Source organism: Diplotaxodon limnothrissa, linkage group LG15, assembly GCF_057381915.1.
Source record: "Diplotaxodon limnothrissa isolate DT_005_m linkage group LG15, D_limnothrissa_male_GT1.1, whole genome shotgun sequence".
Taxonomy (NCBI): Eukaryota; Metazoa; Chordata; class Actinopteri; order Cichliformes; family Cichlidae; genus Diplotaxodon; species Diplotaxodon limnothrissa.
Genome location: NC_140610.1, coordinates 14,268,177 through 14,330,757, shown reverse-complemented (window position 1 = coordinate 14,330,757; position 62,581 = coordinate 14,268,177). Strand labels below are relative to the sequence as shown.

General features: G+C 41.2%; 2 protein-coding genes across 7 annotated transcripts; both read right to left on the bottom strand.

Moving 5' to 3' along the window:
• Positions 1–10,121: 10,121 nt before the first annotated feature.
• LOC146617245 (rho-associated protein kinase 2-like) lies at positions 10,122–45,237 on the bottom strand. Of its 5 annotated transcripts, none has more exons than XR_014906891.1 (34): positions 44,784–45,237; positions 39,603–39,684; positions 38,997–39,097; positions 38,209–38,346; positions 36,291–36,551; positions 35,519–35,663; positions 35,123–35,261; positions 33,117–33,208; positions 30,944–31,103; positions 27,965–28,061; positions 27,792–27,871; positions 27,283–27,331; positions 27,052–27,187; positions 26,031–26,122; positions 25,567–25,813; positions 24,567–24,673; positions 24,298–24,457; positions 23,712–23,872; positions 22,038–22,222; positions 21,509–21,578; positions 21,234–21,337; positions 20,527–20,713; positions 20,013–20,106; positions 19,679–19,764; positions 19,279–19,467; positions 18,007–18,172; positions 17,606–17,833; positions 16,951–17,018; positions 16,765–16,853; positions 14,180–14,258; positions 13,793–14,057; positions 12,966–13,236; positions 12,085–12,176; positions 10,122–10,609 (listed from the first exon to the last, which is right to left on the bottom strand). XR_014906891.1 is itself a non-coding variant. In XM_085373402.1 (34 exons), exons 1-33 carry the CDS (start codon positions 44,877–44,879, stop codon positions 11,479–11,481), a joined length of 4,515 nt encoding a protein of 1,504 aa, XP_085229528.1. In that variant the 5' UTR covers positions 44,880–45,237; the 3' UTR covers positions 10,122–10,609; positions 11,453–11,478. The 5 variants fall into 5 exon arrangements, 3 of the variants coding, with proteins under 3 accessions (XP_085229528.1, XP_085229529.1, XP_085229530.1); XM_085373402.1 differs by lacking the exon at positions 12,085–12,176 and adding an exon at positions 11,453–11,569; XR_014906892.1 differs by lacking the exon at positions 10,122–10,609 and adding an exon at positions 11,524–11,569.
• Positions 45,238–46,199: 962 nt separating this feature from the next.
• LOC146617244 (sine oculis-binding protein homolog) lies at positions 46,200–59,019 on the bottom strand. 2 transcript variants are annotated; one of them, XM_085373086.1, is made up of 7 exons: positions 58,715–59,019; positions 55,908–56,037; positions 55,437–55,631; positions 54,270–54,421; positions 52,922–53,017; positions 50,808–52,754; positions 46,200–48,597 (listed from the first exon to the last, which is right to left on the bottom strand). In XM_085373086.1, exons 1-6 carry the CDS (start codon positions 58,805–58,807, stop codon positions 50,817–50,819), a joined length of 2,604 nt encoding a protein of 867 aa, XP_085229212.1. In that variant the 5' UTR covers positions 58,808–59,019; the 3' UTR covers positions 46,200–48,597; positions 50,808–50,816. The 2 variants fall into 2 exon arrangements, with proteins under 2 accessions (XP_085229212.1, XP_085229213.1); XM_085373087.1 differs by having other exon boundaries at positions 50,808–52,733.
• Between the last annotated feature and the right edge of the window lie 3,562 nt (positions 59,020–62,581).

The window sequence follows — 62,581 nt, the reverse complement described above, 5'->3', positions numbered from 1 at the left end:
TGGTGTCAGTGACGTCCTGGCTTTTGCCGGCTATGAAATAGAAGTTGATTTAAGGAAAAGCAGATGCTGGCTTCACGGTGCAGTTGAACGCTGGCAACGCGAGAGCGAAACACGTCCGTAGGTTTGGTTTATGATACGGCGTGTTCCGGTGGTGCGGCCGTGAAGTGCAGTAGTGGTTGGTGCTAGTTTTAGTACATTGGATAGAGGTTTTGACGGTGGTTTGTGGCGTCAGTCGAGTTTTAAGGGCTGCGGTCATAATACAAAGTAAAATTTTAAGTACATAGAGCAAAACCTGGTTTATGATGTCAGGTATAACTTCGGGGATGCAAGCATCACTTTTATGATGCGACTTTGCCCCGTTGTGGCGGTCATAAGCGCAGAGAAAGGGGTATTTTGGTCTATGGTGCAGTGTGCTTTAAGAAGATCTAACAGTTGAGCTCAGAAGTTTCTGTGTAATCTTCCACTGATGAGGAACGCTCTCTGTGTGTCTCACTGATGGTGTAACGCGCTGTGTGTAAGGCGCGCTCTGGCTATGTGTGAGGCGCGCGCTGAGTGTGTTTCTGTGTGTGAAGTCTGAACACAGTGACAGTGACGGTTGATGTGTTTGATTAGGAGGACATTAGAGCAAATACACATTTTAGGATCAAAGGTTGATGCCTAGTGTACCTGTGGAACATTTTGCCCTAGGAGTGGCGACCCTCCTGTCCGTGGACGCGTGGCCAGGACCGGCGTCGTCCGGGTGCCGAGGTGGTGACTTGGGGAGGTGAGGGCCCCCGCATAGCTACGGAAATAACACTGGAACGGCCGTGTAATCACGGGTTCACATTTATTCCGGACTAGAACAAGACACATTTTGCGAACAAAGGTTGAGTCTAGATTAGTAAAGAAATATAAAAAGGTTGAATTCCTCGTTTCAGTGGTTGAAATTGTTGTGTGCCTGTCCCCTGACGAGTGTGAAATTAAAATAAAGAGGGAATTTGGAGCCACATAGAGATAGACGGGCATAATTGGGTGTATTACTCTGTGGTGTAATAAAAATAAAAAGGAGAGATAGTAAGAGGTGTGCAGTGGAGAATTATGGAGGAGTACAGAGAGGAATGTGTTGGGAGACTGGCGTACAGTTTACGCTGTCAAGGTAGGCGGGTTGCCTGCTTATCTGTTTAACAGTGATGAAAATGAAATTAAATAAATCTCTTAGTGTGTTAATACAGGAAGCTGCGGACCTGGACCAACTGCCCCCACAAGCACAGCGGTCGAAGCAAAATTATAGGTAATGGGAACCACACCCAGCACGAATCAGCAGCTGTGAAAAAGACAGCAGCGAGGAGAGAATTAGAGGAGAAATTAAGAGAAGTTTTAACACATAAAATTGGGGCCAACGGACTTGTGGAGGTTGGGAAGGCGTCCGGAGCATCACAACAAAAAGGTGAAACAAAAACACACAAGCAGAGAAATCTGAGAGAAAGGCTCCTTTTAAGGTAACGCCTAGTTTGAGAAAAGATAAAATTAACCTGCTTTTATACAAATGCACATACACGCAATGAAGAAACAGCTTACACTCATGAACACGTGAAGATTTTCCAGCAAGGTTAAAGAAAAATTAACATACTTAAATGATGAAGTCTATACATTACTGACAAAGAAACCCTCTGGGTTGCAGGACAACAATTTAACTAAAAAAAAAAAAAAAGGAACACTGGTCTAACCAACCAGGCAAGACACAACAAATTTAGTGGTTAAAAGATTCAAATTGTGACATGTTTTCTGTTGATTGATTAATAAAAGTGATTACTGAATGAAAGAAAGTTCCTTTTTTGGGCTTTTAAACATGATCTTAAGAATTTTAACATGTACCTGTGTTGTCCTGTCAACTTGGTGGGTTAGGAGTTGATTATATCGGGAGAGAAAAAACAAAAAAAGGGGGAGAGAAGGCTGACACAGGGCCTGGCCCCGTTGTCTCCCCTCTGAATAACACAGCCAACACAACATCATTTTCCTGTTCGTTTGTTTTTGTTTTTCGTTTGTTTTTGTTTTGTTTTGTTTTTGTTTTTTCTATACATATTTAATTACAGGCTGCTTTGCCGGCCCTGAAAGCCGAGGCTGACTGGACTCCTGCTCTCCCCCATACGTGACACTGACCAAATGCTGCAACAGCTGGACCCACAACAACGACCTGAGAATGTCAACAGACCTGCAGGAATGTGATCTCATGCAGCCGAGACGGAGAGCACTAAACCTAAGGCCCGTTTCACTACACGGGGGAAAATTCCCAGACTGCGTCAGCTGACAGAGCTGTGACGAGACGCCCGCCAAGCCCGAATGAAAAGTAAGGCCGAGCGAAAGAATGCTGACCTTGATAACTTTGCATTCACACTGTGCAGGACAGTGATGGACCAACACGGATGATCGGGTGGCGAAAAAGGGCGTGACCGAGACAGGAGGAGTAACTGAGGTCAGAAGGCACCTCAGAATGGACAAAAACACAGAAGAAGATGCAGGTTTCACCTGCGGTGAACATCGACACTGGAGAAAGGACTGCCCCAATTGGGGTCAGAACCAGGACGGACTGAATTTTGAGCAGCAGCAGCAATGGTCGCAAACAAACTGAAAAGGAGGGGGGCAGGACCCCAGGGCATGCTTCAGGCCGTGGTTTACCCAGAACACCAGAACAGGAAAGTGATGAACACAAACACCCACACAAACACACACATCTACATGCACTGACTCAGAATGAAGAGAAACAAACACACACACACACACACACACACACACACAGATTCAGAATGAAGTGAAATACACACATGAACACGTGCACTCGTTGAGTGAGTGAGAAATGACACACACACACACACACACACATACACACACACACATTGGAATGCTGATTCACTGAGAAGTGATCCACATACACACACACACACACACACACGCTGATGCAATGAAGAATGCTTTGCTTATGCTGATATGCAAAATGCTGCACACAAACATCCCAATGCATAATTTTTATGAGGAGCCATTGATTACTTAGAATGTGTTATATGTCACCTAGAAGGCATTTATGTAGATTTTAGGAATAAGCTCTAAAACGGTTTGGTTATGAAAACAATGTCTGTGCGTGATGTCTGTTTATGGCTCAAGGCCTTGACTGAATTCTTTGCTGTGCTTCACACAGCCCTGATGAGGAACAGTGGCACAGAGTGAAAATGATGAATTAATAGTGTAAGTTTAGGTTGGAGTACGGCATTTTCTGTGATTGAGTTTTAATTCAAGGAGGAACAAAAGGTGTTACGGCACCTGAGGTTCTCATTCCCACACAATATTGTCCCGGCAGAAACAAAATGTTCCTGTGAATTTCTGGTTGATTGTTTGGTTTTGTTTAGCGCTAGTTTGATGTTATCAGTGAGCTTTGGCTTGTGTTCTTTCTCGTAAGCGAGAGAGGGATAGTTTTATGCTTGGACATGTCTGCAACGGGCCCTAGTTTGTGTTATTTTAGTAGTATTTTGTTGGTTATGTCTGTTTTCGTTTTTGTTACAGTGCACTGAGATAAGAAAATCTGAGAGGTGTGATCCACCGGTGGTGATATGTTGATATTTTGTGAGTTTATGATTTAACAATCAGCTCTTTAAACCAGGCCTGAAAGATTGAAATTTAAAGCGCTATGAAATATTCTTACAAAAACAGTTGCAAAGTGTGCTTCTCCATGATTGTAATTGGCTTGGGAGAAATTCACTTATAGGGAACACTGATCTAAAAGGATTGCACCGAGTCAATCCGGCCCAAAAAACAACAAGGAATTGTTTTCCTTTAAAATGATGACGTCATCTTGCTGGTGATGGATGCTCGAATAGGTTGCGCGTGAGACTCCATTATCAGCAACATCTGGTATGAATGTGTATGGAGGTATGCATGTGAATGGACTGTGATGGACTGACGACTAAAAGCTTTGACTGACTTGATACTGAGACAATGACTGCACCCACTTTAGGATTAGTAAATGCCAATAAACAATTCACCCAGCCGACAAGAGAAGGGTGGATGCTTCGCTTTGTTTTGTTTTGTTTTTTCAGGAGCAGGATAAGAGAGACTGGAGGAGGAGACTCTAGCTTCACATAAGTATGAACTGCAGACTTAACACTGTGGTTGCTGATTTTGAGTTACTGATGTTTGCATTAAGAAAACTGTGCTATATTAGCTGTGTTTTGATTAAGGTATCATGTTATATTATTGGGAATGCCAAATGCTACAGTGGAGATAACTATTGATATCACTCATGACTGGAATATGTTACTATTAACCACAGCAGGCCACTGTAAAAAAGTCAATTAAATTTTATAGAGGAAAATCGCCAAAATTTAACAATACCTATGAATGACTGGCCACATTCAGAATAGAGATATGCAATAATAAACATTGGTCCACGTGATTTAGGTTCTCACTTGAAATAGTAAGTTATTAAATGTAGAATATAATCGACAGGGACATTTGATAGGATGTGGTACTGAAAAAGAACAAGAGCAAAGTAAATAAAGAAAATATTGTGTTTAGTTTGGATAAATTCAAATTAAAATGTACCATTACACTCAGAGGATCAATATGGAATAAAACATATGCAAAATTTGTAGGAAGTACATGACTGATAACTGTTCTGTCCTGAGCGTTTGTTTCCAGAGCACCCACTTGACCACACCAACAGTTTCTCGCCACCGAGGAGGGGTACTTGCAAAAAGAATAAAATAAAAATCTGAGTTTAACAAAACATTTTAAATGTAAATATCAAGCTTACCTTTCTTTTCCCATGAAATGTGCTTGTGGGCACGCCAGCCATTTTGAAAAGGTGGGCAAAACAATTGGCAAGGCCACACCCCCACACATGTGATATAATTTTAAAGGTACTGTTGCCCTCTCTAAGAAACATCAGGACTTAGAGGAGTGGCAAGTAGAGTATGCGAGCTACAAGCAAAAACTAAAATGTGTACTACAGTGTGCAAAAATGAAATACTGGGTCATCAGGGGGACATGAGGGACATTTATAAAACTAAAAGTCCCACTAACCTTAAAGTGCACTTGAAAAGCTCACACAAGAAGGTTAACCTAGCTTACCTAGAAGACCTCATCAGGGGGAGCACACTCCCCCTCCTTGAAGAGCTCACCCACTCAACCCGCATCCCCAGAAAACAGCTAACCCCAGATAAGGCAGCGTGATGTATCCCGAGACAACAGGACTGGGACATCTAAATAAAGGTGTGAAACAATCGCCTTCAAAAGGTTATCAATTCACTTGAACCAAAATTAGGACCACACGGTGCGGCAAGAGTTAATAGTTATTAGTCTCAACACCCAAGGATAACCAGAAGAGCATGACTGATATGATGGAACTGGGATTTTGTTACACTTAATTTTTGCAAAACACAAATAAAACTAAATTGAAACTAAGGATTTTCAGAAAATAAAAACTAAACTAAACTAGCAAACAATTGGTAAAAACTGATTAAAACTGATGAAAATTGCAAAACTATTACAACCCTGGTCCAGACTAAGATGGTGTTGGACATCTTCGGGGCAGAAAAGGGTTGGTGTGACCAGGGTGTGGTTTGGCTTGTTGTATGTACATTTCAAAATGTTACAGCTCTGGATGGACCAGTTACCAGGGCATGGAAGGATGACAGACTTTATTACATGAGGAGAAGGGACATTTTCGGGATCGAAGATCCTCAGGGATGACAAGGCTGGAGCAACGGTACTCGAGAGAAGAATTTCTGATACTTTCTGAGATATGATGTCACCAACCTTCTCTTTTAATTGTCTAGCTCCAATGAATTGACACATGGGAGTGTGTCAAAAAGGGGGAAGTTGAGTCCGAACATCAAACAATGGTTTTATGAACATCTTATGACGTTATTTCTGTGTTTAATAATTTAGCTATGGTAAAACTTAAGCTTATAATGTGTTAGACTTAGAAAGGGTTCACTAATTTTTGATTTCTTTTACACACACATAGATTATGATTAGAATAGGTCCTGAACATAATATTTTAAACCAAATTTGAATCATTAGAACAACAATGGATAACAATATTAGATTATCAAGGCTAGGGAGAGAGGTGTTTTGGTTTTCTGTCTCTTGCAGAGAAAGGAAGAGACACCAGACGGGGACACGGAGATGTGAGGACCCTTCACAGCAGAGACAGATGTAGGGACAGCCGAGACAGCAACTGGGGTCAAGTGTCATGACGTTTGGGCTCCTGGAGAAGATGGATCCCACAAACACAGCAATAACCATGAAGGGGTTGGCGAAAACCAGGAACACCAGACCAACGAGGTTCGAGAGGCTCTTGGCAAAAAGGGGGACACGCCGGTGAACCCAAAACACACAGATCCTTGTTTGAAATCGGGGCAGAATAATCCCCAGAACTGTGCAATGACTAAAGGGTGGTCTAACCCCGGAGGTCGAAGAAAGAAGCTGAGAATCACCCAACTGGAAGACACTGGTAGCTGCAGCAATAAAAATAAAGGTTAAAAGCTCCTTAGACAGAGGTTCTAGTCTAAGTACATTTGAAAGGTATAAGGTGGCATTAAAATGGGAGTGGAAAACTGGAGCACCAAAATAAAGCTGTGGGAGAATTGGGGAGTGATGGGAGAGTCATCTGTAACTGCTGTTATGGTTGTAAATCTAACTTTGCTTGCATCTGAACTGCGTGAACACAGAGGTCATCCCACATATGGTCCACCCGTTAAAGGGGGACAGAGGGCCTCAGGATCAAGAAAACCTGGACCTTGCGACCCTGGAGTGCATGTTGTAAGTGATCTCTTTCAGAGATCAAAAGGGGGAATTATTAGATTATTCTGTTATTATATGTTACCTTATATATGTAATCAAAGTAGTTGAATTAGAATACTGCTGTAGATCACATTATACCCTTTAATATAGAGTGTGTGAGCTGTATGTAGTGTAGTTCTCATTATACTTTTGAGTTAACAGAACATATTCACATATTAGTTCATTAGATAAATGTGCATCACTCTGTATCCTTGATCTGCTGGGAATGTGTTACACTGTTTTCTTGACATGCTTAATTGTTGAATCATGAAGAGAAGGTTGTAAGCAGGAGACTCTGTGTCTAAAGACAGGGGAGATAGATAGACCACATTCCACACCCCCACCTTACAGAAAGCAGAGAAACAACTGCCGAGGTCATAACTTAGGCGCTGTAACAGAGAAAAAATGTGATGTTTTGGCTTTTACGACTAGCTGGGGGCCACTAGAGACTATAAAAAGCTGAGCAACCCGTCACCATTTTGAGACATGTGCCTGACCCTCTGGTAGCATCTCTCCCGTCCGGACGTTGTAATGCTCTGACTGTTGAATTGTATGGAAATAAATGATTGTTGATTGAGCATTGATACACCGAGTATTGTCCCTCCTTCAGCCCAAAGATTCAAAGAATTGGGAGATTTCAACAGCAGCCATGATCTCGAAAGGCATATATACCCATCCAGAAGGCGTCGTTTTCAGGATGCCTCACATATTTCAGCGAGACACTACAGTTCAAGCCAACAAATGGAAATTTGGCACATCATGAAACATAAAAAAAGAAGACATAGGACTTTTGAGCAGCTAGAATTTTAAATGAGACAAGAATGGGACAACATTCCTCTCCCAAAAGTCCAGCATCTCAGTTCCCACATTTATAGACTATTGTTAAAAGAAGAGATGGTACACAGTTGTAAAGATGTTCCAATCCAAAGATTTTTTTAGACCCATTTCTGCCATCAAATGAACTTAAAAAAAAGTACATTCCTCATTTTAAACATCTGATATACTTTCTCTGTTATATTGTAAATAAAATATCGGCTCATGAGATTTGCAGATCATTGCATCCTGTCTTTATTGACATTTTACTCAGCATCCCAACTTTTTTGGAATTCAGGTTGTACATAAAAATCACTCAAAAACCCCAGAGGAATCTTTATTTGTTTAAGTTAAGCTCTCCCTGTAGTCCTGAGTGAGCACGCTGACCTTTGCAGGGTACAATAACGTTCTCTTTTTTATCCAGGTGGTCCTTGTGGAACTTGGTGCGGCAGCAGCGGCATTCGAGCGCTGGCGGAGGCTTAAATAAGTCCCACAAAGGCCGGCTGCAGACCTCACAGCTGGATGGAAAATGATAGAGTGCGAGGATAAACTCATGGCCCCTGTGGTTGATGTAGGAGCCGCGATCGCCATGCGGCACAGGTTCCAATGGAGTGTCCTGTTCACGCCTGATGTCGTCTTCACTGTTATACTGGATCAGGGGAGACAAGAAGGCAAATGCAACACTTACGATTTACTTGAAGCAGATGGGTAAACTGAAGATTGGATAGCTGATGAGTCTTGAAAGTCTATGACAGAAAGGAAAGCATTGATGGTCCCAACTCATTACCTTTATCTTTGGAATTTCTCTGGCATCTGCACGGTACACATCACTTTGACTTATAGATCTGACACGAACCAGCTTACTGAAACAGGGAGAGAGATGGAGAAGTTAAGTCTAGTGCTAGCCTAGCAAGATATTTACTTTAGGTATAGAATGATTTAAAAATATTGTAAAGAAAATGCCATTAATTGGCAAATCAAGCCAGTTGAGATTATTTATTTCATTACCAACTGAATCATAAATTTTTTCAACATGATTAACTAAAACCAAAAATTTCCAAACAGTTCCTAGATGAGAGTAATCAGAAGTAAATGTTAGAGAAAGGTTAACATTTTGAATGAATTGAAGGACAAAACATTTTATATGGATGTAATTTTCCCAGATTCCTTTTACAACAAATATAAGAGCAACTTACATTCATGCGTTCATATCATATTTCTATTCAAGTAACTGTTGCGTAACTCTTGGGTTACAGGAGGAAAATGTGCATATACATAGACGGACACATCATATTCTATCCTGTGGGAAAGTGAAAAATTACTCATCTTCCAACGACTTTGTGCAGTTATAAGCAGTTTCATGGCCTTTATTGCAGCAGATTTTATCTACAGCCGTTTCTATTATATTCCACCAAAACCTGCACAGCTTTGACTTTGCTATAACTCTTCATGCTCCATACATAAGATGGAAAAGATGATGACAGGTTCACCTGCTTTGGTTGATAGAAGCGGACCCTTAAAAAAACAAAAAGGGTATTTCCTGCAATGCTGAGGTCTGAAAAGTAGAAACAATTAAAATTTGGGATAATGCTCTACATTTTAGACAAAGTTGCATTTGGTAAAACTGTACTGGATGGATTGTGAATGTTTTTGTGTAAAACCTATGGAAATTAAAACCCATTTGCAGATTCCAAAGCTTTTCCCGTTGAGCCTTGCTAATTTTCATTTGTTCAGTATTTTGCATCATGAGGTACACAAAGTACTTCTCATTTAGTCAACATTTTTGAACGTTGCTTTTAATGACTCACTCATTGTCCGGGGTCATGAAAAGGTTTGCTTTCTCTCGATCCAGCTCAGTGTTATAGAACAGGAGCTTTTTACTGCTCACCACCACATACTGTAGTGAGACACCTATACTGGTGTAATACAAATGGTCACTTTAAATACACTCATAGCTGTAGCATAACATAATTATTTGGTACTGTTTTGTTGTTTACCAATATGATACAGAATAAACTGCTTTTTCATTAATATTAACACTAACAACTCAAAAACAGTCACATGTTAGATATGGGTTGAGAGACCATGTACTAGCCCTTGTTTCCATGTTTTGTTTCATACACCACGTTAATTGATATAAATCATTTCCTTTTAGACCCGATCAGGCAGAGGCTGTATATCGCCAATGCTTTAGATGCACTCTCTACAAATTTCAAAAACGTAAATAATAGGCATGCACAACAAACAAATACGATCACCAGAGGCACTAATTGAAATGCTTAAGTCTTGATTTTTTACATTTTTTTTAATGTATCACCCCAAAAATTCTACACATGGGATTTTAAACATATATGAACAATCAGTAATTGTCATGAAGCGCAAGAAAAACAACAACATTGTTTCAGTTGAGTTCACATTGATCTCTCGCATGTTATAACAGATGTACTTATAAAGGCTCATTTTTAACTCAAAAAGAAGCCATAAAACCGTTTTAATACATTTACAGGACAACCATATATAGTGTGTGATGTGGTCATAGAAACAAAACAATCATATATACTATTAGCTTCACGTTATGTGCTACGATACACAGATATAGATATTTATCGTATATACAAATGTTCAAACACATGCGTAATCTTTTTACAAACGCAAAGAGAAAAAGAAAATAAAGTCTTGTCATAATTATGATTATTAAAAAGAAAAAAGGGCAGTTTAATCGTGAAGATTGTCGCATCTTTTCACTGGATGAGTCACTGTAATGGGAAGACTGTCCTGATTCTCCTTTTGTTAAAATGACCAAAAAAATAAATCCTTTTTCTCATGACGTCAGCCAGTTTTCTGTCTGTATTAGTGTTTTTTTTAGGGCTTTTTGTGTTTGTTTTTTTTTGACAGTCTTCTCTGAAAAAACATAACACACGTAGGCACCGCTTCCAGACCACCATTACTCCACACGGATGAAAATATTAGCCAGGGTTAACTGTGAAGATAGAGGAAAATACAAAAAAGAAGATGAGAAAAACCTGGTATGCTACCAACAGTATGGCAGGACTTCAAAGGCACGCCCACACAAAATCCACACATAGACTAATAAACAAGGAAGCTACCCAGTAGCCACACAATGAAAGTGTAGATGAAGGGAAAAAAGCAGGCAGACATGGTTATATTTATTAGTGTGCATGTTTGCCCAAAGAAAAATAGAAGTAGAAGAAATGGTTTAATATTACAGGGAAGACGCCCATTCGTAGACATATAACAGCCGGAAAACACGTGTTGCTACTCACTTTACTTCTATTCTTTTTAAGCTAAAGAGCCTCAATTAGTGTGATTAGCAACAGTTGTGTTTACTTGCTATTTCATGTCAAAATGGCTGCTGTGAAAGGGGTTAGGCTAACTATAGCAATTAGTATAAAGGAAAAAAACAGGGACAAACAACTAGCACCCGTCTCACTTGAATATAACCTACTAATAAATATTGATCCCACAAATTATGAGAATTGCTGATTTGCACATTAACTGACATTCAAAAGAAATAATCTGAGGTTCATGTTAAGCAAAGCTAAGCTAACTAGCCACTTTTTGTCATCTTAAAAGCAAGACTTAAAAGAAAAACTTTATATTATTTCATGGATTTACTCCTTCCAAACATGTCGAACCAGAATTTTCCCTAATATTTCTGATTTTTTGGTGATATTAACTGAAGCATTTTGTAACTTCGGGATTAAACAGCGAGGTGAGTTGCATTTAGCTGTAAACTTGGAAAGCACACAAAAGCATGCCTCAATACGTTAAAGCCACACATCTCATGCAGAGGTCCAGTTACCCTCTGTCCCTCCTCTTTAACTTTCTTCAGAAGAACATATCATCATCATCATCATCATGATGATTATCGTCATCATCCAATGCCCAACTCCAGTCTTTGAGGTCAAACTCAAACAGTCTGAAACATCAAGTATGAGGGGTTCAAGGAGCCTTTAGTGGTCAAAGAGCCTTTAGTGATCTATGGAGTTTGGAAAGAAAAGTGTCCGGACTTCTTTAGTTTCTTGAAGACATTTCGCCTCTCATCCGAGAAGCTTCTTCAGTTTTAAGAGCAATTGGTGGTGAGGCCCAGATTTTTAAGCCCGATTGGAAGTGTCTATCAGGACCTTCCTTAGGGACACTCTTAAAAGGGAGAGTCCTATTGGGAGAGGCGAAACGCCTTCAAGAAACTTAAAGAAGTCCAAACGCTTTTCTTTCCAAGCTCCTTAGACTATGATGACCTAGATGGCTGTGTACCTTAACAGACAGCCTTTAGTGATGCGTTAATATGCTAGACAACACATGCCACTGTCAGAAGGGGGCACCAGTGGGATGGTTAGTGGTTCACCAGGTACTTTACGCTGCTTTCTATGAAGAGTGGGTTAATAGGCACGGCAGCGATGCAGGTGGAGAGGGTCACCAAGCTATGCTACTTACAGTCTCCCAGCATGAGAGACGTTAGAAATGGTGGGGTCAGAGGTGAAGAGATCGGGGGTCAGTGGAGGATGATACGGAGCATGGGGCCAGTGCTGAAGGACAAAAGCAAGTTAGGGTGTGGCTGAAAGTTGAAACTACTAACTGCATTAATGTTCTCATAAAACAAGACAGATACAGTTAATTAGTCCCACAAAAGGTTTGATGCCATTTTCTACTCAGTTAAGTCACTGCTGATGCTCGGTGAGGTGCTGTGTGCGAGCATTAATGCTGCATCATTAATGCAGATGGGAAGGTTCAGAAGTCAGTTTAAAGCAAAATATTGTACATCAGCCAGAGCTTTGGGTTTGTTTCAACTATGCAGAAGCTAGACAATGTAGTTAAGAAACAGCGTTTAAGACCTTTACCTGCATTTACCTGCATGAAAAAAATAAGGTATTTTTCATGCTAACAAAAGCTCAGAAAAGGTTCAGACAATTGAAAGTGAGAAGAGAATAAGGCCAAGAAAGCACAAATCAAAACACAAAAGATCTCCTGATGAGCACTAGATTAGTCAAGTAAAATAACAAGCAGCATCTGCTGCATATTTATTTCATTTAAATTACAAATGCTCATATTATTTTTATTGCATAAATATTTGAACAAATTGCATTTTTATACTTCTGTTGTTAGTTTCTTAAAACATCAATGTTGGTGAAGTTTCTTAAACCATCAATGTTGGTGAAGTTTCTTAAACATGCTCAGTTTTATTATTATAATAATAAAAACTGAAAACATTTTTCCTAGATGACTGTGAAGGGGATACCCCCATACAGTATGTAAAATTAAAGCTTATAGTTAAGAATAAAGTAACATTTCCAAACTTGTTTTTGTGGGTTTCTCACCTTGGCTTCCCCGATGACGGTTGCTGCCGGGTGGATTGGATCTTTACAGCGCCTCGATGGGACATGCGAGGAGAGGACTTGGGCGAAGGTCGTGGGGATACTTGTGGAGAGGAATGGGGTATTTTTTCAGGGGAATTGCGTGCCACAGGGGGAGGACTCAGTGTCGGGTGTTTCGGGATGCGCTTAAGGAGGTGACTGACCCAGTGCTTCTGCTCCGTCTGAGAGCTGGTCAGGAGGAGTAGTTCTTTGGCCGTGGAGATGTCATAATTCACTGTTAATAAGATTTAAAAAAAAAGATTAAGAGAGAGATATTTCCTTTTTATGACCAAGATTAGATTTTGCAGCTTTTCATACATCCACTTTAGCTTTGATCTTTTTTAGACATGTAGACATGTGAGAATGAATATTGGATGCAGTAGATGGGACATTAAATGGGTTTAACCATTTAAGTTTTGTGTGATATCTGATTGCACTCTAGTGTCTTCTGCGTGTTGTGCACTCCACCCAGGCAGCCTGTGTGAGGTGGATTATATCCTGATGTGTGTGAGAACAAGAAAGAACAGCTTTGGACCCACCCACCTCCCCCACCCCAATATCAAGTCTATGATGTATACATAAATCTATTACATGATGGTGCCATTCTAATCTTGCGTTTTTGTGCGTTTTCTTTATTTTGAATCGTGACAGCAATTCATTTTAATATTTTGGGGCTGTTTGTTAACCAGGTGTTTGAACCCAGATGCATGTACTATGTACAGATTCTTGGGTAATTTTAGTGCAACCGTAAAAATCAAGTTTCCTGTTAAATCCTGAGTGAGCATGCTGACCTTTGCAGGGTATGATAACTTCTTTTTTATCCAGGTGGTCTTTATGGAACTTGGTGTGGCAGCGACGACACTCGAGCGCTGGTGGAGGCTTGAAGACGTTCCACAAAGGCCGGGTGCAGACCTCACAGTTGGATGGGAAATGGTAGAGGGTGACGATGAACTCGTGGCCCTTGTGGCTGATGTATGAGGCGCGATCACCAGAGTTTGTGGGTTCAGCTCCAGCATCCTGCTCACGCTTGCTCTCACCTTCATTGTCATATAGGATCTGGAGAGACAGAAGGCGGCAAATGCAGTTAAAACTTAAAGTTACAGAGGAAGTTTTGTCTTGAAGGTCCGTGAAAGCAAGAAAATAAAGAGAAGGAAACGGGGACGGTCTCAACTCATTACCTGGAAAATCCTTGGAATTTCTCTGACATCTGCACGGTACACATCAGTCTGAGTTACAGGCCGGACATGAAACAGCTTACTGAAAGAGTGAGAGAGATGCAGAAATTAAGTCTAATGCCCACCCAGTATGAGAAACCTACTTTATATAGAGTGATTCAAATTTATTAAAGAAAAGAAGACTTGAAATGCAACAACAGATCAGTTTTGGTTGTTTTTATTGTCTTGCATTATTATCAAATCCCATTGTTTACAACGGCTTTAGCTTATTCCCATGTTGCTGTTTGCCATTGCAAAGATTGATTATTCCCAGAGGATGAATCCAACACCCGGCAACATTCATCATTTTTAGTTTTACCTTAACTTCCAGACAAGGCATACAGTGGGGGAAAAAAGTATTTAGTCAGCCACCGATTGTGCAAGTTCCCCCACTTAAAATGATGACAGAGGCAGTAATTTGCACCAGAGGTACACTTCAACTGTGAGAGACAGAATGTGAAAAAAAAAATCCATGAATCCACATGGTAGGATTTGTAAAGAATTTATTTGTAAATTAGGGTGGAAAATAAGTATTTGGTCACCTCAAACAAGGAAAATCTCTGGCTCTCACAGACCTGTAACGTCTTCTGTAAGAAGCTTTTCTGTCCCCCACTCGTTACCTGTATGAATGGCACCTGTTTGAACTCATCATCTGTATAAAAGACACCTGTCCACAGCCTCAAACAGTCAGACTCCAAACTCCGCCATGGCCAAGACCAAAGAGTTTTCGAAGGACACCAGGAAAAGTATTGTAGACCTGCACCAGACTGGGAAGAGTGAATCTACAATAGGCAAGCAGCTTGGTGTGAAAAAATCAACTGTGGGAGCAATCATCAGAAAATGGAAGACATACAAGACCACTGATAATCTCCCTCGATCTGGGGCTCCACGCAAGATCTCATCCCGTGGGGTCAAAATGATCATGAGAACGGTGAGCAAAGATCCCAGAACCACACGGGGGGACCTGGTGAATGACCTGCAGAGAGCTGGGACCAAAGTAACAAAGGTCACCATCAGTAACACACTACAACGGCAGGGAATCAAATCCCGCAGTGCCAGACGTGTTCCGCTGCTGAAGCCAGTGCATGTCCAGGCCCGTCTGAAGTTTGCCAGAGAGCACATGGATGATACAGCAGAGGATTGGGAGAATGTCATGTGGTCAGATGAAACCAAAGTAGAACTTTTTGGTATAAACTCAACTCGTCGTGTTTGGAGGAAGAAGAATACTGAGTTGCATCCCAAGAACACCATACCTACTGTGAAGCATGGGGGTGGAAACATCATGCTATGGGGCTGTTTTTCTGCCAAGGGGACAGGACGACTGATCCGTGTTAAGGACAGAATGAATGGGGCCATGTATCGTGAGATTCTGAGCCAGAACCTCCTTCCATCAGTGAGAACTTTGAAGATGAAACGAGGCTGGGTCTTCCAACATGACAATGATCCAAAACACACCGCCCGGGCAACAAAGGAGTGGCTCCGTAAGAAGCATTTGAAAGTCCTGGAGTGGCCTAGCCAGTCTCCAGACCTCAACCCCATAGAAAATCTGTGGCGGGAGTTGAAAGTCCGTGTTGCTCGGCGACAGCCCCAAAACATCAGTGCTCTCGAGAAGATCTGCATGGAGGAATGGGCCAAAATACCAGCTACTGTGTGTGCAAACCTGGTAAAGACCTATAGTAAATGTTTGACCTCTGTTATTGCCAACAAAGGTTATGTTACAAAGTATTGAGTTGTATTTTTGTTATTGACCAAATACTTATTTTCCACCCTGATTTACGAATAAATTCTTTACAAATCCTACCATGTGGATTCATGGATTTTTTTTTCACATTCTGTCTCTCACAGTTGAAGTGTACCTCTGGTGCAAATTACTGACCTCTGTCATCATTTTAGGTGGGGGAACTTGCACAATCGGTGGCTGACTAAATACTTTTTTGCCCCACTGTAAAGTAGGACAGTATTGAGAGATGTGTTGTAACTGTGGCATTTAACCCTCTGATAACTGAAACTCAAAGGTTTGTGCTGACTTCCACCTGCTCTGTGTAGTTTTGTGGTCTTTATTTGAGCTGATTTTTTCTATGGTCATTTCTATTATTTTCCACCAAAAATCTGCATAGCTTTGACTTTGCGGTGAGTCACCATGCTCTCTGTGGAGCATTTGATGGAAAAGATGGTGACTTAAAATGTAAAATGATTTTTTATTTTTTTAAATTTGGACAAACAAAAGAAAAAAAACATGTTCTGAGTCAAATTCAGTGTTATATTTTAGATGATCTCAGTTATTTGGGATTCAGATATTTATTTTAGTATGATATTGCAAAGCACTATTGGCTAACAATGATTGGTGCTGCTCTCCCAAAGTGTGAGATTTGACAAAGGTTACAGTTATGATGATCTAGAACTCTAGACCTGGCTTGAAAAAGGTTTTACAGCCTTAAAACATCTATAATAATCGCGGGTTATTTTTAGAACGTTAATCCCGCGATAAACGAGGGACCACTGTATTTACTAATGTGTTCCATGTTTAAAAGGTGCTTTTAATGACTCACTCAAGGTCCAGGGTCATGAAAGGGTTAGCTTGCTCTCGATCCACCTCGCTGTTATAGAACAGGATCTTCTTACTGCTCACGACCACATACTGTAAAGGAAATGGAAAACAATAAACAATATAAAAATATATGGGGAAATTATTATTATTTTTTTTTAAATGCAAGAAATATTGGTGGATTCATTACTTTTTTGTCCCAACCAAATCGCTTGGTGTTCTTGGAAGGAAGTGAGATCCAGCCCTCCAGCCTGGAGTCTAATGAGTGGAGGAAAAACAGGAAGGTGTTAACATACAAAAACACAAAAACCTTTAATTGTGCGAGTCACTTAAAAGCAAATATTGACAGTCTCATGCTTTGGTGGCACTTTCTTTAAGAAGAAAGGAAATTCTTCCTCAGTAATACAAAAGGGCAAGGCACAGGATGTCCTATTCTCTGGTTTGAGACTATTACGCGAGAACTACAAGATTTCTAAGAAACTGCAATTCCAAAACATAACAAGTGCATAGTAGAGATATAAAAAGAACGAAAGTAACTTAATTATTAGTAGAAATCCACACACAACTTCACTCTCCAAATCTTTTGTAGTGGAATAAATTTCAGCAAAGCCGTGCTGCATCAAGCTGTGTGTGTTTGCACAGCTACACACAGGGATTAGCTACAGGTTCGCGGTGTTAGGCAAGGGTTTGGAGTTATTTTATTCCAAACTCACTCAAATTAGAGAAGAAAATGAACCCCCCATCCATAATTTTATGGATAAATATTGTAAAAAGCTCTTTCAAAAAAATTTGCTTTGCTTTAGTTTCAATCCACATCCTGGCTTTGAACTGCCATGCAGGGTCACCTCTAGGTTCAGGTTCGGTTTCAGGCTCAGAGGACGGTTCATAGGTAAGGGCCAGGGGAGTTTGGCCCCGCTCCTGACGCCCATCATGCTCTTCTTCGTCCTCAGAGTCAGAGCCAAAGAGAGCGTGAGCCGAGCGAAGGTTTGGCCGAGTGTCGATGCAGACGGATTTGTGTGTGCGCTGGTAGGTGAAGGACATTGATTCTGAGGTGTGAGAGTGAGTAATGCGCACTGCACCGGACCATGAAGAGAGAAGTTAAGGTGAAATAAAAGGGATGAAAAGGAAGAGGCATAATGAGGAAAAAGAAAGGACTGGAAGAAAGGTATAAAGAAGTGCTTTCGGGCCCTGAATATAAATGTTAAAGAAAATCTTTGCGATGACGACAGCAGGATGAAGGGTCTACCTGGGTATCCTTCTAAATCCAAGTCGTTGCCACTGCTGATGCTGGTGGAGTCCAGAGAGTGAATGCTGAGGGATGTGATCTGGGATCGCAGCTGCTCAATGTCGCTCTCTTTACTGTCCAGCGTCATCTGAAGATCTAGACGCATCTGGTTCTCTTCTGCCACCACCTAAATAAACAAACAGCTTGTTAGCTGAACTCACTTTCTCACTTCTAATGCAGAATATTGGGGAAATAATTAGAAACACAGAAACGATGGATATTTTCTTCCAAGAATATAAAGTGCATATTTTTTCAGTTTGATCTACATGGAGAAATGTTTTCCCCTATACAATTTCATAGCATCTTAAATGAAGTTAAAAAAAAAACCCAAAACATATCAAGCTGCAATTCCTTGAATGGCCACCTGAAGCTGACTTGAAAAGAGCCCATCTGCAGAATGAAAGTGCCCAACTTTCCAGCAGAAATAAAGATGATTAGAGATTAGTAGTTAAACTTCCACAGTTTTAAAATAAATACACTAATGGACACCAGTGCTACTCCTCAGCCTCCTAGTGGATGCACTTAAGATATCAATTTGAAAGTCCTACATCACCTCGTTCTTGACTTACTGTATTCACAAAGTTGGGTGTCCATGCCGCCGCCGACAATACCCATCAACACTGATTGACAGTACTGCTCACAAAGTCGCTAAATGGAGCTCTTGTCTGTGTTTGGGGCTGTCGGTAGCCTTGGAAGCATTTTAAATGCAATTAATCAGCCAAATATTTTGGTCTCCGTGTGTGTGGTTAACTGAACAAAAAAACAAAAACAAAACTGTCCAAGAAGTCTGTGATCCACCGAGTATTATTTGGGAATTTACCACTATGAATTGGCCATCCCTACCAACCCTCAAACACTTTTCATTCAAATATGGCCATTTCTGGCTTCAAAAAACCAAGATGCTGAGGGAAATAATAGAAAAATTGAGGCTTTTAAACAAAAGTAAACAAACCAATAGATAGTAATAAAGCTTCATCCATCTTCTATGCACTCTCAGCTCAGGTCCTGTAGAAAGCACTCCAAATCTCTAGCTGACACTAAATATTGAGAAATTCTAGAAAATCCCAAGTCTTTTCCCCCCCAGTATCTCTGTCTGTCCGTCTCCTTCTCTACAGTAAGAATTTTAATTGGTAATCAACATTCAGCCTCTCTCAGTATCTCACTGATTCTTTCTGGCAAATGTATCTGCTTATACGCCGTGCATTTATTTTCTGGGAGTGTGGGCGTACTGACCGCCTCCATTTCAGCCAGCTGGTTCTGGTATTTTACGATGGCGGTGCTGAATTTCTCCTTCTCTGCTTTCAGCTCCAGCTGCAGTTTCCTGTTCTCCTTCTCCTTCTTGTGCACCTCGGTGTCAGTGCCTTGGTGGCCTCCCCGCACCTTCTCCCTCCTGTTCATCACCTCAGCCAGTTTGTTCACAGCCTGAGAGAAAAAAAAATAAATCATGTAATATATACTTTTACAGAGATCTATTTATGATAAATACAAGCCTGGTAAATTCAACAGGAAAGCCTGCAGCAATATGTTATATGTTTCAGTAACTTTTACCCAGAGTTCAACACAACCAAGAGTAGCATGCAAAAAATAAAGTGTAGCAGACTTTCCAGACCTGTGCAGGCACCCAGACACACACCTGAATTTTTAGCGTTCTTTCGTTGCACAGCTGCTTATCAAAGGACTCTTTGAAATAGTTCTCTTCATCTTTTGCTTTCTGGAGTTCTATAAAAATAGCAAATCAAAACTCATACATGTTTCTTAACACAATGTTTCAGAAATTTGGTTAACAATTTACAGGACAAATACTCTGTTTTTCGATAAACACAACAGTGGCTACTTTTCTGACAATTTTACATCTTTATCTGCGTAAATAATGCCAACTTTTAACACACATTCTATAACTTGGAGGAAATGACTTCTTGATAGAAATTTGTTTTATCGGTTGCTCATTACAGAAGAGTGACGCTCACTTTGTTGCATTTCTTTCAGCTGGTTGTTGAGTTCTTCCTTCTCACTGGCCAGGTTGGCTACATCCACCGTCAGCGTACGATTGGACTCTTCCAGCTGTGAAGGTGGATAGAGCAGAGGTGAGGCGATGTTATCAGTGGATACTCTGCATAGCAGTCAGGTGACAAGAATACTTTAACTCATTTCAAAACAAAATGTACTTTGAGCTTTCCAGAATGAATAAAAGGGAACAAAGCCAAGCCAAACATTAGTGACTCTTATTGTTCTTAATAGTTTATGTGGTTGCAAAAATGATGGTCTTGAGGGTAAATTGCTACTGACATAACTAAATATTTCCCAGGGCATTAAAGATACCTTGCAGAGTTTCTAGCTACAACCAGTGGTATACAGAAGTGTCAAGATTTTCTGAGAAGGTGATAAGTTACAAAAAAATGTAGCAACAGCAGGCAGGGACTTCATCCAAACAGCTAACAAACATTTTTTGGCTTGAACAAACAAAACTTGAGCCGATCTTACCGAGCTGATGGTGGCCTCCTTATCGCTGAGCTCCTGCTGGTGCCTCATCATCATGTCGCTGATCTCTAGCTCCTTCATGATCTTTTCTTTCTCCAGATTGGAGAACTGGTCCTCAACGACAGAACGAGCCAACTTCTCAGCGTCTGCTTTGGTCAAGCTTTCTTCCAGCCGGGTTGTCAGTGACTTCCTGCAGAGGGAAAGAGAGCATGAATTACCATTATCTTATTAATTACCAGAGCTGTATAAATCCTAGAAAGACAGGAAGATCCCTGCTGTTATTACCTAAAAATCAACAGCCTGTAGTGCTACCATGCACTGATATTTCTGGGACTTTTTTGTCTCTGCTGAATTTGAAAGCATTATATGTCCACAATAATGTTTGGCTCGAGTGCATCTGGGACAGCTGCTAATCTGGTTCAGCTTCATTCAGTCTGTGAAAGGTCGTGTCCTTCTGTTTGGCTGAGATTAATTTGAACAAGGGAAATGACACTAATGTGAGAAGACTGCTATATTCTTCAAGTACAGATAAAATGAATTTTGTAGAGTTGAGATACACATATTTAACTGCCACTTTAAAAACTGCAAGTTTGAATGGTTCGTTTTTTGCTGCTTATGTCAATTTCCATACTAATCTGGTGATTAAGTGTTTACAGTGTTTTTATACTGAATGCAGAGTCGGCTTATCAAAGCACAACAGCCACAGTTACCTTTCTTCCTGGTATTCTGCCAGTTGCTGCTGCACCTCTTCGTACAGCTTATTCTTCTCATCACGCTCATCCGTCAGCTCACGGATCTGCGTCTTGTAAAGGGTCTTTGATAAAGAAATCATGTAGACCCAATCAGTTTTTAGATTACACTTACAGAGTAAACGTGTGAGGAGCTAGGGAAAGCCAATTCACTTAAATGTACAACTGAAGTGATTTGGCTGTCACTGCTGTTTGCAGATAGCATGCACAAAAAGGAAAAGAAAAGAAAGAGTTACTGTGAAACAGTGCTGTGCCTCCAGTTGGTCCTTCAGTTCCTTCAGCTGGCCATCAGCCTCCTGCTTTTCCCTGAAACAGGACCAGAAATCTGTCAGTCATTGCTGCAGGCCAACTGAACACCAGAGCCAAAGCAATGCCTTTAAATCAGAGGAAATGAATGAGACTTGCCAACAACATTAAAAAGTCACTAATACTCTTGCTATATTTGTATATGCATATTATGCTCATTAGATATCATGGGTGCAGTCCAATACTCATACTACCTACTTAGTTAGCCAGAAAAAGATTTAGTATGTTCGAGTACACTGTATTTTAAAAGTACCAAGTTGTGCAATTGCATGTGGTTGCATTCTGCATAAAGCGAGCCATCATGCTTTTCAGGGCATTTTGATGCACAATCCTCTGCAATGTAGACGTGTCAAAAGTAGTATGAAGACTGTATGTGCTATTAAATACTTCCTAAGGGCAGCTGCAGTATATACTGAAATTAAAATGAACAAGTATGCAGGATATGGACATGTGTCTGACCTCCGTAGTTCCTGGTTCTGTTTCTCCAGCATCTGCTTCATGTCTAACAGTTGGTTGAGTTCCTGTTTGAGCTGTTTCTCAGAAGACTGGAGCACAGACACCTGCTGGTTTTGCATCTTCAGTTCACTCTGGCTCATACTCCGCTTGTGCATCTCCTCCTCCAGACGTGAGGTCAGGTGCAACACCTGTAAAGACACAAGCAGGGATGCAAAGCAGTGGTTAATCCTACTAGTAGCTGGTTAGACACAGAGGGTATAGCTTCAGAACAAGTGAGCACCACTTTGTACAAAATGCTTGAAAATAAAATCAAATGCTCATTACAAGAGGCCGTTGGTCACCCACCTAGCTTTCCTCATTCATCACCACAGAATGTAGATATTAAGTCTGTGATAATGTTTTTTTTGTTCAGTCAAAGCCATGACCAGGTGCAGAATATGATTTTACCCCCAAATGAATTTTTCTTCAGTGAGTAAAATCACAATGTGAAATTTCAACAGTCTAGAAAGTTTACGTCAAGCAGTGTGATGATTATTATATACATAGTACACATACTGTAACGATGATAATACCAACTGAATGCATTGCAAGGCACGATTTCTTTCCATGGCACACCTTCCTTGTTGTAGTCATGATCACTGCACACAATGGAACCAGATTTTCTCCTTCATTTGCTACTTTGTTGACTTTTATCTATTCTGTTCAGGTTTGCTTTGTTTTTCCACAGCAATGGATTAGTTTACCTAATCCATTGCAGTAAACTTGCTTGTGGCATGAATTAAATGGACTAGCATGAGAGGGACAATCAGCAACAAATCTAAACATCAGTCTGTTCCGAGTTTTCTGTCAACCTGCTGGGAATGAACTAGAATTATTTGGATTAGTTTACCTAATCCATTGCTGAGTGGATTAGGTAAACACCCTAATTTACTTTAATTTTAACAAGTGTGCGAAAAAGTACTGTTGGATTTATGAAAAGTGGGAAAGAAAACTTCAGGTTTAGTAAAAGGTTTTGAGATGCTCGCTGTGACACAAGTTAGAAAAAAATGTTTAAATCCTGAAATATTAAATGATAATGATAATAATAATAAGAAATAAATAAATAGCATCTGGGTTAGTGCCAGGAAATGACAGTGTAAGTGATGATATCCAGAAATGATGGAAGTCGTTTCCATTTAGTATTTTATTTTATTTTTTGAGGATTTTATGGCTTATGGACTTGGAAAACTGTAAATAATGACCCAAAAGTGGTGTGGTAGTAATAGAAACCAAACAATAATATTATTAATAACAATAAGGGTTACAATGATAAGTAGTAGTAGTAGCAGCAGTATTCATTTTAAAGACTTATGATTAAAACTCCTAGAACAGCCAGGCCATTTGTTTGTATGCATGATCAGAAATACATGTAAATTTGTTCATGCTACAAAAAAAACAAAAAAAACCTTCAGATCTAAAAATATTAAAACTGATTTGTGTATGAAAGATTTGTGAGCTCGATTCATGAACAGATTTGTGCGTACACGCCGTTAGTAAATGAGAGCTGTTGTGAGGTTGTTGTTTTAGAGATTGCTAAAATGGGTAACATTGAAACTCTTAATATTTGATGTAGGATCATTTCTTCAAAACAATGTCTAAAGTTACTACTTTGTCGTTCATGTTTCATTTGGGACAAACCTCTTCAGAAAGTTTCTCCTTCTGTGCCTGAAATTCATCCAGCTTGTTCTCCGCCTGCTTGTAATCACAGTCCAGCATGGAGTAGTCCTTTTTTAGCTGCAGCAGCTTTCCCTCCACCTGCACCTTCAAGCTGCGCTCCTCCTGCAGGGTGCACTCCATCTCTGAACCGAAGGAAATCGCAAGGAAAGACATCAGCAGGACAATCTACACTGCACTCGACACTGGAGTATTGCCAGATCATTGCTGTCTTTCAGTAAACTTGCTTGTGGCATGAATTAAATGGACTAGCATGAGAGGGACAATCAGCAACAAATCTAAACATCAGTCTGTTCCGAGTTTTCTGTCAACCTGCTGGGAATGAACTAGAATTATTTGTCAGTAATGTTTAACATCAATCGACCCTTCATTTGTTTCTTCAACAGCTTTTAAAAGCAGCAGAAGTCACCTTTTCCCTTTCATGACTGGCTTTTGCTTAAGGCAATCCCTTACTTTGGTTAGGTGAGTTAAATACAGTGTAAACCATCACTTTTACATTTGAGAGTACTCTCCAATCAACATTCCCTCTTCCTCCCTCCCACTTCCTCACCTTTTAAGGCCTCGGACTTTGCCTCCTCTATGGATTGGTCGGTCTTCTTTTTATCAGCAAGCTTGGCTTTGGTGGCCTTGTGCTCTACCTCCTCCTGCTCCAGACTCTGCTGCAGGGACTTCAGCTTGAACGTAAGGTCGATCTCTTGGTTGCTCTTTTTCTAAAGGGTCAAAAATGGATATTGGAGTCGTAGTGTCTTATTTAATGAACAAAAGGAGGAATACTTCTCCCTTCAATTTGGAAATTTGTAATGAGTAATCAAAAACAACCTTCTCAAGCTCACTGAGCTTCTCCTGTAGCTCCTTTTTTTCAGTCTGGACCTTGGAAAGAGATGACTTCACTTCTTTCACCTCTTCTTCCAGCCCTGAGATGCGTCCTGTAATGGAGCAATGGGAATTGTTTAAAAGAATGAATAACATTTATTACATGTATTCTTTTTATTTGTCAAGATGCTACCATAATGAGGCTCTATACGATGTGACAGTGTTGAGCCAAACGTGTCGTAAATTAAAAACTGTGCCTGAACTGTTCAGCTTCAGACATTACATAATATCCCAGCCCACATACATCTTTAAATATGCAGAAAACATTGCACTCAGTGTTTCTTTTCCCTGACTCCACCCACACAGAGATTCTGACATGGGGTGGGGGGGATCATCAGGCATCACAACAAACAGGTAACACTGTGGTCTACGTACATCCCCTCTGACCTCAGCCAGTGGCCTCTCTGCCAGGAGTGAGCATGCTTAAGTTTCCACAAAAGGTTCTGGCTTGGGTTTTCCTTTGGCTTTTACGGCCACTTGCTTCACTCTCAGGCTTTTGAGCAGATGTTTCCACCTATGATCAGACATTTCCCAGTGCCCGATCCAGAAAAGTGATTCACATCTAATGTTGAGCCTTCAACTCCAACTTGCATAACATCTTTTTTTCCTGCTGTTTACTGCAGCCACTTTTAGGGAGTATAAAGATCACACTGATTACCTGTGGTTAGGGTGAGTAAATCAGTATTTCACTGCAGAGGTATTCATTCGATGACCTTTAACTATCTGACAAAACAAATCAAAGCTTGATGATGAGGTAACTGCTGAAAAAAAGATTAACTATAGCTTAACATAATTTTACTTCTGAACATTGCTAATGAAGGCTGTAGTTTACCTACAACTGGCTACCAACAAGAGAGTCCAAACAGAACTCACATAACCTTTAAATCTGTTTACGACTATGTTAATACCTCTTGCTGTCAGAGTGTAATAGAGAGCCACGTCTCACCCTGTAGGTCATTAATAGTTTCTGTCCCCATGTTGCGGCCTCTCCTCTCCTCCTCCAGTTCGGCCTGCAGCCCCCTCAGCTGCTTCTCCAGCTCCATCTTGCTGTTTTCAAGCTGGCTGCACTTTTCCTGCATCTCCCCGAGGCTAACCTCCAGGCTCTGGGCTTGTTTCTGCACCTCCGCCTGACTCTTCTTTAACCGCGCTACAGCCTCTTGCTCAGCCTGAAGCACAGCATTGACGTCCTCAAGCTACGGATATTAAGGGAAGGAAAATAAATAACGAGAAGATGAAATTGTTTTTATGCTGAAGGCATTCAGAATTAGGGATTACCAATTTGGTATGTTTTTATTAACATGAATAAAAACACATATTAAACACAGAAAAAAAAAAAGTGCAGTGATACGGAAAATTGAAAATAAGAGAAAGACAACACCATGTTAGGTGACTTTAAAAAGCTTCCCTCACTTGTTTTTGCAGCTGGATGTTCTTCTCATTTGAGATGTGTGAATTCTGGTTCTTCTTCCTCAGATCCTCTAGCTGGTCCCTCAGGTTGTTCACTGATGAGTAAAAACAAAGTCATTTTTAGTTAGTGTAGTATAAAAAATTTCATCCATCCATACGATATTATAATACTGTCAATCCACAACTATGAATATTTCTGAGCCTGACATATAAATACACAATTTGACTTGCCTGAGTCGAATATAAAATCAAATGACAACCAAAATTATGGAAAGATATTTCACAAGTTATACATCTGATGTTTAGATTTGGTGCTGTGCAATAATCTTGAGCAACTCCTTAGATTTTAGTAGGAAAATGGGTGCAACATGTACAGTTTGTACACTTCTAACAAGCTTGAAAGTCAGTGCTCGGCGTGACGACTTTTATTCTTCAAAGCAGCCTGAACTCCCTTAGACAAACTTTCTTATAGTTTAAGTAGTCTTCAGGAATATTTCTCAAGACTTATGAAGGATGTTAGAAATTCTTCTGTGGATGTTGGCTGCCTTTCGTTGCTGTGATGCATCACGTTTTTGGTTAAAAGCTCTTTGCTTTGCACTTTGTTTGTGCAGAAATATTATTTTATTCATTTTATATTTGGAATTTTTCATAGATTTAACTAAAGAAACGAAAAACATATGCGTTTTGGATTTTGTGGCTGCTCGTAACAAAGTGGCAACTTAAGATTGTGAATCATCAGGCTTAAAGAACCAGTGTTACGTAGCTTAAACGAAAAAACAAAGCAAAATGAACAAATGGTCGGGTACAAGGACTGGACTGAAGACGAGCAAAAAAAAAAAGAACAAAAAAAAGAAGAAGAAACGACAAAAAAAAACAAACTTCAAAACTTCTGTAGTACTGCTCAAAATCACTTTAAATAAAATAAGAAGTCCTCCTTTGAAGCTCCTTTTAAGCAAAATGTAAAGAAATGAAGGACAGCTGAAGACTTTTGCACAGCACTCTACATTTGTTCATAGGTGCTCACACTCGTTCTCCAGGCTGCGTTTCCTGTCAGTTTCGATCTCCACCTTGCGCAGATTCTCAGCACTCTGGTGCTGCAGCAGAGCTCTCTCTCTCTCCAGCTGCCTCAGTGAGGCCTCGACTTTCTGCCTGCTGTTCATCTGATGAGAGAGGAATTCGCACACAGTACGAGTGGAAACAAACTCTGACCTTCTTTATCCCATCAGGTACATGGTTGAAATGCACCCGCTCTTACCTCCTTGTCTAATTCTTTGGCGAGTTTGTCTAAACGGTTGGTAGCATTTCTGGGTGGTGGAAAAAAAGATTAAAATTTTTCACAATTAGTTAAAAATTGTCTTTTCAAAAATGTATTTATACATTGAAATTCTTCTTGCTTTTTTTTTTTTTTTCTCTGCCGCTTTTGGATTTCCTTTAACGTCTCCTAATATTGGGATTTCTAAAAGCAGCTTTGAGGATGGGATGTCACTTCCTGTTTTACAAAACACTTCTATATATCTGGAAGGAAGTGACACACCATATAAAAAAACTCTTCAGGGAAACCAGTTATCCTTTGGTGATGTCTAATTTAAAAACCTTTTAACCAAGACATTTAATAAGCTGACTGAACGCTGATTAACATATAGCTAATTTTTGCTATATAACTTTGCACTGTCCACTTTTTGCTGTAACAAAACAAATTGCCAACGTGTGGGACTAATAAAGGTTATCTTATCTTATCAAACAGGATCATATGTTTTATCTTACCTGCACTTTTGCTCCAGCTCATCTTTGGCCTGCATCTCATTGTCGAGCTTCTCTTCCAGTTGGGAAACCTTTTTCTGCAGCTGCTCAAATTGACAGATGAGTAAATACAAAAATAGCATTATTTGATTTTCATTTTCACCTCTCCCCCCCAAACAAACAAAACAGAAAACTACCTCTTTCTTATTGTCTGAACAATTCTCCTTGTCCTCTGAGATTTCCTCACAGTCCTCTGAATCTTTTGCAGAACTGCTTTTACTTCCCTTTAGCAGCCTGAGAACGAGAGATGGACGGTCAATAACCATGAATGCTTGTAACTGAGTCAACGTCAGGTGGATTTCCAACTCTGACAGCATCACACACCATCATCAGGTCCACATTTCTACAAGCACGAGATACATTTTGTCCCAACCAGATCCATTAAAAGACATTTTTTGTCCAGTGTTACGTGACATTAGAGAGCTTAGAAAGCACTTACAGTGATACCTATAAGCCTAATCCTGAAACCATACACAGTGGAAAAAGCAATAAAGTGTTGAGATCTTTTTGGTGTCTTGGCAGAAATCTTCCAACCCACGCACTTTTTGCCAACTGTTAACCATCTCGGTGGGCTTGTAGTGGTGGGAATTATTGAGTGACTCGGCCACAGGGGCTGAATAACAACTTAACTATGTAAAGCCTTTTTATGACACCAGTTTTTGCAGAGTGAATTTTTAAAATAAAAATACCTGTGCTTAACAACACAGACAAATTAAGGGTGATTTTAGAAAAGGTACACACTAATACGCAATTAGACTGAAGGTACGAGTACGCACTCACATACAACGCATTCACCTTTTACATGAGAAAAAAAAAAATCAAGATCGGAAGGAGACACATGCTAGAGTACTCTTAGTGTCGGCCGTGAGGTTGGATAACTGGTTTTGTCAGAAAGGGCATCCAGCATAAAATCTTTGCTAAATTAAACAAGCAGATTCATCCGCTGTTGTAACCTTTCTGGAAATATGTAAGAATTATAATTAGCCTGATCATTTTATACTGCTTACAAATAGCTTTCAATTAAGTCTACAGCATTACTGCTCAAACCTTTTCAGCTCCCCTCGGTTAAATGTAACCAGAGATGGGCAGTAATGTGCTATCCAATTCCTTTTTTCAAGTAAAGATTAAAGTAAGGGATTGTTATTGCAAAAAAGTAATTCGATTACTGCTACTTTCCCGTAAGCACGCTGCGTTACTAAACCGTGATTTTGTTTGTGAGAGTGTCTCATGACGTATGAACGTGCGACGTCTGTGGCAGCAACAGACGTGTGTAGATAAACAATGGATAATATGGAGTGCGGGAGAGAGTACGAAAGCTTGGAAGTACTGACATTACTTTGAGTTTTAATCTGTACAAAGTGACAAAAACATTAGAGTACGCTGTACACTCTGCGTGGGAAGAAAACTTTTTTCCACAGAGAAAAATTAAACTTTAAATCTGAGCAGGCACCTAGCAAGCCGCCACGGGAATGTGAAATTCACAGGGAAACCCCCGGATCCCCCCACTGACATGACCGCTGCGACACCGGACAAACCTCCACCGGCCCCACTCCTGCTAAACAGGTGACAATAGATTAAATCTTTGACTTTATTTGTCTTTTGCCGTGTTTTACTATTTGAAAGAGCGAGTGTGAACACATATGCAGGAATATGTAGAAAATAGGTTTAAATGTTCAACAAATTTCTTCAGATTTAATTTTTTCTTGATGCAATGTGCATAAAGTTAAAAGATTTAAACTAATAAAACAATTTTTAATAAGGGACTTTTTCATTTGATTCAATTTATATGATGGATTATGCAGAAAAAATAAAATTGGGCTGAAAGGTCTGCTTTATAATGTTTTCAGGTTGTGTATCATGCTAAGTAATAAAGTAACTAATTACTTTTAAAAACACGTAATCAGTAAAGTAATAGGATTACTTTCTTGGAAAAGTAATCAGTAATTAATAACTACTATTTTCAAGTAACTTGACCAACACTGATTGTAACACATGAGCCATTTAATTGAGCTGTTTTACTGCAGAAGCAGCTCCTGTGGTATTTGGGAATAGCTGCACTGTTGTGTAGCCAGATGGAAGCGACGTTGGTCAAGAAAATGACTGGTGATAAGGGGCACCGGCTGGTTAACCACAGAACAAATTTCAAGGCTCAGTCTCCCACGCACATGACTGACTCAGCTGTTGTTAACGCTACGAAAAATGATCACTAATGATGTTGCAAAGAGAGAGAATGATATCTTATTCTGGTGGAGAACGCGTTCAGCATACCTGCTGTCTGGGTTTATTTTGAAAATGTGCATGTGAGCATAGATGACTCATGTACAGAAGACCAAATGTACCTACGGGTACAGAAAAGGTAACCTGAAGCTCATCTAACTGACTAGGTCCAGAAGCGTGGATGAGCAGCTGTGATAAAGACAGGTTTGTTTCTTTATCTTTTGAAGTTGAGTTATTTTGTGAAGTTTCTATTTTGTTTTTGATTCTTTGCTTATTGAGACTTGACTTTGTGTGATTATGGCAGATCTTTAAAGGGTATAAATTAATCTATTGAAACGGATTGTGAGCACAGCGTTTCATGTATGACGATTAGAAAACTGTGGGCGTTTTTGATCTTCACAACCAACTTGCCTTAGCCATTTATAAAGTGAATTTTATCCAGATAATATGTCTTGAACAATAAACGCTTCCATTTTTAACACAATAGCTTTGTTTGGGTGATTGCTGCCTTAACGGCGGTTGAACCTGCAAGTGTTGTTTCATTCTATTTTTTGCTGAACAAAAACAGGGTTTACAAAGCAGGATTCATCACAGGCGACAAGGGCAGTTAAAGAGGCTGTCAGAACAAGGCAGCAGTGTGGAGTTTTAACAGGCCTGCAGTGTCTGACTGGTGAGGCATGGGCGTGAAGCTGTCTTTTTCTCTCATATTTTAAGCACAGTGTTGTTCTAAAAGCCCGTTGCAAAATATCTACACACGTTGAGCTTTGTAGCACAAAAATCTCAATTTATAAAAAAGAAAAGAAAGGAAAACTAAAAGGAACGCAAACATGAACATATCAAATACTTAAGAACAAAAGCAGAGTTAAAGTAAAATAAAAATATGAGATTCAAACACTTACTGATCCTCCTTGAAGTAGGTGAAACCAATAAATGGTAGCTGGTTGCCAACAAAGGCTTTGGGTGGAGGAAAGGTCTCAACATCTCCTTTCTCAACCTCTATGTCATCGAAGTTACTGGTGTCTATGTCACCTTTCAGCTCTGGCACAACTGGGGCCACAGCTGGAAGACAGGAAGAGAGGGAAAGAGTCATGAAGCGAAAAAGGGGAACGAAGGAGGTGCAAACCAGGAGGGTTAAAGCAAAGAGAAAACTGCTGTTTTACATAAAATCAGACTGAAAACAATCCTGTGCTTGGGGATTTAAAATTAAAATACATCAAAGACATTTGAGTACAATTTTTTTTTTTCAGCAATTTGAATAAATGCATGTCCATTTTGGCTTTGGTTACTTTAGGAGTCTGCAGGTTGGCGTGAGCCTGACACCACTCCTTTTCCCGTACAGTGCTTGCTTTGTGCCCCATACACAGCACCTTTCACAAGCCATGCCAAGAGAGAAGGTTCCTTTTGCGCTCTCTTTTCACAAGACTGACTCTAAAAGTCTGCAGACAAAAATGTGTTAAAGGGCCAATCAGATAAAACTAAGCAAGCCCTCGAGCCTAAAAATAGATCCTAATTAGAAAAAAAAAAAAGCAGCGATTTTGGATGAAGTTCTTCAGACCAGCGCAGTTCTGGCTCTGAGTAAAGAGCTTATTACTGCGGGTCAAGACAGCCCCCAGTGTGACAAATGTGACTCAAAGATGGTGCAGAAAACACAGAGAGAAATCAAGCGCAGGGATGAAACAAATGAGGGGGAAATAAAAAGAAGAGATAGAAAAAAAAAAAGCCAAAATGTGGTGAGACAGAAAGAGACTCAGGGCGCTCAATGGAGGCCCTTGTGGCATAACTTCCCAGAATGCTCTCTGATAGCGGGTGACTAATGACAGGCAGCCACGGCCACAGAGAGAGTGAGAGAGCGGGAGCAACCCTCCAAACTGGGACGCCCCTCTCATTAGACCGGTCCACACAGGCCGCACAGCCTGCCCCACCCGCCGCTAAGGGGGGTGCTGCCTCCAGTCGCATCCATCCATCCATTCATTCATTCATCCTGCCAAGCATCCATCCAACGACCCGTGGTGCTGGTTTCGTTGCCTTCAACCCTGTGCTTAATAAACATGAAGACAACTCAAATGATAAAGCGCCGAAATCAGGGCCCAGACGCTGCGGGAAGTAATATCACCCTTAGACACAAAGGGCCGAGAGGGATGTGCAGCTCAGCGGGACTTCACAATGGAAGCAAGGTCGTGTTTGGAGTGGTTGCATGAGCGTGCACATGCAAACATGAAGAGAGGCGAGCAGCAGAGCAATGGTTTCGTGTTCCAGATTGCCAGGCTGTGATCAGAAGTTCTGCCTTAATCGGAGCCAGGTGAGGCTGAGACAGGGCGAGGCAACGAAAAAGAGTCTGAATGTACTTATGTACAGACACAGAGGTCCAGCTCATACTTCTAATATATCCCTTTCTTATTTTTTTCTCCTTCTTGTTTCTTTTGTCCTTCCTGATACAAACAGTCTAAACCTAAATTTAAAAAAAAGAAAAGAAAAAATATACTAAAGTACAAACATTGGTACTGATTTAACAATTATAGTATTAAATAGCTAAGATTTTTTCTCTTTATTCTTTTCCTAATACACCTGCGAGTAAATAATTCTGTTATATTATCTATCTATCTATCTATCTATCTATCTATCTATCTATCTCCTTAAGCTACAACATAGTGTTCCTTTTATCCAGTCACATGTGGTGCAGGACTTCAATATGTTCAGTACACTCACCAATTTATGATTTTAGACTGGTACCCATACGTAGCTGATTATTCTGCATAATTTTCTCTCCTGCTCTGCAAAGCACCCTGTCATATACTGTCAGATATGAATGGCGAGCATATGGAGAGCATGTGTACCATACAAGTAGGCTTAATGACTCAGGAGCTGGAAATAAAATTCGAACTCAGACTGAAGCAAAACAGAACTGCAGAGGAATGGGCTGGAGATGATAAGAGAAGCAAAACAATGGGAACGGCAACAAACCGTGAAAAAGAAAAACATTTGCACATTACCAGAAATGGAAATGTATGATGCTCCTGCATTGTGGCATAATATAGAGAGAAGTTTTAAAGACAAGTATATGGATACACTTACTGTCACGGATGTTGTCAAAGGTCCACTGGTTGTTCTTAAAGAAGGGGTGACATTTTATCTCGTCCACTCCGGTGCGGCCCAGACGAACCTTCCTGCACACAGCGACAGGAACAAGCAGTCAGACGGTGAGCAGGTTTGCCTAAGTGTGACACAGTGCAACGCAGTACAGCACACCCCTTTCCTCCTCTCCACCCACCATCACAAACATGTCATCCCAAACACATGGAACTTAGCGGCGTGACCACTCTGCACTGACCACACTGACCAGCATGGAGAGCCACCAGACCGCTGTTGGACAATGGATACGCCTGAAAACCTCTTCAGTCCAAGTTCCAAGCAGTAAAGACAGGACGACTGGATACCAGGCAGGAACATCAACAATTCTGACTCAAGAACTCCTAGATCTTCCCTCCTTCTCTTCTCTCTCTCTCACTGAATCTATACACACACTCATTTTCCCTCTTGCCTCATCCCCTCGCCTCCCTCCTCCACCTCTGGGTACAGGGTTGGAGGGGTGGGGCAGTTTGGGCTTGCCACGTGTGGGACATTCCAGATCCAGCCAAGGGGAAGAGAGGGCAGAGGTGGGGAGGAAAAAAAAAAAAAAGAAAAAAAAAAAAAAGGAGCGACTTTAAAACCTCTGCATGAAAAAGTGACATGCAGCCAAATCAGGGTTACAAGCCATGTCTCGATGCCCAGAAAACTGCAAAGGAGAAAGTTACAGACGAAAAGGGAGAACCAAGAAATGGAAAGTGGGACAGAGAAAAGGTGGAGGAAGACATTTACGAATGAAGCGATGAAAAACACATGGTGAGAAAAGAGAGATGAAAAATTCCAAAACGAGCAGGGTGGTTGTGCTTACTCATGTGATTCAGCATAATGAGGAGACAGTGATGGAGCATGTAGGTTAAGTGGTGAATGCAGTCAGTAGTCAGTGTTCAAGATGTGTGTGTGTCAGTCGTACACACATGCAAGATTCTGTCTGTGGTGAGAGAGCAGTGAGTGAGAAGGTAAATAAACTGAGTGAGGAAAAATGAAAGGCTGCTCTGTACTGAAGCAGAAAGGGCCTGTGTTCGAGCCCTGTCGTGGGCAGAGTTACTAATGTAAACAGGAAGTGGTTTCTTCAAGGGGAGGGGACACTATTCGGAAACATGACCCATATGCCCATTCATCCAACTTTTACCTTTACAACTAATTTGTAAGGTATCTTAATCAGTCTTCAAGCAACTTAAAGAAGTCCAGACGCTTTTCTTTCCAAGCTCCTTAGACATGCCTCTCAGTTACTTTGTGAGTCATGGGCAGACATCCCTGTGGTTAACAATATATGTCCGGCAGGAAATCTAAAGTGCAGGATCAATCCAAGGAAACAAAGAACAATACCACGATGATGTGTATTTGCAGGCAAATATACGTCTATGTTTTTTATCACTTAGTGCTTTCCTTTGTCTTCCGCTCACCCCACAGGCAGCCACGGCAAACAGCTGCTTCTCCCTGAACTTGGTTCTGTGAGGATTCTTTCTGACAAATTGTGTTCTTCCTTCCTACTGTCGTCGAGTGCTTCCTCATAGGGGATTGCCCGATTGTTGGGGTTATTTCTCTAAACACTGCGTGCTAATCAGACTTCTTGGTGGTCGTTGCATTACATTCAGAATCGCCTGTGCTTTTGCTAGTGTTGCTGACATATGGTTCACCTCATTGCTTAAAGGCTTTTTATTACAGTGTTGTATTTATCTCTAATGTAAATTCATAAACCTTGTTAACAAGGTTATATGTACTATGCACTATTTGATCAGTTCTATGCTTTACTAACATTTCAGCCTGCTAATTAATGACAGGATTTATTTTTTTTAAAGGACAGATATCCAAAAAAGCCCCAAATTATCGAGTATTATTTGTATATAAAAGCTTGAAATAGTCCTTAATATAGTATTTTCCCTTTTTACTAACAAATTCTTGTTACATTACAAAAACAAGGGCTTACAGTATAATCTATGGTTTCATATACAAACCTGTCAGTAAGGAAGGCACAGATGAGATCTTTGGCATTTTGAGACATCTCTACATCATCTGGGAATACGAGCGAGTTCTGGTGGTTCATAATCTTTCCGTACGTTCCGATAAGGGACTCGGCATAGAAAGGAGTTTCACCTAGAAGAAGAATGAGAGGTCAAATTCTCAAAACACAGATCCGAGAGCTTGAGCAAAAACTTACATTTTTATAATTACTAACATAAAGGAAGTTACATAATATCCAAACAGCAAGAAAACATAACGTAATGTTGAGTTGACCTCTCATTATCTGGTAACAGTCAGAACAGCCTGGGCTGAATTATACATGTAATGGGAATTAAATCATGTTTGCTTTCTTAATAAAAGCTTAACTGAATGAACAGTACATAACTTACCAACTAGCAATTCAAAGAGAAATACTCCTACAGACCACCAGTCACACTCCCGGCCATAGTAGTCATCACCCCCCTGAGACTGGAGAACCTCGGGGGAGATGTAGTCTGGTGTGCCTACAGCTGTGTCACATTTCACCATACCTGTCTGCAGAAAGATGAATTTACAACATAACACACAGGAAAGCAATAATAAAAGATTGGAAAGGACTTTGGACAGAAAGCAGAAAAAAAGTTTTTAAAAAAAAGCAAAAGCAAAATCATAGTGTGGATCAATGAGCTTGTGAAACTAGCTTAAAATTGTTTTACTATATTTTCTTTCAAAATCTTTAGATGTTGGGACAACAACTATGCAAAAAATTCTTTAAAAAAATCTTTACCATGTGGACCACAAACGAAATGTGTTTTAAGACCATTTCAAGTTTCTTTACCAGACTGAGACTAGGGAAGGAATTGCATGACATGCTCTGTCTACTGGCAGATATTCAGAGAGCTCAAATGAGTGAAATGAGCTATTTTGAAATTGCTGTGGTGAAAACAAAAGGATGAAAAACACTTCCTGTCCCACAGCAGCAGAGGCGGGACTGCCGCCTCACTCGAGACTAGTTGTTTAGCACATAACTTCTGTGGCCTTTCAAAACAACATGATGTAAGAGCTTCACTTCACCATCTGAACACCTGGTGGTGCACTGAAGCTCTGAATAATCAAAATGTCATTTTCCTCTTCTTTCAACTAACTCAGAAGGTTTGTGACACAACTAGAAACTCGACATACCGAGTCCATCTTCATGCATGTGCCAAAATCAGCCAGTTTGAGGTGTCCGTGTTGGTCCAGCAGCATGTTGTCAGGCTTAATGTCGCGGTGGATGAAGCCCATCGAGTGGATGGCGTCTAGCCCCAGCACTACTTCTGCCGTGTAGAAGCGAGCCCATTTCTCAGGGATGTCGTAGTTCATGGTGAGTGTGACCAGGTCTCCTCCGGGCATGAATTCCATCACCATATAAAGGTGCCGATCATCTTGGAAAGCACAGCATAGCTACAAAACAGTAACGAGTAATTACAATATCATTGATTACTTTTTTATCTCAAACTTAATGCTGATATGGTGCCAGGTTATTACTGAGGTGTATAAACAGAAGGTACTGCTTTGCGATGTAAACATAAATATCATCTGTGCTGTCTTAATATATTATTTGATTACTCATGATGAATGTTTTATCTCCGGGTCTTTAAGGCAGCATTAAATTGGATCTCATTTAACAAGCACGCTGTCTGCTTTTACCTCATCCGATATAACAAGACTCTTACTATATATTGGTTCTATTGGTCTATTCCACAAATCATTCGTTTCATTTTCTTATCATAAAAATATTCTTGCATCCCTACCCAACTGTTTTACTGTTCATTTATTTTAATATAATCTCCATATGCCATCTCTAAACACTCGGACCATCTGATTACACCGCTTGTTTTGACAAAGTGCTTGCCATCTGTACCTACTATCAGTACTTAGTGCATGCAATAACAATAATTCCAAATAAATTATTAAATGTTTTAGAGCTTGGTGGTGCGCGAATGTAATTATTTGATTACCATCTACAGAAACAACCAGTAACAACCTAGTTTATATTTGACACACACAAAAAAATATATCAATATCAACCTATAACAATGTTCTACAGAAAGTTTCAGCATTATGATTCTATGATACCAGTTTTAAAATGCATAAATATAGCACACTGTAAATGTGTGAACTTCCTTTATTGCAGCATCACTAAGTAGAGACACAAAACAGTATGACCGGTTTTCCCACATGCTGCGTAGGGGTGTTACCAGTCAGCGCTGTATTGACTATGTCACATGGAGGAGCTCATTATCCTGACATCAAGCCAGGGATCGGTTGAGAATAAGCCAAAAACGGGCTATGGGCCTGTAACGGACCATTTTAAATGGCTTTATGTTTATTATTGTAGTGTATTTACCATACAGAATGCTTCAATAAATGCCGGTTAAAGCTAGAGCTTTAACCGGCATTTACGAATGGCACAGTGAACTGTGTTCACAGTCAGTGATTTCTGAAGGTGTTCCTGCGTCCATGTACTTATTTCCATGACCGAATGAGGCCAGTTTTTAATGCAATGTAGTCCGAAGGCCTGAAGATCACGGCCATCAATTACAGGTCTGCAGCTTTCTCTCTCGTGCACAGAGATTTCTCCAGATACGCTATAAATATAAATCCTGATAACATATTTAAAGTATTCACAATTTTTTCATTGAGAAACGTTATCCTAAAATTGTTGCACAGTTGGTAGATGCAGTATGTTTTTGTAGATTGGTGAACTTTTGTCCATCTTTCAGAGAAACTCGGTTCTTTTTATCATGTTATTGAGCCGTTGTTAATTAAACTAATTAGCTGCACACTGTTTCTTTTCAGCATCACTTAATTTCCCAGCCTTTTGCTGCCCTCTCACAACTTTTTTTGAGATGTGTTACTGCCATTCAAAATGGGCTACTGTTTTTCATGAAACGCTAAAACTTTTCAGTTTAAACATTTGGTGTGTTTTCTGTCTTCTACTGTGAACAAAATATATCTATGAAAACCTCTGTGGCTGAAAGGAGTTAAAACTTCTGTTCTATATGTTCTCCAGTGCTACATCTTATGAATATTTGTAGAAAAAAAACAAAAAACACACCTGGACGACCCAGGGGCTGTTGGAGAAGGCCATGATGTGTCTCTCCTCCCAGAAGAAGGCCGAATCTGACCTTTTGATCATCTCAAACTTGCTGAGCTGCTTCATGGCATAAACCTTCTTAGAGGCCTTGTGACGGACCTGCAGGGGAGGACGTGACAAAAAAGGAGAGATGTGAGAATGTAAATAGTGATATGTCAACAAGGACAATATGGACAAGATGGTAAGAAGGTCACAGTGACTAAGATAACGCAGGAGATGAAGAGAAACAGACACAGAGATAGGAAGCCATAATTGTAGGACACACCCATAGAAAGACATGTTTACACAAGATTTCAAACACAAACATACCATGTCCCCCCATCCACACCCCCACACCAGACATCTCTCACACACTGAGCCTGTCCAGGCTTGTTTCCACCCAAGAGACTCAGCAGATACCAGATTCTACCAGCATAAGATGCAGATATATGGGAAACTGAAAGTTAGGGAGAGTAAGAAATGTACTGATTGGCTTAAACTTGGAGTCAGGCACGTTGGCAATTTAAAATAAAATCAAAAACAAAAAATCAAGTTATATATAAAAAAAATTAAAAAAAAATCACACATTTGGTATTTTTAAAGACTGTTGCTCCCTCTAGTGGTTCAAATATTTCTGGTAGCTGCTGGATTTAGGAACAACTGGAGAAATTCTACCTTTATATCACACTGCTTTGCTCTTCCACAGAACGCAGTTTAAAATTAAATAGCGCAAGTCAACAGACAACCTCTTATTGATCCCTTGAACTCACCAGCTGCACTTGTCCATAAGCTCCTTTTCCGATCAGCTTGACTTTCTCAAAGTCATCAAGCTTCATCTGAAGTTCTCGCAGCTCACTCACTAAGTCTTTATCTGCAGATGAGACACATACACGAGATTAGACAAAGATAAAGCTGATTTTATCTAACACTTTCCCAGTCTAATGAAATCTACTGCAGTAGTTTTGGAGAAAACATGTTATACATGTTGAACAAATTAACATAAAAGTAGATTTTTAAGAAATGAAATGTCACATTTAGCTATAGTCACTACATTCTGCCAGGTTTTCTAGGTTGAATGTGACTGCACCACCTTAAATAAAAAAATTATTGGGGGGGGACAAGGCTATGCAACAAGACCACATATCAATTACTAAGGTTTTGGCAGGAAAAATCTGTTAATCTCCCCAAAAATGTTAATTTGAATAGCAACACCAGGGAAATCTTTCATATACCTCTCTTTTTACCTTCTTAAAGAAACAGTGCACATGTTATATCGCAAATCTGATGCTGGACAACAGGGGAAGTCTTGCACAATCTAAAAAGTCATGGTTTTCATCACTAAGACACACAAATGCAAAACGCACACGAGAACTTACATCTGTTCAGAAAGGACTCTATGTTTTTGTTTTTCCGTAAGGGGGGGTAATTCAAGTCATTGACCAGTGCATTCATGGAATCCTGAAGGACAAGAAAGAGAAGAAGTTTTTATTAGAAATGAAAATTAACATTTAGAAATAGTGGTTAATTAACAACAACCAAAAAAAAAAATCTATGTCAGTGTACAGTGGAAACACCAGTATCATTCAAAAATGGGAATATTCCTTAAGTTGAGCTGAATATTCACAGAAAATTAATGAAATTTAAATAATTTCTTTATCATTATATTGTCAAGACAATTCATGAAAGTCGGGAAGCTCCGACATTGTGCTGGCTAATAAAAGCAAACATCTTTAATGAAGTAAAGATGGCGGTAAGAACACTCCAAAATGTAAACAAGTGGGGAAACAAAATCAGACCGCTAAACCAAAACAAACACAAAAGAACAATGGAGGCTGGACAAGGAGACAAAACATGTCGTGCAACAACAAATAAAATTAGACGCGTGTTCATGTTTCGGTCGCTTCCATAAACACACAGACCCGCCATCAGGCCCACCGACACCAGCTCCAGTAAAGCTGTGGCACTGTCAGAGTTAAAGCTGGAGCCTCAGCAGTGTCATCAGTGCTTAAATCGGGGGTGTTGTGTTTCAAGTTGAACCAAAATGTGCCTGTGATCCACATGCATCAGGATGGCAGGGCAGAGCTGGGTGGGGGTAGGGTGTGGGTGTGTGCGTGGGGCGGTGAGGCGGGGTAGGTCAGAGTGTGCTATGATCTCTGTTCCCTAATAAAACAGGGGTCGTGTTGAGTCATCCAGCATGTCAGCGAGTGTAGGGGCTGTATCTGGTTGTCTGTTTGTTCTAGGACATATGAGTGAGTGGAAAGGGGCATGTGGAACAATTCTGCACCTTTAAATAGCAGCGGTGAGGAGCGATCTCCCCCACCACACATGGGTGGAAATAGACCTAAAGGCTCAGAAGCTATTGTGGGACGAACAGCTTATGGACCTGGATTCAGGCTGAGAGCTCGAGGATAGGTGATCATTTTACAAAAGATCAACTGGTGTAATGGTCGTCGTTATCGCAGCACTATGGGAACTTTGTTTTAAAGAGTTTCAGTGATGGTAATATGCAAATACAGTCTAATGTTAGCAGTTTCAAACAGGGTGCGCCTGTAGTTTGTTGCAATGTGTGACTAAAATCATGAAGGACTTGTTCAGGTTTTTGCAGCTTGGTATCCGAGTCCTGTTTTCTAAAATAAATTTAAAGTGAATTCCTGCATCTTTTGCCACTGCTTTTGTTTCTGATACAAAAGGCATACAATAAAAAGATTCACGAAGGGATTTATATAGCTGTGATCAGGGTATACAAGTTAAAACAAGATTAAAGTGGGAACCAAGGTCCATCACAACTTGATGCATTAAGCATACCGCTTCAGGTTAAAAATAAATAAATAAATAAATAAATCCCGATTACATATCAATACGTTCATACGGAAACATGAAAATGGAAACATGAAAACATGCTGGTTGCATTCCATTTAAGGAGAACTGTAATTGTGCAAGGCAGTGGATCCCCAAGCTAAAGCAGCTAAGCATAACAACATATTTTAACATCTTATTTTCAACTGGGTTTTTCCTAAAGAAAACAATGGACGCCAAAGACTGGTGTAACCCATTTAGGTATCAGACCAAATTCGTTTGGATATAAAAAGCCATCACGTCATTGTGTTATCCTGTTAGACATCAATTTAGATAACATCAAATTAGACATTTGATCACTGAGTGTTTTTGTTATCAGACGCTGTTTAATTCTAGAAAATCACTCTGTGTGATGTAAAGTGACGTAAAGGGGTTAAGATTTAAATGCTTCCCCTCTTATTTTAGTCTCAGATCAGTGAAAGGCGAAAATGATTAGACCCAGCATGTTTGTCTTTCACTGGAATCTCGACAAATCTGAACATGATTCTCTAGTTTAGTCTTCATGGCTTGTTCTCGCCTCCTGAGAGAGCACCTTCCACCCACTTCAGTGTGAGCTGATACTGTCAACATAGTCAAGCGTCAACAATGGCTTAATCAAGTTGCTCAGGATGCATCAAAATGTACTCGGCCCATCCAGATCCAGCCTCCACCAGACACAAAACAGACATGCCTTCAACTGTTCTACTGATCCCAGATTTAAGGGTTTTTTGTTCTTATATACGGGGTGTCTGATCCATACACGTTTTTAAATCTTTACTAGGGAGCTGTCACGTAGATCTGATTCCATCACTACAAACACTATCAGTCATTTCATGGTTAAGAGAGTAAACAAAAAAAGCACATTTACTGGAATATTCAGTGAATATGTTATAAAAATAAGTATGTGATATGTAAATATGCCGATGAGAAACTAAAAATTGTGTTTATGGCTTCCACAATTGTGCCATAAATGGACCAATGATGCATTATATGGGCAAAAGTGTAGGGCCACGCCTCTTCACATTTGAATTCAGGTGTTTCCGTCCCATTACCACAGGTGTATAAAATCGAGCACCTAGCCATGCAGGCTACCTTTACAAACATTTGTGAAAGAATGGATCGTTCTAAACAGCCCAGTGAATTTGAGCATGGTACTGTAATGGGATGCCATTGTCCTACTAGATCTGTTTGTGTTTAGCTGTAAGTGGTATTATCGCAAAGCGGAAGTATGGTATCGAGGACCACAGAAACTCGGCGAGGAAGTAAACAGAGTTGAACAGGGCGGTCGAGCGCATAAAGCAAAACTACATAAAGGTCAATAACTGCAGGGTTCAGAAACTCCTCTGGTTTGAACATCAGCACAAAAACAGTCTGGCAGGAACTTTGTGGCACTCGTTTCAATAGACGTTTCCAAAACATACAAGACAATCCTGTTTATGCTTTGTATATTTAGTAGCTGATTTGCAATTATTATTTTTTGCAGTCCCCGATGGGCTCTTTAAAGGGGACCAAACTTTTAGCTTTGAACAGCACTACAATTCACTCTGCATGATTCATGGTTAAAAATAACCCTTATTCACTCTATACTGAACCTTGTTATAGCCCATCAGTTCATCCTGTCTAAATCGACCTGTTTAGCTCCTTTTCCTTCGAGATGACTTTTTTTCTGATTGGCTGCAGCCTCACAAACAGAAGGCTTTAGCAGCACATGGGAAGGGTTCATGCACTACCAGCCAGAGGGAGCATAATGTATCTGAGATGACCATACTAGGGATATCAGCCCTCTCTGACAGGAACCAATAGATCTAATAAATGGAAATAAACAGTCTAGAACGGAGTGTGTAGAGCAGTCTGAAACATTGCTTATATTTAATATGACCATCCACTATTGATATATTGACAGAAAAAAACAAAAACAGTAACGAGTTTTAAGTTTTATTGTTTGTGATACTTCTGTGATAAATATGGTGCCCAGGTGTAGCTGACTGGACTAATTATACATGATTTATTTATCCATTTATACTCGTTTGTCAAAAATATATTCTCATGTCTTAAATCCTTATCCTTGCACAATTAATTGCTCAGTTAAAATTGACACAGAATGCCATGACACTGCGCAACAGCTAACATTAATTTACCGACTGAAGTGCATCGTTCTCGATTATAATGATCTGCGACTCAACCACATTATTTTGTTCAGTTACTGTGAACTCATTAGGATTTCAAAGCATTCCATAGACCTCAAACATTCAAACCTTTTCTCTGGGGTTTAGTTTTTCCTTTACTGGCCATCAATAACCCAGCAAAAGCATTAACACAAAAATAAAAGACAACAGGTTATTCTATTAGAAGTCTAAATTTGTATTGTACTAAAGAAAAGAAAAAACAACAACAACGTATATATACGAAAAATAACAGTGGACAAACAGGAAATGGTGACATGAGGGCACAGCAGGTTAATTCCAGGAAGTGACTTCAGCTTCCTGTGGTAGCTCCCTGCATTTTAAGCAGCATGATGGCCATGGAGCACAGTGATAAAAATCAAACATGACTACTAGTGAACTTTGGAGTGATGACTGACACGGGCTAAAATTAATTCTCATAATTTTTTTGGCCTGATTATGTCACAGAATGATGTAACCTGGGTCTGTTGTTGTACATCTGAGGGAGATTGTACTTTTGGATCATGATTCAGCACTGGGAATAGACATGGACCAAAGGGCTGCTTTGTTTAGGCAGCAGGTGCATACGGCATGAAATCTGGAAACTGTCACATTTGTTTGGACAGATTTAAAAAAATATATATAAATCCCTCAGCATGATTTATATGTTTTAATGCTCCAAATGTCACTAAAAGACTATGAATATAAGCCGTGGATTATGGTGTTCTGTCAATATCAAATGTGTGTGAAGCAAATGAATAACTTAAACAGTAAACAGACTCTACTGGCTTTTTGCTGAGTCAAAGTGTTACTGCAAACAGCTTACAAAAGTTGATCCAGGCTAGACATGTTCTCAAAGCTAACTCTGGGTTGTCAAGATGAAAATATTAAGCCTATTTTAAATCTGCAGATCAGCACTACATAGAAATGGAAAACTACAGACAGCCTGCTGTGAGATCCTGAATTTATTCTCAAAGATTGAGGCTTGAGGAGTGTGAGCAGCTGAGCTGAATATGTTCTCAGTGCAGGCCACCACACCAGACCCCTGAACAGGTAATCCCAGACAGGCATTGACTGAGTGAGGGAAAGGGAGGAGTGAATGTAGTTCATAGCTGATCAGATTGTAAGTTTCATTGGAACTTCCTTCACTCATTTGAATGACTTCCAGCTTCAGTGAGTTGGAAAACTATCACATCTAATTATTACTATGCAGCATTTTCCATTGAATAATTCTGTTTAGGGAGGAGTGTATGGCATTCCATACAGGAAAGGTGGGGCTTCCCTCTGCTACAAAGGCCAAAGGAGTATGATTAGCTTAACCTTAGTTCTTATCATTTTCTGCGTGATTAAGGCTACAGGTCAACAATTTCACTTTTTCAGCTTTCGGTTGTGTTTTTTTTTTTTTTTTTTAATTGTTTTTACTGTAAGACCTTCCTCTAAAAACTTTTTTCTCAGATGACTGACAGACTAATTACTCACAAATATGTGTCTAACTCACTCCCTATCTCTCAGTCTGAAGACCATACTTGTATTAGAGCTTCAGGGTGAATGTAAACTCACCAGCAGGGTTGCCAAGTTTAGTGCCGACTGTGGATTCCTTATCAGGGACTCCAGCTTCTTCAGCCGGCTTTCCAATCTGCTCTCCGCTCCCAGCATTATTACAATGAAGTGTATCCAGTTCAAATGGCATTAAAAATATAAAGAAAAATTTAAAACAAACAAAAACACCTGCGAGCCTGTTGTTTTCGCTCAGGTAACAGGCTGGCGATAGAGGCGCACTTCGCTCTTGCTTTGCGTCAACTCCTCATGTCAGCTCTTGAAACTGCGGCTTGAGTTGTCTGGTTAATTATTTATCCAAGGCCCAAACAAACCGTCTCGCCCAGTTTTCATTAGTGGTCACACACACACACACGCAAGTGAAAACCAAGCGGGTGTGTCGAGGTAAACTTCACTTTCAGATAAGTGTCGTCTTGCTATCAGGCAGGCAGGTAAAACTAAATCAGTCGACCCAACATGCTCAACCTATAACAAAGATTAGTCAAGCAAGGAGAACACAAGTTTGACTTCCGGTTGCAACTATCAACATAAAAGTCGTGAGAAACTGCGTAAATCTTAAGGCGAAGACTTAAATAAGACTAAATAAATTATAAAAATCTGGGAAGATATCAATCATTATGAAATTGTCTTTTTCCAAACCTTGCAAATCTTTTTTGTCCATACATATGGACAGTAAAACAAGTGAATGATAAATCATCTTTCATAAATAACCTAAATAACCTCTCAAGGTCATTTAGAAACGTTTCTATAACATTTCTATTAATATCATTTTAACTTGATTGAATAAAGTTAATACTACTACTACTAATATCACTAATAATAATAATAAAAATAATGATGATGGTGATAATGATGATCATTATTATTTTATAGCGGGTTTTTTTCGGTTGTTTAATGCCTTTATTTTATAGGATAGTTTTTACATCCGGTTTGTGCTGCCTAATTGTGGGTGACTTCCTGCAAGCAAGTCCCGCACATATCCCCTGCCCTGTTATTATTGTGGAAAACTTCCGTCCTGCAGTTTCAACCCCTAACTTGAAAACCTGGAAGTTAACACCCCCCCCCAACGCTGCCCTCCCAGAATCGTCCAGTCACGGCTCCCAGTAGGTCCACACAAAGCCGGAATTCCTGCTCTCTTATCTCATTCATCTGATTTACCGTCACTGCAAAGATGGTCGACTTCCACTATTTCTGGAATGTTGATGCGTTGCCTTTCAGAAAGGCTTCCACTAAAAATAGGCATTTACTGACCAGAACCTGTTAGCACACGGTTTATAAAGCTGTATGACGAGTTTAATAATTACAAAACCAACATGCCTCACAAAAAAGAAGAAACCCCCCCCCCCCCCCCCAACATTTTTTAAAATAAAAACTTAAATAAATTAAAAAAACAAACAGCAGAAGTTTCTTTGATCTTAGAATAACTTTTATTTATTTCACTTTACAAAGAGGTCTTCACCAATGCTCTTATTTAATCTTTATTTGAATACAAACATTTTGTCAGATAGTGACTTTGACAGGGAAGGTCAGAAAGTACCTCTGGGTGAAGCAAGAAGCAACGAAACTTCTGGTAAAACGGGTTTTCTGTCAAAACTCTGAGGTGACACAGATACTGGGTGAGGTGAGGAAAGGCATTGATTAAACATGGTGAAACTAATGATGGCAGTTTGAATTGTTTACTTTTTGGCCTCTGCCGTCAGAGTCGGAGATCTCCTGTTGACACTGCAGCTATTTGTATGAAGTGATGTCATCACTGCGCCATACAAGCGAGAAAGTCCCCTTACCAGCCAAGAATGACACTGACTTAAAGGCATGATCTGTGGTGGGGGAAGTGGGCTGGAATGAGTGAGGAGACGGTGAAATGTGTTGCCACATATCCGTGCATGCACACACGCATGCCCACAAACGGATAGGTAAGTGATTTTGGAATGATGGCTGGGGTGGGCCACATCTGGCGGTATTCTAGCATCAAGCAGGTCAAAGGGACTGCTTAGTTTAACTCAGGGGAGTGCTGAGCTGTTCACTATAAGGCGTTGAAATGCAGCTGACTGCACCCTTGGTTTGACACTGCTGTGAGTGTGGCAAATGGCAATATTTGAATTTAAAGATAAAATAATGGCGAGATGTAAAGGAAAAGCCGTCTGCTTGGCTTATCAGTCACATCAGTCTGATGGCACTGAGTGATTTGCGGAGATTGCATTGGGTTTCAGCAGACTGTCTTATGGCCTCCTGGTTCTTTCTGCTCAGGTGCAAAGTTACAAAGGCAAACAATGCCCTCTAGTGGGGCTACAGCATATTAACATATGGACAAGAGGCGTTTGAGAGTTCAGGCACTCATAAAATGAAAATCATCAAAGAAAAAGAACAAAACAAACAAACAAAAAAAGAAGAAATAAAGCATTTTTGTGAAAATCTACAGATGCTTCATCCATAAGTTAATATAACATCAAATAGTATCTGTGTCGACTACAAAACTGAAATCTTGCAAAGGAACAAGTGTTGACAAGCTGCTAAGTGATCTAGCTGGATCAAATCTCAATAGGTATCCCTGATAGCGGGAACTGTAATACTGATCGCTGCATACTACAGCATTTGATGCCTTTGGGTATAATACCACATTTGGTAATATTACAAGGTTGCTTTCCTTTTCAGAAACGGCTGATCAAAACCAGCATCATCCACAAGAAAATCAGAATTAGGATCATTCATTCATGAATGGCAGGGACGAAACATGCATGGCATTCGGTGGTGAACGTGATTCAAACTCTGATTTGCTATGAGAGACTTGGTAGATTAGGTGAATATTGAATGAGGATCTGTACGTTACACATTCATGTACCAGCGTCATCAAGACGTCTAAAGTGTTCACAGACCATCTCAGCTACTATGTATCAGTAGGTGTACCCTCATATATTCAGTTTAAGTTTACATTGTTTAAGAGGAGGGGGAGGAGACTCTCCCCTGGGTTGTTAGGCTGCTCCATCATCTGTCTCAACAGCCCGGCCGGACTCTCGTCAGTGAGTAAACTGGATGAAGTCTTAATGTCAGCAGACTGTCTTTCTTCCCTTGGAGGAAGTGAGCTGAGTAGGGAATCACAGGCAATCACTTGTGAGGGATAAAACCTCAGAACTGGTGCGTACCGTATTTAGATTGGGCGGAAAGGTGGAGGAGAGAAGGGTATACTATATTCCTGGCTGTCGGTCAAAAAAATAAAAAAACTGATGAAGTCTGAGCCCCCGTCGGCCAGGTAACCCAAAACCTGGAGTGGGGAGTCAGCGTGGGATATGGGGAGAGGAACAATGCAGCTCTTTGTGCAAGCCGGGCAGAGAAAACAAACCGTTTCCCCTGGAAAGAGATCATGTTCAGGCTCCATCTGAGAAGACCACACAAGGCTGATCGGAGCCCTGTCTGCTGTGCGGAGCAGGGAGGGGAGGAGGAGGAGGAGGAGCAGCTCATCTGGGCTGCCACACTGACTCATGCGCGCATACACACTTTAGGGCAATGTCAGACAGGAAGAAGATCTGAGATGCTCCTTTTAAAGCGCTTGCTGAACACAATGTAACACACACGAGCCAGCGACAGCCTTTTGGTCCAAGACAAAATGTGTGACTGTGTTGTGTTCTTCCCCCATGTTGGCTTGTGATGACTTGGCCATCTGGACTTCTTCCTGGGTTGGCACCCTGCTGGTCTGCAGGCAGAGCAACACTCTGGTGGGCCAACAGGCTGAGGGACAGGCTAGAGGGTGTTAGCACTGGTGTTGTCCACAAGAGGGCATGGCACTGAATCTAGCACTGCCGTACAGTGCTAAACAGGGAGTCTGTTTATTAGATAGACAGGGTAGGAGTACAAAAAAACAAGAAACAGAAAGAAGGAAAGGGAGAAAGAGAGACAAAGTAAGTTGTGAGATATCATATATTTTATTCTGTGCAATTTCCATTTACACCATATGTTATATCAACCTCTGCAACCCTGGACACTCATTCCTTAATCTGCCCTTTCTATATAAACACTGAGAATGAACCTTTTAGTCATGTCAACACTCAGATAACTGTTGCACGGGGCACAATCAAACTAAGAACATCTGGCCTTTTTTTCCTCTCTTACACACACTTACACAGGCTTTCATTCAAACACACACATTAAACACAAACAGACACACACACACATGCACACGCACACACGTAAGGGCCAAACCAGGGTTCTGTACTCCCTCTGTCCCATTGCGTTTTAGTTTCAAACGCTCAGCGAATACCCATGTGGTGGGATCGGATTACACGGGCTATAAAATATCCCAAATAAAGGCAAGGAAAACTGAGACAAAAAAACTGGCTGTTTCCTGAGGTGAAATCCTCCAGTTGGCTCCTGACTCTGTCAGTGTGGGAGACTTTTCTTCTTTTTTTAAAAGACTTTTAGCAGTTCAGACAATAGAACAGGACAGCAATGTTTAGGTCAGAGCACAGAGGTGGCGAGCTAAAGTCACTCACATACGACAGCCAGCTCCCATTACACACAACACAAGGCCATAAATCCTTCTGCACAGCACAAGCGGCACACTGTGATTTCATATGTATTGGTTACTAAGGCAATGCATGGAGCCACAACAAATGACACAGAGTAAAGTGGGAACTCATTTAGTGAAAGGAAATCTTGTTGTGCTTCAACACAAAACATCTGGGAGTATGAGATAAAGGTTTATGTCGTGCATCCGCGACCAACAGCTATCCGTTTTTAACATAATTACGAAGGTGACCCCTGACCTTTTGAGGCTTGGAGTGCAATATGGAGAGAAAAGCAGGCCAGGTGAAATTTAAACCACCTCTGTAATATCAGCGGATTAATCTCGGGACATACAGTAAAATGGTAACATGATCTTGTTATGATGAGATACCAGCTGGTGAGGATGACGGCTGGTGTTACAGCCCTTTGGACTAGTGACAAGTGAAATCAAGAGGGCCTTTGATTGGTCCAAAGTAAGGAGGCTTTCCTGCTGCATTCGAACAACAACATCTGGTTGGCAGAGGATAGCAGTGCTAAGTGAAGAAAAGGAAAATGACTGAAAAGGGATGGGGGGGGGGGGACTCGAAACTTCTACATATGAGAGGTACGAGCCAAAGCCAGAACAGGGTGTCATTATGTCATGTGTAAACGGATCGCTCTGGTTCTGCCCCTGTGTTTTCCTAATGAAGCCCCAGAGCTCTATCACAGCTGAGGGTTCACTCTCAAATTGCCGCGCCTTGTAGTCTGCCTGACAATCACCTCTGTCTCTACAGCACCCCAGAAAGATGTCTGCACTGCCTTGTAGTTACGGCCGCAAGGAGCAACAGTTTGACTTTATGGTCACACGGAGAATTGACCTATCTCTCTGTGTGAATGTCATTCTGGACAAGCTAACTCATAACCTCAAGGTCACATATTTGATTCAGCAGCAGCCATTTATCTTTGTCCAATACAATGAACCTTCTACTTTCTCCCACAGTCATTTTCTCCATCCATCTGAGAACAGACGTATACTCACATACCTTGGCAAATGGGAGCCTAAAGAAGAGGCTGCGATGCAAACAAAGAATTGTGACTGTCAGTCAGACTGTGGTGAAGTGATCGCCTTTCAAAGTGACTCTCACTGCCTGTGCCCTCCACCTCCTTCCCTGGTGTAACCTTAGAGCACTGGGGAGTGCCAGGTTACTGGGATTCTCTCTCTTTGGCGCCATGCTGTTTAGTGACCATGCGCATGCTGTTAGACCTGTGATTAAGCTTGCCCTCTGTATGTGCGAATGTGTGTGTCCACACATTTTCCAGTCCCTGGTTAAATGGTGTTTAAAAATAATTGCTGGTTTTTATTTAAACCAATGTGGAATACCACAGAGCGTTTAATGCAAAAAAAGTTGGTGTCAACTTGGTTTACTGTGACATTTATCTTGCCGATGTATCAGTAAGTCTGACTTCTGGTCTTTACAAGATATAAATTAAAAAAGCCATTAAAAACTGTGCTATCTGAATTTTGCCTCACTTTACATCAGAATCTCTTACCTCCATCCTCTACTTATTCTGATCTCTGATTCTTAGGCATCTCCTCTTCAGAGCTGGCTCCATGTCTATTGCACTGGGCACATTGGCAGGGCTCCGCAGACTACCCTTGTCCCTGAGTTTGGGCAAGAGCAATGGGCCAGTGGTCCCACCTATCTTTGGCGCTGTGGGCAGAGCGTAGGCATGGTCCTCATCAGAAACATGAGAGTCCTCTCCTATGTCCCGGACTACTGTTAAGGGCTCTTCTGACAGATTAACTTGCCCCTCAACCCGCACTGGGCTAACAACAGAACACTTGTTCTCTTTGATAGCCTCCAGCTCACTAAGTGACGGGTCAGGGGGCGGTGCTGGTAATCTCTGGGGTCGGGAGTCCGGAGTGGTAGTTGTTGGTGAAGAAGACATCCCATTTTGACCATGGTCCTGAGATTTTTGGGCAGAGGATGTGGCACCATGTGGATGGTTGAACTCCTTGGGGCTGGCTGGGGTGCAAGAAGGTGGAGTATGGGAGTCCTGGTGCTGGAAGACAGTGTCGTGTGAAAGTGATGGTGACAGAGGAGGTGTGGGTCTGATGATATTGTGAACCCCTGACCTGTTAACCTGCCCAGCTCCCAACTCGCCCAGCCCTGATAGGTCCACCACTCCATTGGTGCTGGGCTCTAACTTCACTTGAGTCCTTTGCAGAACCCTTTGGATGACTTGTCGCTCTGTCTGCTGATGCTTATATTCATTTATCCCGTCCGACCCCGGGGCTGAGCAGGGGGATTCGTTGCACTGGGCTCTGGGGGAGGATGCTCCACTTTGGGGTGTGGATGCTGGGGACAGAAATGGCCTCTCTGATTTAACCCAATCTGTGTCCCTTGTGTTCAGGTCACTTGGTGAGGATAGCCCTTGAGGCAAAGTTCCACCCATTTTGCTGACTACCAGTCTGCTGTCTGCCTCAGAAGTCTCTGGAGAAGATTGCCTGGTAGACCTGGATTGAGCCCTGTCCAGCAAATCTGGCACAGGCTGAATAACTCCGCTGTGACTTGGAGTTTCTAGGGATGTTTTAGGGGGGACTGGAATAGGGATAGGAATGGGTATCGGGACAGGTAGGGGTACAATGATGGGATAAGGCACCAGGACAGTGGGCTGGGGCAGAAGAGGGCTAAAAGAAGGAATACCAAAGTTCATCATGGGAGGCATTGGGACAGGACCTCTTGGCATCATATTCAGCGGAGGGGAGTGTAAGCCAGGAAAGTAGGCTCCTGGGAAGGGGTGTATCAGTCCAGGGGGATTCATGGATGAAGAAGTAGGGGGCTGAAGGTGAGGAGAGTGCGGAGCTCTGTGGATAGGGCTGGAAGGAAGGCCTGGATGTCTGGGAGGAGTGGCAAGGGGGCTTTTTAAGCCCTGAGCATGAAGGGGAGGCCTTATAAAGGGCATGGGGATTTGAGGTACTGGCTTTTGCTCCAGAGGGGGGCGAGGAAGAGGTGGAGGAGGAAGGGAAGCAGGATGGGGTGACACATCCACAGTTGAAGGAGGTGGGGGAGGCTGGATGGATCTCTCTAGGGTCCTTAGACCAGAGACAGGGACTTTTGAAGTAGAAGAGGATGCTTCTGAGGGAGACATGGAGGATTCTCCTAATCCACGGATTAGTGCAGGCCCTTTAGGGGAGAGGTTTCTATTACGGGCTTCCCCAGTACTGTTGTTGTTGTTCCAAGATTCTGGAGTGAGTAGCTTTTGCCCAGCTACAATGCTGTCTATCCTCCCCTCCTGATTGGTTCTGTTTGGGCTGGAACTGGTGCTGGTGAGAGCTGCGCGGGCTTCCCGGTAGAAAACATCCATCTTGTACTGGTTCAGACACTTGGTGCTGCAGAACTGGAGTCGCTCCTCACCAGATCCAAAGTCCAGGTACTCTTTAGTGTGACGAACATGCTTGCACCAATCGCATACCTGTGGCACAGGGGAGAGAGACTGTGGGGGGTCACTGGAGTGAAAGATTGTATGTGAAAACAGATCTTTGTGTAGAAACAGAAGATTTCCCCACTATTCCTGCTTGTTAAACCTTGTCATTTTCATCGCATATTTATATTAATATCTCACAGTGGAAAACAAAAGATGCATTGATAGTGTCCTCTTACTCTGACATTGGTGTTTATCTTCAGCACCAGTCTGGGCGAGTCCTCTGTATGGGGGTGCTGAGGGGATCTCTCACTATGGAGATCTTCATCTCTGGCCTGACAGGGGAAAACCACAGTGTGACAAATATCACATGAACTACCGTCAGTCAGGTTTCAGACAACAGTTCATCTACAAATACTACACTGGAATCACTCTGCGGTGTCTGGTCTCCAAATGTGAGCTTCTTACGTAACAAGTACAAAATATAGTTTTAAATAAATCGCCTTGTCATGAAGCATAGCATTAGTCTGAGCTTCATGCAACAACCAAGCCCTAAAGGTCAGTGCAACAAAAGAAAAGCTGTGTTGCGAAACTGATACAATTCTACAGCCAAGTGGGGAAATAATGCAGGTGATGTATTGTCGTATTATTAATGGTTCTGCCAGTATTAATATAGGAAATTCTTCTTGATTCATGTAAGCTGATCTCATGTGGATCTGAGTGCTCCCCCATCTCTGTGACCCATTGAGTCGTGTTGAGTTACGAAATATGAGGCAGCTGAAGGTAAGGTATGCACTGAAAGTGGACACCTCGCCCCAGGCCTCCTGGCCTTCCTCTCAGACAAGCAGCAACAAGCCAACAGAAATGCTTTCCTCCCTGCCTCCGAAAAACTAGAGGGCTTGTTGCGCGCAGTCTGTTCAGCCCCCCCGCCCTTGTGTCTCCGTTGTTGTGTGAATTCACCCACCACGCTCTAAACAACACTGAGGGTGAAAGCTGATATAGCTACTTGTCACCCTGTACCTCTACAGAAGGTATATCCATGTCGCAATGGAGGCTGAAAAATCACAGCAAGCGCATCAGAGCGTTTCTCTGTCGTTGCAGCACTCCTGTCCTCCAGACCAAAGCCACTTAATGGCTGGTCCCTTCTCCATTAACGCGAAACTGATACTAAGTGTCCCACACAAACTTTGACCTCCCTCCCACCATTCCTAAACTGGATCGACCATACGCACTAGGAATTGTGTTCTTAGAGATCCACCCTTTTTAAATTTCTGTAAACGAATCCATCAGTAATGACCTCACGAGATCAGGAGTATCTGTTTCTGCTAGTTTGTATACCTGCCAGAAACCACTTGATGCCCATTTCCCTTTGTGTGATGGGATGTGCCAGGGCTGAGGCAAACTGGATATAGAGTACCTGTGTTTGCTTAAATGTATATGGTTGTGTCAGACTGACTACTGAATTTACAGATTACTCATTATCATACAGATACCAGGATTTACAACACCTCACCAAGAAGAGGCCAACATGAATTGTTTTTGACCCTCAAATGTAATGATAATGTGCAGTACATTATATATACTAACCTTATTGCGTTTGAAGTAGGCCCGTCTGCAGGCAGCAAAACACTTCTCACTGCAGAAGCTCTTGAGCTCTGATCCCATACACAGAGAGTAGCGTTTTACACCTTCCTTCTGGCACCACACACATACTATCTGCACATTTTGTACATCTTCCACTGCAGGAGGGAAATCAGAAGAAAAGCTATGTTAGATAATCTTAAAAGCACAAGAATAGTGTGAAACAGCTACAACTGGGTGCTTTTTAGTCTCACAAAGGAGAGCGCACTAAACAGCGCACATCCAGCTGTGATCTAAACTTCCTGTATGGATGTACCTCACACTGAATAAATCTCAGATTAATATTCTTCCAGGGAACACAGAGATCTTGCTGCATCCCTCTTATAACCTTCACTATGACAGCGCTGTTATTTATTTATCCATCTGTAACGGGTGAACCCATTTTATGCTTATATTCCTGTACATTTTAATCGTACAGCAGAATACCGACAGACTTACAATTCAAGCATTGTTAATCAGGGATGCCAAAAACCTTCAAACTAAAAGCAAAAGCCGCAATTTATTACCATATGTAGTGTTTGTTTTTCAAAAAAACAAAGTCCAAACAACAGAAGAATTACACAGTCTACACAGTATAAAAAGGTGCAGCAGCATTAGTTCTTCTGTTTAACTTACTTTACTCTTAATAGGCTACAAATGTTTACTGCATTGCACCATAATTGCATGCTGAGTTATCTCAGACTGTTATTACACAGTTATTACCTTTGCGGCAAACGTGGCTTATATCACGGGACACTTTACAGGTTATCTCTCTTTTTCAGAGCTTGTAGCACACAGAATTTCTCTTTATTTTGTAAAAGAATCTAATTTTTAATATACATAATTATTATATATTTACCTATAATAATTTTATATATAATATAATTACCGAAAGAGGCACCAAAGCAAGCTCAAACTACTGCACCTAGCAGGGATGTCTCTTTATCATTGCTCAGGAGTCTAGTAGGTAAAAACTGAACCTGCACCGTCTTCTGGAGCTTGACACTACACTCTGACGTGCTAGCACATGAATATCAAACTAATCATCAGGGTAGTAATACTAAAAGCATATGTATAAGGAACGCACAACAATCAACATTTAATCTCCTCATGTTTGCCCCTACAGCCTGCTACCTGCTGATGGCTTTATAAGGGGGACGATGACAGGGGCACTCTTGTGCTCCTTTGGGGTCGTCAAGGATGAGCTTGTTGAGGAAGAGGAGGGTGACGAAGACGGGATGCCGGAGCACTCTCTCTCTCCGCTCTTGTTCGGCAGGACCAAGTGGCTGACTTTGGTGTCCAGGCTTTTGGGTTTTGGCAAAGAGTTTTCTGCAAGACACAAACAGATTCCAGTGTTAACTTGAATTCGTCGAGTAACGTTACACCGTGCAGCAAATCTGCAATACGGCCTACATGATACTATAATAACTTTTTCACAAACAACAGATGTATCTGAATGAATGAAACTCGAGAAGTTCTGACTACAGGAAGTTATGTTTAGCAGATTTGTGCAGTGACTCAATGTCTGCATTACAACCTGCAGAACCTGTTAGCGTAAATTTAAGAACACTGCACCAATAGTGAATCCTCGACGGCCGCCCTCACCTTTCAGCACAGACACATGCTGACGCCGTTCTCTGTAGTTTCTGATCTCGTTGGCCTCTGAATCTCTGAGATCTACCTTGTCGTAACCGTACCATCCAAGGAGTTCATTCATGGTGCTTTCTGCAAAAGTCTGCATGAGAAAAGAAATCAGTGATTAGTGATAATCTACGCATATGGATAACTGAGCTATGCCTGCCTACAAATAGGAAATTGTCAGCATGCATCTACAGGTTATTAATGGACATTTTTATCCTATGTTAAACATAATCAGACCTTCCTTCTCTGAATCAATGTGAGCGATTCTTTCTCAGCCACAGCCTGGTTGGAGAAATGAATAGGGGCACAGAGGAGTACAGTATGACACTTTTTCCATGATGTATTCAAGTTGTTTACTCTTGCTAAATCTGAGACGGAAAGGTTTAAAACCTAACACCAGTGTGAAATCTATGAATCATCCTTTGTTTATCTCTTTTAATTGGAAAAAAGAGGGAGAAAGAAAACTTTTCTCCACAGATGGGATGTGTGGTCTCAGTTTTTTTTTTTTATTACGACCAGATGAAAAAAAAATACAAAGGTCTCTCTCTTTATCCACCCACCTCTCTCTGTGGCTTTGGAAGAACTGGATTGGAGGAGAAACCTGATCCAGAATGGGCAGAAATCAGAGCGGGACACCCTACACCACAGCCAGGTCCCACGGTTCTCGGAAATGCCCCACTCTGCTCTCTTCTTCTCTTTCCAATGTCCACCACTCTCTCCCTCTCTCTTTCTCCAGCTTTCCCTGTCCCTCCCTTTGCCTCTTTTTCTGCCCCCCCCCCCCGCCACCTTCCATCTTCACCATCCTCCCCTCCATCCCAGCACCTTCCAGCCCTGACACCCGACACAGCACGGCCTCTCAGGTTTCACCCTTTTCCAGCACAGCCAGTCTGCTGTGGTGGTGGTGTTGTAGTGCTGTAGTACTGACTGCACATTCTTTCCCCTGCTTTCCTCACTCCGACCTCTGTTCTGCACTAGGGCCTCAAAGAAATGGATCTCTCACTCGCTTGCTCACTTTCTGCTGTGTGTGTGTCTGGGAGAGTGTGTGGGTGAGTGCAAGCAGAGGTATCATATCCAGCTAAATATGCCTAACGATGATTAAAGTCAAGTATCGGGTGTCTGGTGCCGTGCTCGGGGTCTGACGTGGAGGGAGTAGGTCCGAATGTGGTGTTGAAACAGATGTATTACAGAGACAACACTGGGACGGACCTCAGCTGAGCTAGAACTCAGCTTGCCAGCCTTCCTGCCTGTATTTCCTCCACAGTCCCCCCCCCCCTGCTTTTTCATCATTTGACCAGTTTTTAAGTTGCACATCTTATGGGATTTTACCCGATAATTTGAATCTTATATGCTTCCCATCATGCCTAATTTTGATATCTTGATGTTCTCCAGAAGTTCGACACTGATGGCAACTCTCCTACCGTATCTACACAAACAACCCAGTGCCACTTCTTTCTTTCTTTTTTCTTCTTGTGAACGAAAAGACGGGCAATATTTTTTCTTCACCCACCCCTCCACTTCCCACAATGTTGTTTTTGTTTCTTTTTGGCAGTTTAGACAAACATCTGCTTTGCGAGAGTGACAAGCCATATCCCAAACCACAAAGAGAGTTGCAGCCAAAGGCAACAAACTGGGGCCGACCCTGAGATTCAGCCCAGGCAGGCTTACATCAAGCGGGGATAGCGTTTCACATGTTTTGATTAAAATTAGTTAAGATGTAACTCTACACCTCCCCTGGATATCAAACGCTACAATCCAAACCACTTACACAAAAAGAGCACATTTCCTCTCTCACGAAGGCCAGAATACGACCCCCCCCCCCCCCCCCCCCCCTAAGAAAATGACTTTTTCAAATTTTATTTCTCAGCTTCAGCTTGAAGAAGCCTCGAGTATTCCTTACCCCACCACAGTCAACAGTCTCAAATATCCAGTGTCCAAACCCAAACAAAGCAGACAACCCATGGATTAGTTTCCATGCAGTAACAGGCTCATAATAGTGGGAGGGAATCGTGCCTGTTACTGTGATTTAACTTATTACTGCCTATGCAGTGGCTCTCCTTCTACTCAAAGAACAGTGGGGAGATTCTTAAATGACATGTCATCAGTGAGCACTTCAAGCGGGAGCTTTCGTTTAATGTGATGTTTGCATTCTTTAACAGTCTGTGACAGTGATTTTAGAGCTTTCCCAAGGAGCGGGGCTATTTAAAGAATATAGATGCCCTGTCTCTTTTTCATGGGGGCAAGCCTCTGTGGTACAGCAAGTGAGCGCACCGCAGGAGCGGGGAAGAATTGACGCACATCTGGATCTCCGCTGGACAAGACTGCGCGTCCGGCCACAGCTGGCCTGACATGGCGTCACAAGAAGGCAGAGGTCAGACTACTCTTCAGCACTAACATTTATATAATCAGAAAATCCCGTGTCTGTCTTTGCGTCTGTTTCAACTTGTATTTATAAACACGTTTATTGATATTTTCCAGTTGTCTTCCTAAAGATGAAAACTTTCGAGGTTTTTCTTATTTTGCAATACAGCTTCACGCAGTAGGATATAATTGCTTACATAAAAGACAGAAAGCGAGCATTCATTAAAAGCATATATATTTTTTGATAGTATTCCCCGCACTGATTTGTGCGTAGCTGACTCACTCGCTGCTGTGTGCTGGAAGACGTGTGCGCAAAGAAGTTATCGCCCCGTCTCATCTGATTACAATAATAACAATAACAATAATAATAATAATAATAATAATTTTTCAGTGGCACACAAACCCACTCTCACCTTCATCTCCTGGTTGATTTCCCTCTTTACGGGGTGCGCGGGTTTCCTGCTGCGTTTATTTTCCGGTGGTCTCCCTTTCTCCATCTCTGGCATAGTCCCGGTCTGGCTGGATCCGTTGCGGATCAGTGTTGAGTGTCGGCTGGAGTAGTTTCAGTGGAGTATCTCAGAATGAAAGCTGTCACTCCTGGTGACAGCGGCTGTCATTCCCGGACGTCCGAGTCCCTCATTTGAGGCTTCACACCACTGAAGTCCACTGAACATGCGTGCACTGTGCGCTGGAGTGTCCGCCGCTGAACAATCTCAACTCCCTCTTTCCCACTTCTGTCAAGTTTCTACGGAAAACCAACATAGGTCTTCCGCTTTGGATTTTCAAAATATGACAACTGTCAACTGTTTCTTGAAAGCATATTAGAAACGAATCCGCAATTAAAAACAAAAACACAATTACGCCAATGATTTGCGTCCCCGCGAAAAATTTGGTTTCCAAATTTTAAACACTCTTGCGAGAAGTATTTTAACTTGACTGAAACATGAACCAGCAAAAAGTTTCTCATCAATTTAATTGCATTTGGTGGTTTTTGCAATATTTGAATGTTGCAGTGTTGGTATAATATAAAAAACTAATTACATCATAGCACGGTGCTCTCTCAAAGCTCATTAACTCTGTTCAAAACCTACTAAGGTTTATTATGTCATTTGTTTTGTAAAGATTAATTGGCCAAAATTATATGTTATCAGTTACTTAATGTTTCCCCTTCAGCTTTTATTATGAAAGGTGCATCGCCTGGTTACCGGTCTCATTCGTGCGCTCTCTGTGAGGGGAGGGCTTTGATTTGATGTAACCCAACACCTGGCACCCACCCCTCCTAAATCTCAACAGATACATTTCATAAGGAATGCAAAGACTGTGTTTTATCTGAGGGGGCACAGAACAAACACTGTCTCTAGACTCTTGTCTTAAAATAAAGAGATGAAAAGAGCGCTGCGAGTTAAAAAAGATACCAGAATGTTTGGAGCTTTCTCAAATGGCATCCGTCTGATCCGCGCCAGTCTGTGTACGAGCGTGTGCGCGCAACACCTAAAACGTCCACATTTGGCCTCTGAGCAATCTGGGCTTGAGGAAAAGTGCCAAATGCCCGAGGACAGGATTTGCACAAAAAAAGAGTCGTTTGTTCGTGTATGTCTGCGCACAGATGAATGTAAACATTTCCCACATGTTTATCGCTAATGCGAAGGCCAAAGAACTTATTTCCGTATCAAGTTTCTCTGCTGGTAATGAAAGCATTGAGGTTATCTGATTGCATTACGCACATAAACAAATTCAATTCGTTAGCTGTAACAACTTTTATTTTATAACTTTACTACAATTTTCCTCATTTTGTCCATTAACACGTTAACAGTGCAGTATGGCCTACATTAGGACAGTTGGTTTCCATTGCTCTTCTGCATCATTGAAAGCCTCTGTCTCGCAGACCTCACAGTGTCGCCGAGCTCTGTGCAGAGAGACAGACAGGTACAGACACAGCCGTGACAAGAGGGATAATTCAGAATTTTTTCCCCCCTCCTTGTCTCGAGTTTACCTCTGGTCTGCTCTGGTTTGAGGAATCCAGGGACCACGCTCGTGTAAACAGAAATCCGACCCACTGCGCAGGGTTTGGGTTTCGCCCCCGATGATGATACTCGATCCGTCCCGGCTTTGGGAACAGGGCTTATCTGATGCCTCACCCCCCTCCTTGCTCCCCATAACAGCGCACATCTGGTGCCTCTGCAGGGAGCGTTGTCCCTTTAGGTTCCTCTGGTGGGGGTGAAAGCTGGAATAAGAGCGCCTCACTATTCCCTCAAGAATCCACTTGCACAAATGACAGAGGACTAGAGAAAGTCTTTAGGTCTAAAGTTACAATCCTCAACATCTGGAGCGAATCATAAAAAGTTGTCCACTTTGTGTACCGTTACTTGCATTACCGTACACGGTCACATGATTAAAGCGAACGTATACCCTGCAATTTAGAAAACGACAATTTTGGTGTCTGTGTTCAGCGTTAATGGAGGGACATAAAAGTTTGATCCCCCTTGTGGTTTAGTGGTGTGTCCTCGCCGACAGAGGGCGACGTCTACCCATTAGTCTTGAATAATTGTGCAAGTGAATATAGCCCGGTGTTTTCCCTGCATCAAATTACATGCAAATATAGTCATCATGATAGGGGCATCTGTGTTACAAGCCTGGCTAAATACACCGACGTGTACCATGGAAAATGACTTAATTTGTCATTATATTCACATTTGCCTAAGCAGTTAGGGTAATTATATAGATATTCCAGCATTACTTTTACTCTGCATGGAGAAGCAAAACAACAGCCATAACAACAAAAACTGACTATATATATATATATATATATATATATATATATATATATATATATATATATATATATATATATATATAGATAGATAGATAGATAGATAGATAGATAGATAGATATACTGTGAAGCAACAGGAGGATAGGTCTGGGTTAAGGATTTGATTTTATAGTCTATAACTTAATACAAAATGAATACAAAAATGCAATAAATAGATAGATGATTTTTTTTTATCTATTAGAACAAAATTTCGAGAAGTCCAGATATTTAATAGTTTTTCTGAAAGCTTTGACACGGCCTCTATGAGGGAAAGCTTTTACCCTGAACACTAGGCGTCGCTGTTGCCACAATTATTTTATCAAACGTGCAGCGACTGCTCAACAGGTTGGACACTATTCATTTATCAGTTTGAATTTTTTTCGCTTTTTTCTCCGGGAACAGTAAAATTCTGAACAAAGCACCACATTCTTCAGCTCACAACAGACATCTCAATAATCAAAAATCAGGGAAAGCCCAAATCAGCAGCCCGACCCCATCAGCAGCCCGTCACCATGGCAACATGCAGGAAAAGTGTGGAGGTTTATTCAAGTGTTCAGAGAGTTTGTTCCCTGCGGTGGTAAAAGCGAAGTATGTTCAACAAGCCGCTGAGCAAGGTTTTTTACACAGGCACACAAAGTAGGCAAACTCGGGATCGGGACGGAGCATGCGCGCCAATCCCACCTCTCCGAAAAATACTGTATTTATAATAAGCTTAAAACGAGCCATTATTGCGTTATTCTGGCCAAATTACCTTAGGTTATTATATTAAATTTTAAAACACTATCCCTAGCGTTGTCCCTAGCACACCGCTAGGGACCTTAACGTCACAGACCTGCAGCTGGTATAAAAAGCTCTGTCTGATCCAGCCTCCACATTAGAGAGAAGCAGCGTCTGAGAGCATCGTAAACCATCTGGCCAGGTTACAAAGAAAAAACAAATGTGCAAAATGACGAATGTTCAGCTAGGAGTGGTTTTGCTCGCCATATGTTTATCAACACAGGTAAAATGATCTTTATGTTACATTTAAACAGCATTTTAGCTGTGGGATTGATTTTAGTCAGCAGGGAGTAGTGGGAGTGTGTTTTTTAAGGGCTTGGGGGATTGTGTTTTTATTCATTGATGGGGGTGAAAAATAGTTGTGTAGTTTGTTTAACTTTAGTCGTGTTTTAAGACATTATATAAAGCGGCTGATAGTCTGGATTACAGCCGGCTAGACATGGAGATCTCTTGGGAAATTAACATGAGTCAGTCATCTTCCAAATTTGTGGCGTATCTTTGGCTCATTAAACTATTGTCCTTTTTTATTTGTATGTTTTCCCCTTTTTCACTTTTTACTTCTTAATGAGCGTGTGCTTGGGTGGATTAATGATTCAGGTGCTGCTTGCTGTCTACATTATGCAAAGGTGGAGGAAGAATCTAAAGTTTCTTTTAGATGCAGTCTGCCATAGGGAACATGACACTCAAGCACAG

Excerpts from the sequence above, each read along its gene's own strand:
- LOC146617245 (XM_085373402.1), bottom strand. The coding sequence starts at position 44,879 with ATGCTGGGAGCGGAGAGCAGATTGGAAAGCCGGCTGAAGAAGCTGGAG. Across the intron at positions 35,664-36,290 it reads CATGCATGAAGATGGACTCG|ACAGGTATGGTGAAATGTGA; the intron begins GTATGTCGAGTT and ends ATCTTTCTGCAG. Across the intron at positions 14,259-16,764 it reads TTCATGACCCTGGACCTTGA|TAAGCTGTTTCATGTCCGGC; the intron begins GTGAGTCATTAA and ends TCACTCTTTCAG.
- LOC146617244 (XM_085373086.1), bottom strand. The coding sequence starts at position 58,807 with ATGCCAGAGATGGAGAAAGGGAGACCACCGGAAAATAAACGCAGCAGG. Across the intron at positions 54,422-55,436 it reads CCTTATAAAGCCATCAGCAG|TGGAAGATGTACAAAATGTG; the intron begins GTAGCAGGCTGT and ends TCCCTCCTGCAG. Across the intron at positions 53,018-54,269 it reads CCTACTTCAAACGCAATAAG|GCCAGAGATGAAGATCTCCA; the intron begins GTTAGTATATAT and ends TTCCCCTGTCAG.